A 66,718-nucleotide genomic window follows, 5' to 3' on the forward strand; every position below is an offset into this window, starting at 1 on the left:
GCTCATATATAATGAAATTAATTCCATTTTCTTCAGGAGATGGGAAAATGTTTAAAATGTCATTTTATAGAACACTGGGCTTTGGGGAGGACAGAGTCTGAGTAGCGTCAGTCGTCCCGATCCTGGATGTGAATGTCAGTTGTCTTAGCCTCCACTGAAATTAATGAATGTCTTTGGAAGACCCGGAGTTAATCCTCTCTGCCCAAAGCAATAACTCCCTTACCTTCCGTGCTATGCATAATTCAAGAGGGGAAGGCAGGCCTGGGCATTCGTGCTCAAGCTGACGAGAGCCCAGGCATCTACCTTGGGGCTGAGCAGAGGCGTGATGTGATACAGGCTCCTAGAAGGTCAGGGAACCCGTCCCCTCCGTTCACAGGGATACTAAGACCACACTTTTTAGGAAACCTACAAATAAGATACTTTTCCTTTTGAATGATTTACCCTCTTCTAAATAATAAGTCACATCAAGCATTACCTATGTCAGCCTCACTAGTTTGAAGTATACAATCATTTACATATACGTTATAAAAAAAAGTTTTGCTGCACAAGAAAGATCGGAGGGAAAACATATTGTGTAAGAGAAAAACATTCTTGCCGTGATTTTAGTTGCCCTCATTTGTAACTTAATGTTGATTTCAATGATCCTTCTCTGTTTCCTGAATAAATCTTGTGTCTCCAAGGAGCAAGCTTCTTTTTTCCTCTCCTTTGTGTTTCTATACAGTTTTGAGGGTAATATAATTACATTTCTTTAAAAATATTAAAGGGGATTAAGTTATGCCACCCCAAAATATGCTACTTTGTCATGAGGATTATTTTGAGCTGAAGGCAAAGGAGAAAAAGCAGACACAGGAAACGCATTCTGCCCTCCTGCTATCTACGTGAAAGTAGGGTCTATATTTTCCTTTGAAGATTTCCCCCCTTCCTCCTACGAGGAAGGGAAGAAGATTCTATATCACCAGGGATGGGGATGGTGCTGACATGAGTCTACATAAACAAAACCTTACTAAATAACCCTTGTCTTCATTACTTTCCCCAGTACGTTTATCTGCCCACATTCACCATCCCTAGAAGCCCACCCACCTTTTCCTTTGTCTTGTCACTTCTCCACATTTTATCCCCCTTTGTTAAAATAGTATATAAACTCCCCAAGTATAAGTGCTTCTCTTCTATGAAGGCTTCTGCCCATGTGAAAATGAAAATATTACGACAAATAAAACTTATATGCCTATTTCCTGCTAATCTGTCTTTTGTCAGCCTAATTCATAGGCCCCAGGCGTAGAACCTAAGAGAGAAAAGGAAAGTTTTTTCCTCCCCTACAATATTTTCTAATTCAATTCATTAAGATGGGTTGTTCTATAATTAAATCTGATCCCTAAGATTTTATTACATGATAAATCACTGGGGGAAAGGAACATCCCATTTATCATTGTGGCATGGAAACATTTGAAAATTCTTTCTAGACCTATCTGTATCCTCTCCAGATCCCAAGAATATCCATTTCCTGAGTGTGGAGACAAAACCGATAAGAGCTCCTGCTTGCACAGACTTACAAATCTAAAAAAAAGAAATGTGAATGCTTTTCTTCCTTGGAAGGTTTTCCTCCCATCTGCCAGGTGATTCACTGCCTGGCTGCTCTCACTGGCCGTGCTGACTGGTCGTCATTGGTTGATAGGAGCCAAGCCTTTATTCCTGCTCCCGGGTAGGAGAAAATATGAAAGTATGAGAAGGAGTGGCTTAACGCTTCCTCAGGATGGGGTAGGGATGAAACCAAGCTTAGGAAATAGACGCAGTTCAGCTCGGTAGTAAGCCAGGGAGGGTCCTCGTCCTCACCTTGGTCAGCACTGTCACCTTTGTCAAACTCCTCCTCTTCCTTCTGCTCCTGACTGTTGTAGTCATGGTACCTGCCTGTATTGGCCGTGCCGGGCACCCAAATGGGTACTTCACACTCATCACCTCGCAGCCGTGGACCTTCAGAACCCCTCTGGGGATCCCATTCCCAACCCAGACACCAAGACGGCAGTCCCAAGGACGGTCGACAAGCAGCACGCATCGTTCTGGGTGAGAGCAGCCGCAGATACAAGCTGGTTGTCAAGCCCAGAGAGCAGACGAAGCCATCCAGGACGAATTTTGGCTTCCCTGGGGAGGATGAAGAGTTCCCAGAAGTAGTGTCTTCATTCATTCGACGAAGATCGGAGAGCCTGCACTGCGCAGGGACTGCTTGGTGCTGGGGTTTGCGGGACAAACGGGGCAGAGGTGGTCCTGACCTCAGGCTTCCATTTCTAAATGGATCCAGCCTTACATTCCAGTAGGAATGAAGGAAGCAAGCAGTCGATCCCTCTAAACCCAGGCCAAGACCAAAGAGAGCAGGAGACTGGGGCTCGGCACAGAGGAGAAAGCCTAGCTGCTGGCTGGGGCTCAGGGAAGGTGTGAGCCGGTCTGGTGTGGCGCCTGGGCCTTTGCAGAGAGCAGGGCCCGGTCACATGTGCTCACAGAATAATAGGACAGTTCAAGGAATCAAAACCCGAGTCAGGTGGGGGTGGGAAGGCCCCGGGGAGAAACCATGTCTTCCAGAGAATCAGGGAGGTTGTCTGGGAGAGAAGGATGAGTCACAGGGGTGGGGTACTCCCAGCGAAGGGGCGTGGCGGGGCCCCCTGGACCTGACATGGCCATGGGAGATGTGTGGTCTCCCCGAGTCTTACCTGGAGTGGCCGCCCAGCCCCACCCCTACCCCCAGCCTGTGGCACTGGCCGCCCGGCAGCACCCTCAGAAGACTGGGGCCCCGGCCCAGCACTGAGGGAGGGAGCAGAGAGGTTTCCCAACCTCTTCCTGCTGACGTGGGGAGCTGAAAAAGAAAATGAGAGAGATGAATGATTGGTTATTTGAATTTTGACTTCCTGGATCTTGCAGATCTTAAGAGTCCAGAATGCGGAGGCTGTTCGCTGGAGGTGGGACGCAGGGGCCAGGGACACAATGCATTTGCCCAAGGCCCGGCTGCATACCGAGCATGCTGTGAGCTGAATATTGCAGAGGGGGGAGAAAAACTCCCAGGAACCAGCGATCTGGGTTGCTGTGTGGGACAGCGGGTGATGAAGAAAGAATGGGAGGCCAGGAAGTACCCGGTGATTCACCGGGAGAACAGTGAGGACAGGCAGAAGTGATACTTGTGGCCCGGAAGTGGGATCTCACAGAGTGAAGTAGTCAGGGCTCCATCCAAAACAGAGAGACCTGGCTGTAAGTCTGAGGGACGTGGGATGAAGAGGGACTTACGGTAAAGCTAAGAGAAGGACAGAAGGTAGCTGTCATTACACCAGACTGCAGGCCACCTGAACCCAGGAGAAGGTCCATCCTGTTTCCAACCGAGCTCTGCAAATGTGCAGAGAGCAGAGTCTAGAAGTGAGACATCCACTGGAAGCATCTTCACAAAAATCAGATTCTTTCACGCACCCCCCCCCCAGCCATGTTTACTGAGCATCCATCATTGCCCAGGCACTGGGATAGGTGCTGGGGACACAGTGGTGAACGAGACAGGTGTCATAGTCCCTGTTCTCCCAAACCTGGCCTTCCAACGGCAGTAAGCAAGCAAAAACCAGAACCAAAACCAAACAAGTTAACAGACTAAGAAATATTGTAATTGCAAGATGACCTCGGCACTCAGTAAGCAAGGAGCTAAGGTGGAGAATAACTGAGAGGGACCTAAGGAGGGAAGTGTAATCAGAGGAAACCTCCTGGAGGTTGTGAAATCCACCCTAGGATCTAAAGGAAGAGGAGAAACTAGCTAAGCAAAGGAGAGTGAACATAGCAGGTGCAAAGGTCCTGGGGCAGGAAAGGGTTGGAGATATTCAAAGAGTGGGAAGAACACAGTAGGAGTGGTGCAGGACAAGCTTGTTGAGAAGGGCAGAGGATTTCAGGGTGTTCAACAGTGGGGGTGACATGTTTTAAGAAGGCCATGTTTGTTACTATGTGGAAACTAGATCGTGAGGCTTCTGACAAATTCTTGATTTATTAACAATTTCTTGTCTCAACAGAACTACTCCCAGGAATGGCCACCCTATGGAGGGACTGTTAGCCAAATAGACATGATAGACATCTGGAAGTAGCCAACTGTGTGATTTTAGGATTCACGATATCCGGGAAGGATAACACAGAGTTAGGCATGGGAGATCTCAAAAGGTGTGGGGAAGTCTCATGGTTCTAAGACATGCATCTCAAAAGGGGAGATCGGTTCAGAGTAGTTCCAACTGTGTCATTACAAACGACTTTCTTTCCGAAGAGGGTTCCCCAGGGTTCGTTCCAGGGGGAAGATGAGATGTTTAAGAGCAGGTACCTAAAAAGAAAAGAAAGTTACCTACCCATGGGCAAATACAAAATAGGGACCTCTGAGAGTAATCTCAGGAATGCATAGCACAATCGAAAGGGAAACGGAAAATGATCAGGGCAGGACACCTGGGGGGTCACAGCAGACAAAGGAGCAGTGTTGCCAGGAGCCATGGAAGCCACAGGAGCCACGGGAGCCACGGGAAAGCAGGATTTCTCCTGTCCCATGTTGTTTCTGCATGTTCCTGTGGAGGGGGTCCCAGCAGGCAAAGAGGGAGGAAACCTGCGGGACGGCCGGGGAGGACGGCCAGCACGCTGAGCACACGCGTCTTGCTTGCTTTGCTGTCTGCAGCAGCCCCTGCACGGCTGGCCCAGGTAGGCGCTTGTTAATGTCCGTTGAATGACCGATGACTCGGGTGTCGCAGCGCTGCTGTGATAAAGATATGCAAACTCTCCTGGCTACGGGGCCACAGACTTTCCCTGCAGAGGACTGTGCCCTGTTCCTTGGCTTCCCATCATTGATTTTAGCTGCCTAGTTGGGAGCCTTGGTGGGAACAGACCTCACTTGCCTGGACAGACGGGTGAGGACGAGCCTGTCTCCTCCCTCGTAGCTGGGGCATGGATCGGAGACCTGGGTGCGGCTGATCCGGTGCTCTCGGGTGGCACATGTGGAAGTGGGGACTGGTGCGAGACTTCGCCAGCACCGTCGGCCCCGCACAATAATGGGTGTGCGCAGCACGGGCCTGTCTGCCGTGGCCAGCATCCCTGCCCTGTCCGTGTCTGGCTCTGGCTCGTCTTTCTTTCGTTAAAACTGCTTATTTCGAAGTAAGTACAGACCCACAGCAAGTTATGGTGATCGCAGACTGTGCCCCAGCTGTGGTTACAGCGCACGTGACCGGACCCCGAAAATGGCCTGGCCCAAGGTGTGCGGCACCCTGGCCGTTTTAAAGTCTGGTTCTGAGCCTTCCTACTGGTTGCTGCTCTAGACGGTCCCCTGCCAGCATTGTCCTTCTGTCTAAATTAGCCAGTCAGTTTTGCCATTTCGAACTAAGAATCTGGACGGGCGTCCTACCTTTGAGAGGTTAATAGGACAGGAGACGTCTGCGGATGGCAGGGCCTGTGGGGGAAAGAAGGCTCGTGTGTCTGCCCCCTCCCCCCCTCCCCTGCCTGCTTGATGGGCCCAGGGGGAGGCCGAGAAGACCAGAAGCTGAAAAAGGAGCTGATGAGGGACATGTCTGGACTTTATTCTGTGAGCAGTGGGAGCTGTCAAGGGGTTTCCAAGTTGGGGATGACAAGAGCAAGGAGGCCTCTGGCTGCAGAGTGGGGGAGGGTTGGTTGGGAGCCATGCAGCTGGGAAGTGGGAATAAATCCTCCGGAGAAGCAAGCAGCAGGAGCAGTGCAGGGAGGACACAGTCCCGGAATCATTCAGAGGTAGACCTGGCAGACCTGGGATTTGGTTGGGAGGAGGGGGAGAGAGAGAACTAGGAGGGGAAGGTACAGGAAGGGGAGGAGGAGGGGGAGGGGGAGGAGGGGATGGAGGAGGAGAAGGGGGAGAGAAGGAGGGAGAGGAGGGGGAGGAGGGAGAGGGGGAGAAGGAGGGGGAAGAAGGAGAAGCTAATCGGAAGATGACAAGGCTTTGAGTCATGGCCCCAGCGAGCACTGGCCCTCAGTGCAGAGTAAGTGGGTTGCAGGCTGCAGGAAATGAAAGCAGCCCCCGCAGAGACCGGGCGCGCTGGTTCTCGGCAGCCCCACTCTGGTTTGAGGGATCATGGTGTGGTTTGGGGCTTGCTCATGAAGTGCTGTTCTTTCCCTCCCACTCGAGTGCACAGCTTTACTTTGGATGAACACATCCCCTGGCTTGATGTGTGAGTCCCCAGAGCCGGGGCTTGGCAGGACTGCTGAGGTTTACCGGGGCTGATAATAATCCTCTTCCCTATCAAGTTTCTCTTACCTGATATTTCTGAAGAACTTCTGTGCCAGACGCTTTTATCTTACGTTTAAGGTTCGCTGTTCCGGGGGTAGGCACTAGGATGGTGCACTTGGGACAGGAGTCGGCAGGTGGAGATCAAAGCATCATTTTTATTTCTGAACAAAGAGGATATCCCAGAACATGATATGGCCTTGCTGGTTTCCTAGCCAAGTGGACCTGCCAAGTCTTCCCTAAGTTCGAAAGCTGCAGGCACCAAGGAGCAGGGCATGGCTGGTGTGGGAAGGGGCGCTCAGTCCCTTCTTGCAAACACACTGGTAGGGGAAGTTGACCCTCTCTTGGGGGGGGGGGTGAGTGGGACAGAGAGATGTCCCCCCAACCAATGACAAAGGAAGGAGTGATGTTTTCATGCGGAAGTTAGGAACGGTGCTTTGCTGATGGGGTGCAGACAGCAATTTTGGAAGGAGGGTGTCCTGGGATCAGAAGCTATAAAGGCAACTGGGTGTGAGGTCTGCAGGTTGAACAGAACCTTCAGAGCGGTAAGGACAGAAAGTTTGGCCCAGAGGGGCACCTGAGTGGCTCAGTCGGTTAAGTGTCTACCTTTGGCTCAGTCCCAATCTCAGGGTCCTGGCTTCGAGCCCCACATCAGGCTCCCTGCTCAGTGAGGAGTCTGCTTCTCCCTCCCTCTTCCTCTGCTTCCTCCTCCCCATCATGCTCTCTCTCTCAAATGCATACATAAAATCTTAAAAAAAAAAAAGAAAAAGCAAGCAAGCTCGGCACAGAAATACAAGTTATTAAGGAGATAGGATGGACAAGACTTGGCCTGACTCTGAATGTGGGGGTGATGGTGGCCCCCAGGGTCATGGGGCTGTTCACTGAGACCCAGGTTACGCAAGGAGAAACAGACTGGGGAGAGAGAGCATGAGGTGGGTTTTGAGTAGTTAGAGCTGCTTAGCCCATGGGCCACCAGCGGAGAGCCTGGCAGGAGATGTATGCTTGAACCATTAGCATGTTCACTCAGCAAATAGTTAGCAAACACCTGCTATGTGCCAAGAGCTTTCTTAGGTGCTGGGAATGACATGGGAGAAAGATAACAGACCAGATTTCTGCCTGCATGGAATTTAGAATCTAGTTGTGGCAACAGGCATGCAGCAAAAATATGTATAAGTAAGTATTCACAAATTTCTTGTTAAATGACACATTGGTCTAGGTGTTATACGAAAGTACCAGGGGGCTCAGGGAAGCAGGAGGCAACCTTGCAAGAAGGAGGGGACCCAGACTGCATATGCAAAGGCCCTGTGGTAGAAAGAGATTGGTTTTCCCAAGGAGCCAAAATAAGGCCAGAGTGTAGACGGTTGTGATCAGAGTAGAAACTCAGAGGATGAAGGTGAAGAGTCAGGGACGGTGGCTCATATTTTGATTTTATTCTAGGTCCCATGGGAAGTCATCAATGGGTTTTTCGAAAGGAGTGAGGGGAGGCTCCTCTAACCACTCAGACAAGAAATTCTTGCACTAGAGTGATGGCAGGGGTGGTAGAGAGTAGGAGGGATTCGAGAAGCCGTGGAGATACAAGCAATAAGCCTTGGAGATTAATTGGGATTGAGGAGGGGAGGGAAAGGAAGAAAGCAGCGGGACTCCCAGGTTTGCGTCTGAGCGGCGGCGAAGGGGCTGCTGCTCGCTAAGAGAGGGGCCAGGTGGGAGCAGGTAGAGTGTGAGGTGGTGTGACATCAAGGGAGGGGCCAGAGAGCTGAGTGAAGGTGTGGGTCTGGCGTGGGGACCAGGCGTCGGGGCCGCACGTGTGAATCTGGAAAACATTAAGTGACTAAGATGTTTAGAGTCATGGGCATGAGTGAGATAGACCCTTTAGAGTGATTGGGGAAGAAGGGCCGGGACTCAGGCCTGGAGACCCCGGTTTTGGGGAATAGACAGAGGTTGGTCTACGGTTAAGGGGGTGGAGTGGTAGTGGAAAGAGTGAGTCGGATGGGGAGGCGGGAGGTTATTTTAGTTGAGGGCTTGGGGGCTGGTCCCAGAGAAAAGGATAGGATGCCTCCAAATGTTTGAGGACTGATCACATGTTCGAGTGTAGACTCGTTTTGTCTACACTTGCAATATGGTCTTTGGCCTCACAGAAGGGAAAACTGCCCAAATCCAGAACTGTGCAGAAATGCAGAAAGGGTCTAGAGGGAATTCCTGTTCAGACGGACGCTGGGAGAGGATCTTCCAACTCCGAATTCCATCTCTCTAGTTTACGTCTGAAACAAGAGGAAAAAAGAAGTTGCTTTATTGCCACGTTAGCCTTTGAACAAAAACACCAGGAGCAAGAGGCAGCCATGGAACATGGATTAATTGAGCTCCTGCAGCGTGCTGGGAGCTGGGACTCGGTGGCCCTCGCGGAGCCTGGGGACAGACACCTTCAGCTCCTTGTGCTGTGCCGGTCTCCCTCCCGCCCAGCACTCACTTCCACATCTTCCTCTGGGTCACTGGAACGCAGCAACACATCTTGGTCCGAAAGAGAAAAGAATCCGTTTAGCAACACATGAGGTCAAGAGGTGAAACAGCCGGTCTCCAGCATTTAGAAAATTATTGGAAAATGGAGTTCCACTCCTTCATCAAGTAAAGGTTCCCTTTCATCAGAATACTAGTAATAATAAAAAATCCCATACTTTTACCGCGGATATCAGCCACAGGGGTGAAGGTGGTGCGACGGGTGATTCAGTGCAGAGGGATGTGGGTACAGAGCTTCGTTCATCCCTCCCAGCCGGCTCCTAGAAGCCGCGTGGCTGCGCCCAAGGAAGCGGCATAAACAGCCAACAGCATATGATTCAGGAATCGTTCCGCTGTTTGCGCTTTTCTCGAAAGGCTTCACTCCTGTTCGGTGTGTCTTTCCTCCCCTTGAAAAGTGCCACACGTTCATTATTAGCCTTTGTTAATTCCTTCACCAAATATTTATAGAGGGCGCCGGATAGATGGGGGAGGCGGGGGCGGGGGCAGAGGAGGGGAGGGAAGCGGTGGAGAGTGTCAGAAGGTTCTTTGAGTGCAAAGAAGAGAAATTCAGTCAGCTGGATTGATGAGGAGGGGAGACTAGGGGAGAGAAGGGGAAACTCTTAGAAAAGAAGGAAAAGGAGGGGGTGTAAAGAAGGGAGGGGGATGGGCAGGAATGGGGGGAGAGAGGGTGGGGAGAAGCAGCCAGGGGGACAGATTGTCAAAAGAACAACAGCCAAGGGCCATTCCCTTCAGGGCGCCACCTTTGAAATAAATCTGCTCCAACTCTTTTGTTGTTGTTGAAAATTCAAATGCCAGACTGTCAGGGGTCAAATTCCAGAGGAGAGAGTCTGAGTGGCTGGGTTTTTGCCACATCCTTTGGGAAGGTGGGGCCTGTTGGTCGACACCGTATTTTGGGGGACAGGTAATTCCTCCCAGGAAAATCCATTGCAGTCTGGTGGGGGAAACATGATGAGCCGACAGAGGAGGACAGGGGCTGCTGCGATAAAGGATATCCCCTTCTAATGGGGAGGACGCTGAGCCTCGCGGAGATGGTGGAGGGCACGCCCGGCAGACAGAGCAGCACACCCAAACCAGGAAGAGAGAAAGGGCTGGAACTGAGGAAGGAGCAGCTTGTGGCCCCCTGTGGTGACAGGAGTTGCCAGGGGGAACCAGAGGCAGGTCACTAAGTGGTGTCTGGGTTTTCTCGAAGTGCATTGAGATGCCATAAAAAGATCTTAAAAGAGAAAGTAAGGCGATTTGGTGTTTATTTTAAAAGATCACCTGGCTGGAGGGTAGAGCGTATGTGAGAGACTGTGCTCAGTGGAGTAAGCACTCCCCGTGGGCCCTTGGTCGGCACAGGGTTGTGGCTGAGAATGGAGGGGAGGAAAAGCTTCCTCAGCCCTCTTAGGTTTGTGAGTGGGGTGTGCAAATTAAACTGACAAAAGGCAGATTAATAGGAGAAAAAAGCATACCGATTTTATTTTTAGTTTTACATACACGGGGGTGTCACAGAAAACTGAAAACACAAAGAACCCCCCCCCCATTAGACTTGGGGGTTGTGTACCATTTCAACAAAAGGCACTGTATTGTGGAAAAGAGCCAAGACAAAAAGGGGGGGTTTCTAGGGGGCAGCAAATTGTGGGAAGGGAAATACATGGGGGAACCAATGGCAGACAGGGTTATTTCATAAGGTTTGCTTATGCAGAGCCGCCTCAGTGCTACCTCCATCTCTGGCGATAGCGTTGCTCCCCCTGTCCTGGTACAAGAGAAGCCTAGGACACCCTCACTGGCAGGGTCCGGCAGACAGCTGGGGGCAGAAAGCCCTTCCTGTGGTCACTTACTCTCAGTTGCCTTCAGTCCAAAATTATCCTTCTGCCAAAGTAGCATATTTTAGGATGGCATATTTTGATCCCCCTTCAGAGGCATGGGACCAAGATCAGGCAAGGGGTGGGGGTGGGAAGTCAGTTTTTACAAGAAGGACAAAACGAAAGTCAAAGAGGCAGGAGACGCAGAGTGCGAGTCAGCGTCAGGAAGAGCAAGCAGAGACCATGGAGCGAAGTCCAAGACCCCGGGTGTCCTTGAACGTGGGGAGGAGCCCACACGTACCAGGCACCCAAGTAGGCAGGACATGGACGAGGAAGGAGCAGGAGACACTGCGAGTCTAGATAAACAATTGGGTCCAAAGTCTGCAGTGGCTGAGACAGGCCAAGAGGAACCCATGGGTCCACAGGAACAGCACCAGCAAGCGGGCTGACTGCCCTCCGTGTCCCTGGCCTGACTTCTTGTCAGGGAGAGAAGGAGACGCAAAGACCCACGTGTTTTGGAGGGTCTTGATTGAGGCCAGGGCGGTCTTCCTGAGTCTCCTTTAGTGAAGAGCAGGGTGATTCAGGGAAGGAAGCTTGGGAGTTAGACAATGAGATTCACAACTGGGAACTTTTCCTGTTGGTCCTGCTGATGTACCGGCACAAAAGCACAAAGATTTGCTCGTTAAGGCGTGGTGTGTAACAGCCGCACGCAGACTAACAGACAAGCGAGGAAACAGCCTACAGGTACCTTACTAGGGAACTGGTTAAACAACCATGGGCATCCATCCGGTGGGATATGTTGCAGCCATTCAAAAGAATGAAGTAGACCTATGTGTGCTGGCATAGCGTCATGTCCAAGATGCTTTATTTGAAAAAATCCAGTTACGGAACGGGAGTACAGTGTGATCTCTTCGTGTGGAAAAACAGGGCATACAACTATCTGCTAATATGTGCACTGAGAATTTTTGGAAGGAAAAACAAAATGTTAACAGTGGTTTTGTTTGAAGAGAAGGGCTGGGGCTGGAAAGGTGCGTTTCTACTTTCTTCCTATTTGATTTCTTTTCTATGAGCATATCTTACTTCTGTAATGAAAATATGAATTAATAAAAACTGTTCTTAAAACCAGATTAAAGATTCATAACTCATTAGAAATAGAAGGGATCCCCCATAACGGGGTGGAGGACATTTGCCAAAAACCTACAGCAAATATCATACTTTAAGATTAAATGAGGGGGCACCTGGGTGGCTCAGTCAGTTAAGCGTCTACCTTCGGCTCAGGTCATGATCTCGTGGTCCTGGGATGGAGCCCGGTGTTGGGCTTCCTGCTCAGCGGGGAGTTTGCTTCTCTCTCTGTCTCCCTCTGCCCCTCCCCACCACTCGTTCTCTCTCTCTCTCTCTCAAGTAAATAAAATCTTAAAAAAAAAAAAAGATTAAATGAGAAGCCTTCCTTTAATGTCAGGCATGACACAGCAGTGCCCACTGTCTGCACTTGCATTCAACCATATGAAGGATTCAAGTCCTAACCTGTGCATTAAGAACAGAAAAATCAATAAAAGGTGTACGGTATAAAAGAAAAAACAAAACCGTCATAGATCACAGATAAAGTGATCATCTGCATAAAAATGCAAGAGAATGTTTGAACTAATACATTTTTTGGAACTAAAAGTTTATCATGGTTGTTGAATTTCAGGTTAATACTTAAAATTCAAGTGTATTCTTATATATTGGCAAAAGTAGAATTTTTATTTTTTATTTTTACTTTTATTTTTTTCTAAGATTTAATTAATTAATTTATTTAACAGAGAGAGAGCACAAGCACAAGCAAGGGGAGTGGAAGAGGGAGAAGCAGACACCCCGCTGAGCAGGGAGCCTGATGTGGGGCTCGATCCCAGGACCCTGGGATTATGACCTGAGCCAAAGGCAGACGCTTAACTGACTGAGCCTCTCAGACACCCCAACAACAGTACAATTTTTAAACTACCATTTATAAGAGCAAGAAAAATTATATAACCAAGGAATAAATATAACAAAATATGTGTATGATTTCTGTAAAGAAATTTGTAGAACTACAATTAAAAAATTTATAACATAAATTAGACAACTTATAAAATTATTTAAAATGACGTATTGAAATGTATTAAAAAGGAGAGCTATATACCATCTTCATGGATAGAGATCTTAAATATCTCATAAAAATGTTAGTACATGCCATATTAATATATCAACTCAATGCAATACCAGTCAAAGCCCCAAAAGGAATTTTGAGGAATTGACAAGCTTATCTTGGAGTTTAGATGGAAAAGCAAACAAGTTAGGACAACTAGTTAATACTATTTTGAAGAAAGAGAGAAAAGTGAGAGGTTGTGGGCCTTGCCTTTCTAAATATTAGGACTTATTATAAGCTTACAGGAATTGAGACTTGTGGTATTGGCATAGAGGTATACAAACAGACTAAAGGAACAGAGCCCCAAATTAAACCTGAGATATATGGGTATTATTTATGTGGTAGAGGTGGCACTGTCATGACAGGGTTTGAGGCATGCTTCCCCCAAATATGGCACCTGGGCATATTGAATAATCTAAATGGAAGGAATTTGAGCAATGACAACTGCAGGAAGGACTCTTTGACATTCCCCTGAAATAGATCATAGGCCTTCATGGGACAGGTGCCCTCTCCATACCCAGAGAAAAGGAGCATCCTTATCTCCAAAGACTGGGGGATGCCAAGAGAAATCTGAATGAATAGACCTTCCTAAGTTTCCCCCAGTTTACTCCTCTTGGCTCATACACCATTGTCCTATCATGTTTTCCCATGACTTTCCACTCTTCATCAAAGCCAGTATAAAAACACTCAGATTTAACTATTCTTCAGGTCTTCGTTTCCTTGGGAAGACTCCTGGGTCATGTAGAGCTTATACTAAGTAAATTTGTATGCTTTTTGTTGATCTGTCTTTGCCACAGAGCCCCTGCCAAAGAACCTAGAAGGGTAGAAGGAAAAAGATATTTTTTTCTCCCCTACAACAAGTTAGTGATAAAAGACTGGAGTGGTCAATAATTGGTGCTGAAAATCATATTGTGCATCCAGAAAAAAATTAGTTAATTCACTTCATACCAAACACAAAAGTACATTCCAGGTGAATTAAATGTGAAAAGCAAAATTTGAAAACATTGGGAGGGAAAGTTAGGAGAATACTAACAAAGGATTTTTTTTAAAAAAATATTTTTATTTATTTATTTGACAGAGAGAGAGACAGCCAGCAAGAGAGGGAACACAAGGGGCGCCTGGGTGGCTCATTTGTTAAGCGTCTGCCTTCAGCTCAGGGCGTGATCCCAGAGTCTTGGGATCGAGCCCCGCATCAGGCTTCTCCACTGGGAGCCTGCTTCTTCCTCTCCCACTCCCCCTGCTTGTGTTCCCTCTCTCACTGGCTGTGTCTCTCTCTGTCAAATAAATAAATAAAATCTTAAAAAAAAAAAAAAGAGAGAGGGAACACAAGCAGGGGGAGTGGGAGAGGAAGAAGCAGTCTCCCAGCAGAGCATGGAGCCCGATGCGGGCTCCATCCCAGGACCCTGGGATCACACCATGAGCTGAAGGCAGATGCTTAAAGACTGAGCCACCCAGGCGCCCCACAAAGGATTTCTTAACCAAGACTCAGAAAGTACAAACCACAAATAACAAGACAGACAATTCATTAAAATTAGAAACTTCTGTTCACCAAACTTCAGCAACAGCAGAAACAAAGGACAATGCAAGCCACAGACTGGGAAAAGAGAGGTACAGTTTATAAACAACAAATGATTCACTTTTAGGATTTACTAAGAACTCTTACAAGTAATTAAATAAAAGGGAACACAAAAGGGAAATGGGTGAAGACTATGAACTGAAAATTCACTACATTTTTTTTCTATACTTTTCAGTATCATGAAATATTTCATGATTTACAAAACCAAAGCCCTACTGTCAGACCTCCCAGTCTGGCTGTGTCACTTTGGACAAGTCACCTCCCCTCTGTGTGCTTCCTCTCTCCTTCGTAAAATTGAGGGCTGCATCGGAGGACCTGCCATGTCCTTTCCAGCATTAAAATTCTGTAACTCATCAATCCATAAATGGATAAAGGGGTTCATCCACACCATGGACTATTATTTGGCAGTAAAAGGAACGCAGCACTGACACCTGCCACAGTGGGGGTGCACCTTGGAAACAGTACGCAAAAGGAAAGAAACAGGCAGAAAGGACCGCATATTGTAGGATTCCATTTATATGAAATGTGCAGAATAAGCAAATCCATGGAGACAGAAGGCAGATTCGTGGTTGCCAGGGGCTGGCAGCAAGGGAGGACTGGAAGGGATGATAGCTAATTGATGAGGGTTTCTCTTTGGGGTGACGAGAATGTTCTAAAATTGATCATGGTGATGGTGGCACAAGTCTATGAATACACGAAAAGCCATAGAGTTGTGCACTTGATGTGGGTGAACTGGCTGGCATGTGAGCTGTATCTCAATAAAGCTGTGAAAAATGAAAGTTCCCATTTTCCAAAAAGAAAAATTTTCAGTGACCCTATATTCATCCTGTGACTATTCGCTCTGCAAGAGCAGTGAGCCAGTCACCTGGGTCCTCGCTAACACGGATTCCCAAGCTCGGCTAGCTCTTTAGAAAAGCTGGGGACAGGCTATTTGTAACATTGGGTGTTGGTGACTAACTTCTGCCTCTCCTGAGACACATCGCACAGATTTGGATATTGGAGAGATGGAAAGGGTCACGGTGTCGCAGGCAACCTGATAATGGGAGCCAGGAAGGGGAAGGCCCTATTAGTCGAAGTGCATGAAAGCACTCAAGGTAGAGAAAATAATATCCTGACTCTGGTATCTGCTATTGCCACCAAAAAAATAAATAAAATAAAATAAAATAAAATAAAATAAAATAAAATAAAATAAAATAAAATAAAATAAAAATACAGGTAGCAAGTGGGATGCTGAGATGTTTCACACTCGAGCTGTAGTCTTAGAACAAAACTACAGTAGCTTCGGTGGTTTCCAGCTGTAAAAGTGATCTGGTGCCGGATGTCAACTTTATGGCTTTCCCTGGCTGTAATAACTGGAAAGTGCCCGAGGAAAACCTCTGTCCCAAATCTAGCAGCTCTCCACACAGGTCCTCCTGCCCCTACGAGTGAGAGCTAATGGGGAGCTAGCAAATAATTACATTATTTCTGCAGTAAAGCCCGATACGTCCCTAATAAAAGTTAATGATTATGTGCAGACTTTCAGGCATTTGGAGTCTAGACTGAAGACACTCAAAGGAATCTTTGCACGTTCACTCTTCAGCGTTCCACGTGACGGGACCTTAAAGCGACTTCAGCACCAGCCTCGAGCTGGCGGTGGGTTTGCTCCCTTCGGTCCAAGGCGCGGCAGCCCCGTCAGGACCTCCAGAGGAGCTCAGGGCTGCACTTGATGTCCCAAAACGTTCGAAAGCTACAGCATTAAAACATGGTGCCGAAGGCAGGACACGTGAAGACGAGACAAGGACATCTTTTCTTTTAGGGTCGGAAGCTTCATCTCTTTCCCTGGACACAATAAATGGGTCCTTTTTTCTTCCTTCCCCAGTGGGAAGGGTGGCAAATGGCAACAGAGGGGTCTGCAGTGAGTAGTGATGCAGAATTGGGGAAGAGTCTTACGAGCCCTCTCGGCCGATGTTCGGTGTCACAGAAAAGGAAACCAAGTCTCGAGAAGGTCAAATGACTTGCCTAAGGTCGTTGGCCTCAGGCCCCTAGGGAGTGAACACATCGCGGTAGATGGATAACTTTTGCATTTAAGACGATGGACTCTCCAGTTAGAAGATCACTCTGAGGGGCGCCTGGGTGGCACAGCGGTTAAGCGCCTGCCTTTGGCTCAGGGCGTGATCCCAGCGTTCTGGGATCAAGCCCCGCATCAGGCTTCTCCACTATGAGCCTGCTTCTTCCTCTCCCACTCCCCCTGCTTGTGTTCCCTCTCTCACTGGCTGTCTCTATCTCTGTCAAATAAATAAATAAAATCTTTAAAAAAAAAAAAAAGAAGAAGATCACTCTGATACTCCATTTATTCAGTCAGCAAGCACTTACCGAGCACCTGCTATGCCAGGCGTGGGCCCTGGAGCTGCCCTCTCGCGGGGAAAGGAGGGAGACGGGCGGGGGGCAAGCGAGTCTGCAGGATAGCTACGAGCTGCTGTCACAGGGACTGAGGGGCTCGGGAAGGCCCCTCGGAGCAGAGGACATCTGAGCTGAGACCTGGAAGACACGGGGCAGCCGTGAGACCCGGAGAGCCTACGGGTGCCCTGGAAGGAGAAGCCAGGACAAGGGCTTGAGGCCAGCGAGCCAGGCTTGTTTGGGACAGAGCCGGGAGGCCACAGGGGTCCAAAGGGAGGAAGCGACAGGTGAGCAGAATGGGTGGTGGAAGGGAGAGGGTCGGAGGGGAGGCGACCAGGAAACGGGGGAGGAGCCTTCACAGGCATCCAGGTGAGTCAGCCTCGGTGCTGGGGGAGGTGGAGAGCAGGGCACGGGTTCAGGACTTGTCGCAGGAACCGGTTAGAGCTGCCTCGTCCATGCGGTCTCTGGGCTCCGTGGACACCCTGTGCTCAAACTCGGAGTCTCCTTGAGGGCACCGGCGCTCTGGCGGGAGCCCCCAGAGAAGTAGAGAGGTCAGGAGCACAGATCCGGGACCCCTGCTTCGCTCCGAACCCTCGTTCTGACGTTAGGGCGGCTCCCCGGATTTTCTAGCGCAGGGTTGCTCGGCTCTTCTGTGAAGGGCGGAGGAGGCGCCTTCCTGGGCCTCATGCTGGACAATCACAGGGGCCACCGGCTCAGAGGGGCCACGTTTGGTTTAACGCTCTTCTGCCTCTGCTTTGAGAGTCTCAACAGTCTATAAACAAGGGGCTTCGAACCTTCGTTTTGCATTGGGCCCTGCAAACGGTGCGCGAAGCTGCCCTGACTTGGAGGCGAATATTCCGGGCTTCGGGGGCTGCGCCGTCTCTGCGGCAACCCCTCCAGTCCGCAGGTGGATCGTGACAGCAGCCGAGACGATGGGTCATGAATGGGCATGGCCGGACTCCAGTAAAACCCTACCTGCAAATCCGTCTGCGGGCTGGATCCCGCCCAGGCACTGCCGGGTGCCGACGAGGGCCAGTGCCTCAGTTTCCCGATGGGACGAATGCGAAGCATATTATTCATCTTCCAGGGCGGTTCTGAGGACCAGTCCCTGAAACAAATAAAGCGCCTGAACAGGAAGCATTATGTCGTGTGAGCCGCTATGACCTTCGAAAAGAATATTATTTATTTTTTTAATTGTGGGAAAAAATAATATAAAAAAATTTTAAATTGTGGTAAATTAGACGCAACAAAATTTGCCAATTGTGAGTGTGCAGCTGTGTGGTATCAAATACACTCACGCCGTGGCACACCCGTCGTCACCGTGCATCCCCAGAGCCATTGTTATCTTGCAACACTGAAACTCTGTCCCCATGAGACACTGACTCCCTGTGCTCCTCCCCGCCCTCCCCCGCCCTCCCCTGCCAGCCAGCTTCTACCTCACCTGTCTCTCAAGCTGTCCCATGCAGGCACAATCCTGCAGTGATGTCCTTCTGTGACTGACTCATGTCCCTGAGCAGAATGCCCTCGAGGTTCAGCCTTGTTTTAGTGTGTATCAGGATTTCTTTCCTTTGTGAGGCAGGATAATATTCCATTGTCTTCGCTCGGGCTGCCTTTGCGAGACACCGGAGACTGGGAGACAAACAATAGGAACGCATTTTCTCACAGTTCTGGAAGTTGGAAGTCCAAAATCAAGATGGCAGCATGGTTGATTTCTAGTGAGAATGCTCTTCTGGCTTCTAGGGGCCACCTTCTGTCTACACCGTCAGTGGTGGGGACAGAGAGCGGGAGAGCAAGTGGACTGGCGTCTCCTCTTACGAGGGCACTGACCCCATCACGGGGCCTCGCCTTCACAGTCTCATCTAAACCTAATCTCCTTGCAAAGGCCCCACCTCCAAATACCATCCCATTTGGGGTTAAGGCTTCAACATTGGACTTTTGAGGCGACACACGTGAATCCTTAGCATCCGTTGTGTGGATACACCACATTTTCTTTGCTCATTTACGTGCTGGTGGACGCCTGGGTTGTTTCCACTCCTGTGAATATCACTGCAACGAACTTGGGTGTACAAAGATCTCTTTGGATCCCTGACTTCAATTCGATTCAATTCTTTTTCACCCAGAGGTAAAATCCCTGGATCTTATGGTAATTCTGTTTTCAATTTTTTGAGGAACTGCCGTACTGTTTTCCACAGGCTTTGCTATTTTCCATCCCCACCAGCCATGCACAGGGGTTCTAGTTTCTCCACATTTTTTCATTGTTTTTATAAGAGCATCCTAAAGGAGTGAAGCGATGGGAAGTGTAAGTCAAGTGTGACGTCGTATCTCACTGTGGTTTTGATTTGCGTTTCCCCGATGATTAGTGACGTTGAGTATCTTTTCATGTGCCTCTTGGTCACTTGATTATCTTCTTGGCAGAAATGCGTGTTCAAGTCTTTGGGCTGTTTCCAAGTTGGGTAGTTTGTTTTTTTGTTTTTGAGTCTTAGGAGTTCTGTATATATTCTGGATATTAATCCCATATCAGATGTACAATTAACACATCTTTTCTCCCATTCTGTGGGTTGCCTTTTTACTCTTGTTGATAGTGTCCTTCAATGCACCAAAATTCTTCATTTTGGTGAAGTCAAATTTTTTTTCTATTTTTCTTTTGTTACCTGTGTTTTTAAGTGTTATATCCAAGAAATCATTGCAAAACCCAGTGTCATGAAGCTTTTCTCCTGTTTTTCTTCTAAGAGATTTCTAGTTTTAGCTCTTATGTTTATGTCTTTGATCCATTTTGAGTTAACTTTTCTTTTTTTTTAATAGTAATTTTTTATTACGTATGTTAGTCACCATACAGTATATCCTTAGTCTTTGATGTAATGTTCCATGATTCATTATTTGCGTATTACACCCAGTGCACCACGCAATATGTGCTCTCCTTATGAGTTAACTTTTCATATCGTGTTAGGTAAGAGTTCAGCTTCATTCTTTTGCGTGTGGATATCCAATTTTTCCAGCATGTTTTTTTGGTTTATTTTTCGAGAGACAGAGAGAAAGCATGAGCAGGGGAGGAGCAGAGGGAAGAGGAAGAGAGAGAACCTTAAGGAGGCCCCACACTCAGCATGGAGCCGGACGCAGGGCTCAATTTCATGACCCTGAGTCATGACCCAAACCGAAATCAAAAGTTGGACCCTCAACCAACTGGGCCACCCAGACGCCCCTCCGGCACCCTTTGTTGAAAAGACTGTCCTTTCCCCCATGGAATGGTCTTGGCACCCTTGCTGAAAATCAAATGACCAGTTATGTGAGGATTTATTTCTGGGGTATCTATTTTATTCTCCTGGTCTAATTGTTCCACTGGTCTAGAAGCCTTGTCTTCATGGCTGTACCACACTGTTACAATTATTGTAGCTTTGCGGGAAGTTTTGAAATCAGGAAGTGGGAGGCTTCCTATTTGTTTTTCCCAACATTGTTCCAGCTGTTTGGAGTTCCCTGCAATTCCATATGAATTTTAGGATGGATTTTCTATTTCTGCAAAAAAGATTGCTAGAATTTTGATAGAGATTGCATTGAACCTGTAGACATTACAATTACTTTCTAAGGAGTTTGCAAATTATCATATTGAAATGATACTTTGTTTTGTTTTAACCTGCATTCCTTTTATTGCTAATAAGCTTGATTAACTGTTTGTATCTCTCCTTTTTTTTTTTTTTAGAGGGGGGAGAGGGGTAGAGGGAGTGGGAAAGAAAGAATCTTTAGCAGGCTCCACGCCCAGTGCAGAGCCAATGTGGGGCTCAATCTCACAACACTGAGATCATGACCTGAGCCAAAACCAAGAGTCAGATGCTCAATTGACTGAGCCACCCAGGCACTCCTGTACCTCTCCTTTTTGACTTGTGTGCTGAATCCCTTGCCTACCTGTTCTCTTAGACTTTTAGGATCACATATATAAAGGATATAAGAGTAGCAACACTTGTTTTGCAAGATAAAAATCACCAAATGGTCATTGGGGACCTCTCTAGACAAGCTGCTGTGTCGGATGTTGGCCTGTGTGGTGGGGCGAGGAAAACCCCACAGTCCCTGCCTTCATGGGACAGGACGAGAGCCCGTAGGGGCAGAATTACCCGAATATGTGATTACAAAATGAGATAAGCCATGTCAAGGCAAGGGCCTGCGTGCTGTGAGGAGATCTGATCGAGTCCAGGGCTCAGGAAGGTTCTTCTCAGGAAGGGATGCTGGAGCTGCAGTTTGAAGGAGGGGGGCTGCTGGAGAGATGTCAGCACGTGCAAGGCCCTGCGGCCCAGAGAAGCCGGGTGTGTCCAGACACAGGAGAGAATGTGCTTCCAGCTGGAAGGTGAAGGAGGACATGTGAAGGGAAGTGGGGAGTGGGCACAGAGACTAGAGTTCCAGATTAAGGTGACCAGCAATTATTTTAGACTCCGTGTCCACAGCTGTGAATAAGACAGCCCTCCAGGGCCCAGGCGCACAGCTCATGGTTCTTTAAGCTCTGCCGTTTTCTTGGATGAGTTCATCACCCATCACCTGGAAGTTTCCTTGATTGGCTCTTTCACCCGCTCGTTTATCCCACAGACATTCACTGGGCACCTGTGACGTGCAGCCAGTAAAGAAGCGAATCTCAGAGGCTGACGAGTGTTTGGAAGTGCACTGTAGGGATGTCAGGGTGGGGCGCTGGCTGGGCTCTGTGCTGGGCGCTGCTGTGGCCACACCTTGGGGGCGACAGGGGGTAGTGGCCAGGCCCCTGAAAGTGCAATGGGGATTTTTATCTTCATCCTGAGGGCGGAGGGAAATCAAAAACAGTTTTCAGCCAGGAAGCGGCCCCGTCACGTTGGTGGTTGGGAAAGGTCCCTCTGGCTTCTCTGGGGATGATGAAGCCAGGGTGCTGCGTGGACCCCAGAGGTCACGGGAGGCCATTTCTGTGGTGCAGGTGGGAGGTGAAGGTGTCCTGAGAAAGGCTGGAGGCAGTGAACACCCCGTGAGTGGGTGGATGGCTCCAAGGCCTTCCAGAAGGACAATCCCCAAGGCCTGGCAAAGGGTGGGTTACTGGAGGGAGAGGGGGGACCCAAGAAGTAGTCCCAGTTCCCTCGGGTAGAACTGGAGAGGGTACTATTTGATGAGAAATAGAAGCCCAGAAGGCCCTGCTGTAGGAGAAAGACCTTGAGCTTGGTCTTGGTGAGTTAGTGCCCGGGGGCACCTGTACAGAGAACAAGTTGGAGAAGCCAAGGAATTAGCAGAGTGGGATGGGGGCAGTGTGTGGATCTGAGATCTTTCAGGGGTGAAACAAGGTCTTCAGACACACAGAATACAGTGGTGAGAGAGAGGCAAGTGTTAAGATTGGACCCTCGTTTCCAGCTTCTCCCACCTAGAAAGATGGTGCTGTCGTGTGGCAAATATCTTCCCTCCCTTGTGATTGGCCTTTTCCTTTGGGGGTGGGGGGTGGGGTTAATTCAGCTCACCATGAAAGACTGGTTCTCCTGTACATTTTATTAATATTAACGTGAAATACACCTAGGTCACAGAAATTTGGGGCCATGCTGAACCCATATGTTAAAAATAAAGTCCTCGGTGTGCTCTGAGAAATCACACGAGGCCATGCCTCAACACAGTGAAGAAGTTCATCACTTCTTCCGACGCCCGGAGAACCTGAGTTTGTTTGATGACAAACTTCCACGTCGCCATCTTCCTAAACGCCCTGAGTTCCAGGTGTGACCGAGAAGATCTCCAGACTGTGAGTCGACACACTGTTCCCTGGAAGGTGTGCACACCTGCTGAATCCTTCTTAAACAATCACCAAAACAACAATTTCTCTTGTTCCCACTACGGCTTTGAGCCACAGAAATTAATTACATCACCTGTAAAATTAGCCCTGTGTTTTGCATCCAAAGGTCAATGTTCAGACTGAGAAATGGTTTAGTGCTTTCAAGCACAGGGCTCAGCATATAAATATTTATCACAGGAGGACAGGAACTCATTGTACACAGCGTGTTTACCTTATCAGGCAGTTACCTGGGGCAAAGAGGCCACTGTCTGCTTCCTGTCCCAATTTCTCTTGCCCAAGACCTTGGGCAATTGTTTATTTGACAGAGTGTTCTGTCCCATTCCCTTTCTTCTGGGAATAAAGGCACAGCATACTAATCAAGGACATCGCCTGGTCCACAAACACCTGGTTTCCGGAGAGGGGAGCGTTCTAGGTGTTTGCTTGAAAGATCCCACAGCAGTTATGAAAGAGAAAACTTCTGCGACACCCACGCGGAGAGCAGCGAACATGCCTCTCTCCATCCCTGACTTTTGTTTTGTTTTGGTTAGTGTTTCGAAAGCTCTGGATGGACTCTGTGGAATGTTCAAGCTTTCGAGAGTGAAGACAATGTAACAGACAAGGGCGAACAGGGATCACCAACATGATTTGTGGCAAAAACACAGCCTTCTATTTTATTCCTGTTTTCCATGTTTATAAAGCAGGAATGTTAGAGAAACATTGGCCAAGTTGGTTTTAATCTGGCCACATATTTGTCTTGGCCACCCTTAGCTCGTATTTCAAAAGTTCTCATACTAACTAGCTCAAGCCATTGTTACACAAGAAAGCCCGGCTGGGCCGCGGGCCAAAAATTCAACTCAGCATTTTTCTGCCTCCCCATGGTGGTCCGGAGGAATGGGTTTGTGAGCGTGTGGAACAGAAATCTCGGGGGAAACTCCGTGAGCGGATGTGCAAGGAGCCTCTTGCAGCAAATTATTTTTCAGGTGTTAGTTTTCCTATCCCCCGATGTCCAGTTCTCACTCATCAATCGTTACATTCCTTGTGTGGATTTATCAGAATCTCTTAGCCCTTTCTACCTGAGTAACTACTAATTCCTAAAGTTGACTAGCAACGCCGCACTGTTAGGTTTTCATTTGCATTTAATTTTGCATATATTCTAATTTGTATTTAATTTGATTGGTCGTTTCTATCTCTTCTTTCTCTCTCTCTTTGTTTTAAAGATTTTATTTATTTATTTGACAGAGAGAGAGACAGCCAGCGAGAGGGAACACAAGCAGGGGAAGTGAGAGAGGAAGAAGCAGGCTCCCAGCGGAGGATGGAGCTTGATGTGGGGCTCGATCCCAGGACCTTGGGATCACGCCCTGAGCCGAAGGCAGACGCTTAACGACTGAGCCACCCAGGCGCCCCTCTTTCTCTCTCTCTCTCTTTTTTAAGATTTTATTTATTTATTCAGAGAGAGAGCCCAAACAGGGGGAGTGACAGGCAGAGGGAGTGACAGGCAGAGGGAGTGGCAGGCAGAGGGAAAGGGAGAAGCAGGCTCTCCGCTGAGCGGGGAGCCCGATGCTGGACTGGATTCCCGCACTCTGGGATCGTGACCTGAGCCGAAGGTAGAAGTTTAACCGTCTAAGCCACCCAGGCGCCCCTCTAGCTCTTCTTTCTGAATTGCCTGCTGTCTTTTGCCTACTTTTTCTGGAGTTTTCTTCGAGTTTTAATGGCAGATAGAATAAGGATATTAAGAATATCGGCACTTCTTCTGTTAGATAAAATCACCAATTATCCATGAGGCACCTTTCTGGTCCTGGGCATCGTGCACGGTTCTTCTGTTTGTTCTAAATATACCCCTTCCAGGCTTTATAAGATCGTCTTTCTACCTAATTTTCCAAAATTTGGAGAAAAAAAAATTTATATTAGTATCCATTGACCCCGCAAGGACGGGGCTTGGTCTGTCTTGCGTGTTGGTAAGTTCCAGCACCTAGGCGTGCCTGGACCAAGTAGGCATTTGATACATTTGTCTAATGAACAGAAAATCCATCAAGAAATTATTCTCGATTTTTCCCTGCAGCTGTCCTCTTTCTAGGCAAAAAAGATCCTAACGTACTTATTCTAACCCCAATATCAGCCTCTTGTTCTCTTAACTATTTTAATGGTTCTTCTTCAGATATTTTCTTGACATACAATAATTAAAAATGTGTACGGTATCCTAGGTTGTAGACAAAAGTGGGGACGTATTTTCAGCTTTGCTGAAATCCTTCAAGTGTCTTATGGGCTTTTTGGCCACAGAAACCTATTGGCCAGTGCCTTCATGGAATGATCCACTCTAACTCCCTAAAAACTGATATAATCGAGCTTACTACCCTATCATTACAATTTTGCCAGATTTCCGCAAAACAAGTCTTCAGGGCTACCAAAACCTTATGCGTGTGGAGAATAGGTAATGCGTTCCATCTGTAGAATGAACTGAGGAATTTCAGGACGGTCCCTCTTGCTCCCCAACCTCCGCCACATTCAGGGTCAACTGTGCCTAGCTCCATTATGTACTGAGTGCCAACTTCCCGTCAGGTATTCTGTGAGGCACCAGCCCCAGAGACTTGTGCCTGGGGGCTAAAGATTTCCAGGCATTCTCTGTTAAAAAGTAGATTCAACCAGGATAGACATCACATTAATCATGGATGTCTCAATCAATTTATGAGGTCCCTCAAGTTTACCAAACCCCAAAGGGGCGGAGTCCGGATTCCCACCCAGGCAGTCGGGCACCCTGCATTCCAAATGAGTGTCCTCCTGCTGCGTCACGACGGGGAGGTCACACGTTAATTTACTGCAGTGGTCTTGCCATTCTCCAACATGTTTGGAATTATTCTCTTGGAATTTGATTAGAAACTGAGGGACTTGGAATCTAGTTTTCGCTCTCCTCGTAAGCAGCCAAGATGCCGTTAAGTGAATCACAGCCCGTTTTCTCCTCCGTCAATGAGATCAGCCCGATGTCTGATGAGAGTCCCTCCAGCTCTAACGATCTTCAGTCCTGTCTTAACCATGGCATTTCCTTTCAGTATAAGCTTGGTTTTTGTGCTCGCTTCTGAAAATAGGGATTTTTAGACTTGCCTGGCCTATCTTGCTCGGTTGCTGGATGCAAATTACATGACATAATGGCTCTGAAATCACTGAGGAGGACAGGACATGGATGTAGGTGACAGTCTTGGGACTTTATGTCGTCCCATGTCAGGCCACCTACTTCCTCCAGCCTGCAAGTCCATCTGAAGTTCAATGAATAAAAGTTTTTGGAACATCTACTCTGCCTCTGTACTTTCCCAGGCTCTGGAGGAACAGTGGGCACATGGGTCCAGCACTCGAGTGAGAGACAGACGCCAAGACAAGTCAACAGAATATACAAGTTCATCTAAGAGGAGGGAAGCTCGGCCAAGGGCACCAGCCAAGGGCTAAGCTGAAAAAGAACAGCCCATCCTGGCTGGCTAAATCATTTCAGAGGAGGGGGGGTCTATCTGAGACCTTAAGGCCACTGTTACGGGTTGAATTATGTCCCCACCGCCCTCCAAAGACATGTCAAAGTCCTCACCCCTGGTACCTATGTGACCTTATTTGGACCTGGGGCCGTTGCAGATGTAGTTGCTTAAGGTGAGGTGATGTTGGACTGGGGCGGGCCCTTCATCCGACCTGGCCGGTATCCTTAGAAGAAGAGAGATACGCGCAGAGGAAAACACCTCTGAAGACAGAGGCAGGACTGGAGCGATGCGTCTGCTGGCCCGGGAGTACCAAGCGTTGCTGGCAACACCAAAAGTTAGAGGAAGCAAGCAAGATCCACCCCTACAGGCTTCAGAGGGTGCCCAGCCCTGCCAACACCTTGCATTTGGACTTCTGGTTGCCGGAATGGTGAGACATTTCTGCTGTTTTGAGCCACACGGTTTGTGGTCGTTTGTGACGACAGCCCCAGGAAACTAATATCCATGTGTAGGAGCCAGGCACACAGAGAATGGGAGAAGAGGGGACCAGGGCTGACAGAACAGCACTGGCAGTGACCAGAGAATGCGTCTGGTTGTCAGTGATGGCAGTGGGAGCTGGGAGAGGGTGCCAAGCAGGAGACGGCAGGACGGGCCTTATAAGAGGAAGGCTGTGTGCAGGGTGTGGATGGGATGGAGGGAGTGCAGCCCAGAACCTCACTGGAAGGTGGTGGCCACTGGTCTGGGATGGTGCAGTGAGAGGGAGGAAATGGAAAGTTCTGGAAAGTATGCTAGAGAAATAACATGACTGGACTGGGGGAGAATTTGGTGCAAATAGGTTTAAAGTATAAATAAATGCTTTAAAGAAGTTGGTTTTCAGGCTGGCGGGGGGTGATGAGTGGGCGAGAATTGGGGAGGAGCAGTTTCGAATGGGGGAGGGGGCACCGCAGGTTTGCTGATCTGATACTCCTTGGCTCAGTCTTTCCTCCTATTCATCAAACTTGGCTCCAAACGACGACTTGGCTGATTCTAAAATTCAAGCCCCCTCATACTTCCCCAAAGAGACGCATGAGCCCCTGAGGCAATGCTCAGCTGAGAATCTTACCCCCAAAGATTCAGCAGAGAATCATGTCCTTCCAAAGGCTGAGATCATTTGACTAAATCTCCTGCTTTGAAGAGGAAAACACCTTTTGAATATGTAAGTTCTGGTGTGTTTGCAAAAACAGTCTGTCCCATCCCGTTTCTTTATAGCCGTTTCCGGTGAGCCCAGATTGGAAAAGATCATGTCAGTGTATGCCGTCAAGATGCCTACCTTCATTGTCAAAGGCTGTTTGCTTATAAATACATAATAAATGTATTTTCCCATTCCCATTTAATTAGGAATTTTATAAGCTACCCATGAGTTAAGAGTCTCATGATCGAAACACCAGGTAGCCAGGAATTCATAACCCCGTGCATGTGGCCATTGGAGCTCGTGACTCGGTTTTTCTCAGACTTGTAATGATGTTCGTGATAACAGAAAGAGATGCTAGATGCCGTAGTAGCCATTTTTATATGACATGCTCTCAAAGATAAGGCTGGGGAAAGGACTATAAATACAGTGTTTGGGGATGGCAATAAGAAGGCAGAGGCAGCCCGTGCAAAATGGAACTTGAATTTATCTTAAAACTACGTAAACAGCCATGCCTGTCCCAGACCCCCTTTCCTTCTCCTCTTCCCTGGGTGACGTCATCACCCCCAAAGCTTTGCTTATAAGCACACAGCCTGGTGACGCTTACACGAAACTGTGCATGCTCAGTCCTGCTCATGAGCTTCACCGGGTTCCCTTCACATGCCGTGAGGTCCCCACAGTCCAAGGCTCCTGAATGGAACGTGCCCCAACAGAACCCTCGTCTTCCCACCCACCCACCCACCCGTACCTGCTCTTCTCCGGGCTCCTCCTCCTGGGGAGCCTGTGGCCTGGCTTCCCAGCCCCGCCCCCCAGAGCAGCCTCAGGGATCTGTTCCTGATCACCTGCCATTGTCCAGGCCACCATCTTTTGTCACCTGCATCACTGCCAAGTCTCCTTGGCTCACTCCAGTCCCCTGCCCTCTCATCCATTGTCTGCATTGCAGGCAGGGTAATCTTTCATGAATGAAAATTTACTCACGTCACGTTCCTTAAAAGAAAGAAAGCAACTCTTGGATATCCCTTCATTTATTACTCCAAAGAGCAGCCCAATTTCCTTAACTTGACCCTCTGGTCCAATTCCTCCTCCCCCTTCAGGGACATGCCCCCCTCCAATCTCCCCTGACCTTGGGACTGAGTCGAATGCCCATGTGGTGCCCATGCACTCTGTTCCCCTGTAGAGGCACACATTTTACGACGCACGCAGACTGCTGGTTTACCATGTGACTTACCGGCACGTGCAGGTGCACGGAAACAGCCATTTCCCTCTTCCTCTTCAATCAAATTTGACTCCAAGCCTCCATCCTGCGAGGGAAGCAGGAAAGTCAATGTCATTCATTCTTGGGGTTCCTGATGCTCCCTCATGCTGACCAGTGCTCCAGGCAGAGTCATCTGAGGGCACTGTAACTCCAGTCCCCTTCGCCCCCACCTACTCCTGGACACTGGCACCTTGCCCCAGACCGGATCCCTGGTGCCCAAGCATCCTCCAGGGGGAATGGACTTGCTCTCAATGCTCTGACCAGTCTCAGGGACTCTTCCCACCCAGGGACAGCCAGCTCTATCTCCCCAGTGAGTTCAGGTTTTTCCAGAACACAAGGAGGGTGGCTTTTGGATCATTTCTGCCACATACACCCCCTCTGGGGAGGACTGTCGGTACTGGAGATGGGAAAGTACAATGAGCCCGACATGGGTTGGTGTCCCTGGAAGTTATCCTGGACTCACCTCCCTTCGCTCAGCAGTGACCTCTGAGATGGGGCCAGGTCCCTTTCTAAGTGCCTGGCCCTGCGCCTGGTAATCAGAGGATGACCAGGATACCTAGTATCACTCCAGACCTACCAGATGTGCAAAGATCAAGAAGTCTGATGGGGCCGAGTGTCTCTGAGGATGTGGGGAATCAGGAGCGCCGAGACACTGTGGAAAGACGGGAAATCCCTTTCGGGAGCAGATGAAAATACCAAGTGAAGTTAAAAATGCCCATTTCTTTCACCCTGAAATCCCACTTACAGTGTAAGCTGGAGAAACTTCTGCCCAGGGGCATGTGAACACACAGATGTTTGTCGCAACATTGTCGATGACAGCAAAGAACTTCCAGGAACCTGGACGTCCATCAACAGGTCAAATAACTCATAAAATATCCTTATGTAGAATGCTGTACCGCCGTGGGCTTCCACGCTTTGGTGCATATTCTCCTTGACGGGATTTGGGGTTTTTAAAAAAATTTTTAAAGATTATATTTATTTATTTGAGAGAGAAAGCGTGAGAGAGAGTGTGAGAGAGAGAGAGCACAAGCAGAGGGGAGGGGTAGATGGAGAAGCAGACTCCTTGCCAAGCAGGGAGCCCGATGTGGGCTCGATCCCAGGACCCTGGAATCATGACCTGAGCCCAAGGCAGACGCTTCACCGACTGAGCCACCCAGGCGCCCTTTAACGGGATTTTGTAAAACTATGTTCCCCCTCCGATATTTTAATTTGACATCTGAAATAGCTCATGTTAAGTTTAACAAGCTGAAGAGGTCATTTCTAGGGCACTATAAATACAGACATTTAAGAACACACCTTCTGTGTGACTCTTTTGACGATACCCAGTGGCATCTGAATGGGCTGATTGGATGTATTTTACAATCCATTTTTAAAAACACACAAAGACACTCTCGCTTAAGAGACGTTTTTTGATTATTTGGGGTCATTATGATGAAAGAATCACAGCCAGTACATCCTTTTACATATTTTTTACCACGTGTTGAGTGACTATAAAAAAAAAATCAAAAAGGTAGGAATAGAAAGCATGAAAGCTAGAGGAATATTTGAATCTCCTGGAACTACAAGAGCCAGCCGCAGATCATAGCAAGCCTGGAAGGCTAATCTTAATAAATTGCGAAATGGAAGTAAACAGTCTGGAAAACAAAAAATCATTTAGATATGGGACTTTAATTAATGATGAAATGGAAGTAAACAGGCTGGAAAACAAAAAATCATTTACATATGTGACTTTACTAAATGAGGTCATAAAACAAACTCCATGTTTTTCTTAGCTTTGTAAGAAAGAAGTGTTTCCGCTATTAAAGGCAACGTGGGAGCAGTGATGATAAAGTCCTTGAACTTCCTTGTAGAGGAATCTACGAAAAGGAAGAAAAAGACATGGTAGGAACAAGAAAATGAGGTATAAGAATTTGGGAAAACTTTATCAATTGCAAGATTAGAACCTTTAGCCTGTTTTTGAAATTGTATGTGACATATTCACATGAAGAACCTTGAACACTTTTGAGCTATTCCAACTTGCCGAATCCTGAAACTTGGCCCGTGAGGTTTACCGAGTTTGTGGATTGAGGATAAAGAAAAAAAATTAATACAGGAAGCCAGTTAATTAAATGACATTTCAAGAAAATGTTTATGACTTGTTTGATAATAAAGAAGTTGAATTTTTTAGAAATCTCAGGCAGTATAAAGGAAGCGAGAAACCATTGTAAGGTGATTGCTGCTAGTTCAGTGGAAGTCGAGAGAAGATTCAGCATCTTGACCATTATCACTGAAGTCAAGAGAAAATCTCTCGTTATGGAGACTATAGATAATCTAAAAACTATCCTCTTACTAGAAATCTTGGGAAAAATTTGATGCTGTTAGCAACAATTTCTTAAATGGCCAATCAGCTTAACTCATGTAAATATTAGAGGAATGCCTGTCAAAGTTTATTTAATTGATTAACTTATGAAGAAACCAGTAAGTAGTTACAATCCAATCAAAGGGGAATTCAGAGAATACACTAGGTAGAAAATTAAAAATGCTGAAATAAATGAGCAAAATGGTGCAAACCAGGTCAATATCCCCAAGGCAATGATCTATCATATCTCCCTAGGGCAAGATTCATTCGCATTTCTGTACACAAAGATCAATTATATTACCGTCAGTTTCTACAACATACAGAGCTGCGAACGAGCTCAAAAACAAAGGAGCATGTAAGCCAGAAGGACCAGTATTCTCGTCTTACCCATTTCCAAATTCTCATACTTTTTCCTGACAATGTCATTCCTCATGTCCAGTGACAGCTCAGACCTTACACCTGCTGGTGGTGTCATATGCCTAGTGACAGCCGTGCCTAACAAACGAACACAAATTTACGTGCAATTTCCAAACATCAACAAAGATTTTGATATTCCTGGACTGATTTGATGAATGATCTATGTTACAACTTATCACTTTGTAACCATTTTATAAATATATATATATATATTCGAGATTTAAAAGACATTTAAAATTTTTATATATTTCATAAAATGTTATATATAATATATACTATAATATGTAAGTTTTATATTGTGCTTTACATCTTTCTATGATTTGTATATTTATTATGATGTATTTCTATTACTGTGACATTATCACATTTTTGGATCTACCCCCTGCATCTACACACACAGATACACACATTCGTGTATGTAAGCACTGGATACAATGCAGCGAGATGCCGGGGATAAGGAAGGCTTCCACATCCAGGCAGATTATAATGAAATATGGCTCTCACTTGTAACTGGAGAGGCGTTCATTTATATGAAATCTGTAAATCACAAACAACATGGTCGGTCTCAATGTAGACTTGCTCCCCCTCAGTCAGTGGTATTACCATTTACCCAGTGGTTTGCGTCCAAAATCCAGGTGTGGTCTTGGATTCTTCTCTCTCACACTCTACAACCAAGCCACCCAAAACCCCTGTCAGTTCTACTTCCCAAATATACTCATCTCCCTTCCCTTCTTCAGAATATGGTGCTTCTTTCCATCTCCTTCTCCATCTAGCCTCTCTCCTGGGCAGGTACAGTGGTCTCCCGACAGCCTCTGCTTCCTTGCTTTCCCCACTATGATCCCTTCCTTGCTCTGTCGCCAAGGCAACCTTTAAAGCAGCAAATCAGATGTCATCATTCCGCTGCTTATACCCATCAGTGGTTCCCCTTATCCCTAGAATAGTCTGAACTCCCTCCCTTAGCCAACAAAACTAAAAAATCTAGACCAGATCTGTTTCATATCCATTTAAAATGATAAGCTTTCTCCCCTGCCCAGCACTGCCCAGCCCCTCCCTGATCTATCTTTCCATGTAACTTATCACATCATACATTATATTATGCTGTATAATAGTACGCTGGGCACCTCTCTCTATATTATATTCTTTAGGTAGTTAGTTTACTATTTGTCTTCCTTTGCAACAAAGTATAAGCATGAGATCAGGGATATTTGAGCATTTTATTCTTTTTTTTAAGATTTTATTTATTCATTTGACAAAGAGAGAGAGAACACAAGCAGGGGGAGCAGCAGAGGGAGAGGGAGAAGCAGGCTCCCTGCTGAGCAGGGAGCCCGACTCGGGGCTCGTTCTCCTGAGATCACGACCTGAGCCAAAGGCAAACGCTTCACCAACTGAACCACCCAGGCACCCCTTGAGTATTTTATTCTGTGCAAGTACTTAAAATAGCGCCACGTACGTGGTAGGAGGACAGTGAATACGCATGAATGAATGAATGAATCCCTTCAGTTACCAGACCTGCAAAGAGTCTGAGATTTTTCCCTAACTTGTCAGCCTGCCACATCTCATGGATGCTGGCAGGAGACGTGGGTCTTCTGGGTCGGAGACAGGACATTGGTGCTCACAGCACAGCAGGCAGCCCCGGGCTTCATCATTTCAAGGGGGAAAAACAAACCAAGTAAGATACTTTCAGATCAGGAAGGTGAGAGGAGTGACGGGTGCCTATGGGACCAGGGCGCTGACGGAGACGATGGCCCCCGAGGAGGGGCAGCATGCGGAAGGCACCTGCTGAGGGCAAGACTGGAGGCAGAGACATGGCTGGGAGGCCGCTGTAATAGACAAAGTCAAGAGAAGGAAGAGGAGACTGGAAAGTAAGCAAGATTTTGGAGTGTGGACGATGAGAAGAGCAGAGGCTGAGACAGACACAGGGGAGGACGCTCGGGTTTAGAGGTGAGGCATGAGCTTAGTAAGTTTCCAGAAAGGAAGCAGGTGCACTTCCAGCAGCAGGCAGGGGTGGGAGGCCAGGCCACACCTGGGCAGGTGGCGAGGCTGTCACGGCACCTAGCACTTCTGTCTGGTTGGTATCAGGCACTTCACGTGTGCTAACTCGTGCAGTGCTCCCCAGATCCCTTGAGGGATGCAGAGACCGAGCCCCAGGAGTTAAGTGGCTTCTGCAGGGTCACATGAGGCCATAATCCCGGGGCCTCCTCTCCTCACTCGCACACAGCGCCACAAGCTTTGACCAAGCACTCCAGACTTGGAAGTACAAGTCCAAACCATAATCCGATAGAACTTAAAAAAAAATGTATTCAGGGGCGCCTGGGTGGCTCAGTCAGTTAAGCATCTGACTCTTGGTTTCAGCTCAGGTCCTGGGATAGAGCCCCGCAACGGGCTCCACGCTCAGCATGGAGTCTGCTTGTCCCTCTCCCTCCCCCTCTGCTGTTTCCCCCTGCCACTCTTTCTCTCTCAAATAAATAAATAAATAAAATCTTTATTTAACCACCTTCCCTGAGCCTTGGAGCCCAAGAGCCACGTCACCTCTGCCCCATTCACCCAAGAATCCATGCAGAGAACCGAATTACTGCAGCAGTGGGCAATGACGCCCACATACCGTGTTATATACAAGCCACCCCAATCCAGTCCCCAAAAAGTGTGCCCATTTTTAAGAGACCAATTGCAGTGTGTGGATCTTATGTGAAACTCCTGCTTCAAATGAACCAATGGTAAGATCTGAGCACTGATAATATAGGGATTCCAGTGAATTATGTGGTGTCATAATGCAGTAATTTTTTGAAAAGGTCTTTATCCTTTAGAAATACACACTGAAAAATTCACTGATGACCTAATACCTGGGAGTCTCATCACGTGTTGGAGGGGAAGGGGTTGAGGATTGTTGAAGCTGCGTGATGGGCGCATGAGGCTCGAAACACTCTTCTCTTATTTTTATATGTGTTTGAGATTTTTCATAATAAAACATTTTCCAACTGTTTCAACAGATTTTAAAACAAATGGACGCTGTGCTTTGCCTACGTTCACGCTTAATGTCTGCCAGTTGAGCTCACGGAGTCTTGGCCAGAGTGTTTCTGTCCTGTGCCCTCCTCCAAGGATGCTTTTTTGGGGGTCCCGTTGCTACGAGCTGCCTTTGGCCACTTCTTTAATCTGCCAGTAACTTTTCTTCTTTAGTGAGAATATTCTTCTCGAATTGCCCCCAACTAATCAGAGAAAAGACATCAATTTTCCTTTCTATCCTTCTTGGCCTTCCTTAACTCTTTTTTCAACATGAGAAAGAAGACAAAAATGGGAAGAATTATAGTCGCCCCACAAAATGGGGAAGGTCTATGTGCTGCTGGCTTTTCCAGGCAGAAGGGAGGGATTTTCCACTTTATGCTTTTTTAAAAAAGGCCCCCTGTCTCCCTTCTAACAAATGTTACCCACTGCTAGGTCCTGCTCAAGATTTATCCATTGGGTACTCTGATGTGTTCCCCAGAAACGTTTTTGTCTCGGATGTAAACTCTTTTGGAAACCAGAGTCCTTCGGACTTCTAAAGAAGCTTAGATCCTTCTCGCATATCCCTCCTTAAAAAGATGTAAGCAGAAAATCTAACAGATTTTCTTATGTTTTTGTTACAATCTCTAAAAATATACTCATCACAAAAATTAACATTCTTAAAACTCTTCCTAGGAATCGAATAGGACGGTGGCTACTTGTCCCGGGCACACGTGGATCGAAGGGAATGACCTCCGTGTTTCTCTGGGGATGGAGGGCGACCGAGAGTCACGTGGAGTTGGTACAATGGTGTCAGCACTTAGAGGCTGTATTTGAAATTTTGTTTCCCATACTCCCTTGAGAACATTTTTGCTTTTTTCACAGGATCTAAACAGTGGAGTTCGGAAAATGTTTACCATATGATCATTCATAACAGCTTGGCTTATTTCAAGAAGGGGGAGATATTCAGCCATGAAACACTAGAAGCGTTCAAAACGCAGCGCAGGGACCACCAGAACCTATCGCAGGAGCTGATGTTCCCAAACTCCCGATCTCAAACCCCAGACAAAATATTCAGTGCAATACAAACTTCTCTCCTGGGACTATTATTGCCCTTTGCATTCTGGAGGACAAGTGGGACGGGAATAAATCTGTCCCTTTCCCCTTTCAGCGACTGAATGTTGCTCCTGTTGGAGTCGGCGGCTTTCACCGCGTCCCCGGGCTCCTCGCAGAGACGGGATGTGCGGAGGCTCGTGAGCGCGGATCCAGGCGCCATGGAGACCTGCGGCCATAAAAGTGTCTTCTCTCATTTTCAAGGTAAACAAATGTTATGGCCACCAGGAAACAGACCACATGAAAAGAAACGTCGGGAACCTGGAAGAGCTGCCCAGGCAGTCCTTCTTTTCAGCTTCCAAGTTCATTACCCTCATTAAGTCAAGTCAATGGGACAGAACAAAAGGGTTCGCAAAAGCCCCATAAACATGAGGCATACATATTTTAAATCCACAGCTATAAAATAACGAAGCTGATTTTTCTTCTTGCTCACGGTGCCCTTCCAGTTTTTCTCCTATGATACGTGTGCCTTGTAATACAGTCCTTGCATCCTGTGTTACAAAGTACTATTTCTCTTGAACTCACTGATGGGTGGGGGTGGGGGTGGGGTGGAAGGCAAACAGCCATAACCCTGACTTTCCCCGTTCAGACTGTAGGAGGTAGCAGGTGTCTCAGGGAACTTGTTGAAAAACACGGATGTCTGCAGGTAGAAGGTTAAGCCCTGTGAAGGCGCAAGGGTCCCCTTCTGTGAAATTTCTGGGGGTCTGGTGGTCTGGGGCCTGCTGGGACTTCCCCTCCCACGTGAGGGGACGGCTGCTGCCCTTCGGGTCCCCTGCCATCAGATATGAATGCGGCACAGGCTTGGGTTTTGGACGTCGCTGATGGCATCTTTGGATGACCTGTTCTTGCCGATTTACCACTGGGTGGCTCAGAAAGCCACCAGCTTGGAGAGCGAGAGAAGGCTCTTCATCAGGGCTGGGCTACAGTTCGGTGGCTCTGACCCTCAGAGTTCACGGCCCACCCTCCTACCGTCAGGAGCCGCTGGTGGCTCTCTAGGATGCTGTGATGGTTTATTTTACGTGTCAACTCGGATGGGCCATGGTGTGCCCAGATATGCGGTCAAAAGGTATTCTGGGTGTGTCTGTGGGGGCCGTTTCTGGATGAGATTAATATTGGAATCAGTAGACTGGATAAGGAAGAGTGCCCTCCCCACTGTGGGTGGGCCCTATCCAATCAGTTGAGGGCCTGAAGAGAACAGAAAGGCTGACACTCATGAATAAGGGGAACATCTTCTGCCTGATGGCCTTGACTTGGGACATTGGTCTTTTTCCTGCCTTTGGACTCAAACTGAAGCACTGGCTTTTCCTGGGTCTTGAGCCTGCTGGCATAGAGACTGAAACTTTCACCATCAGCTTTCCTGGGGCTCCGGAGAAAGGAGATATTTATATATGTATATAAAGGTTCTGTTTCTCTGGAGATTCCTGACTGATAGGGATGTGGAAATGATTCTCCGAAGCTCAGACATGGCGTCTTGAGGTGGGAGTCAAGAGCCTACGAAGTTCTCCGTCCTTCAGGAGGTAGGATGTCCAACCCCCATCCAGAGATCCATGCTCGAAGCTTTTCTCCTTGTGACTAAAATATGTATGTCTGGGGACCGTGGGACAGAGGTGGGAGTGATGCCTCTCTTGATAGCACCCAGTGTTTTCTTCCTAACCCCTCTGTGGCCATGGATCTGTTGGTTTAGGGGATTTAGTTTCCAGACACAGTAATGGTTCTACCCTGAGACTCTCCCAGGCTATTTTTGACATCTTATGCCTTTGGACAAATAGGTTTCCCCGCTGCCCAAAGGGGACAGGTTGATAATATTGGTCGAAATGATCGATCCTGTTGGTAGGAATCAGGTTGCTGTGGCCCTGAGTCTATGAGCCGAAGCTCCCCCCTCCCGCTGGAGGCAAACACTGATGGGGGGACCCCCGCAGCCCTGCACAGGGCAGTCTCCACACTCCAGCCAGTGGAGGCCCCGCTGCCTCCCGTTATCACGTCATGTTAAAATGCACTCATCCCACGTACGTGTATTTGATATTAAATTTCTGAAGAGGGTTTTTACAATTTTGCTTTTGACATTATTATTCATTTGATGTTTGGTCTTCTCTGTCTCTTTTTGTGGCCAATATTTCTTTCAAAACTCAATCATGTCCAAAGATGCTTGAAATGTTTATAGGCTCGGGGCGCCTGGGGGGCTCAGTCGATTAAGCACCTGCCTTCAGCTCAGATCATGATCCCAGGGTCCTGGGATCAAGCCCCATATTGGCCTCTCTGCTCCCCCTGCTCTCTCTCTCTCTCTCTGTCAAATAAGTAAAATCTTTCAAAATGAATAAATAAGAAATGTAGGTAGGCTCAAGGCATTGTGTGCTTGGGGGGTCTAATGGAAAAGAATAATTGGTCCCTCTAGAAGGACAGCATGACCACAGGGTCTGATCTGCCCACAGTGAAGGTCCGAGTCACCCCAACCAGCTCAGAATGGGGAGCCAGCTGAAGGTGCCAGGCGAAGAAAGAACAGGGGTGTCTGGGCACACGCATGTGTGTGTGCTGGTTTCTAGGTAATTGACCTCTTTTTCTCTTGACTTCTGGGTTACCTAAGGTAGAGGTTTTTCGGGCTAAATTCAGCCTTTAATCCATAGCTTGCATTGTGTCCACATGAGATCGTGATGGAACCAGAGGGAGAGCAGGCTTTCCTCCAGACCCTGAGTTTGAAGCTGGATGCATTCGTGTATGAGTTATTGGGAGCCGGATGACGGCCGTTGCACAGATAGCAGCTGTATTCTATTTCAGGCACATCTGGAATTATTTGTATATAAAGCAGGATGTGTGGGCATTGGCCAGTTGGGGGGGACTGGGATGACTATCTGTCATTGCTGCTGGCCTGGCTTCCTTGCTCGCTTGCTTTTTTTAGAGAGAGAGAGAGTGCGAGTAGGGGGTGAGGGGCAGAAGCAAAGGGAGAGAGAGAATCTTAAGCAGACTCCTCGCCCATCGCAGAGCCCGATGTGGGGCTTGATCTCACCACCCTGAGATCATGGCCTGAGCTGAGATCAAGAGTCAGATGCTCAACCAGGAGTCCCCCTGGCATCCGTTCTTTCCCCTTCTGATGCGGCATGCCAACATTGGTCGGGAACTTAGTCCTCTCTTATTGGATACAGTCATGAAAACACTGTCAGTTAAAATGTTCCTTCTTCCCCTTCAAAGGGCTGGGTTCATGGTTTAAGGTAGATCGGTCTAATGCTTTCTCCCTGAAGTTGAAATCCTTAGCAGAATTACACCGAAGTTTCAAATGGCCGGAGATATGTTGTCCCAGAGGGAACAGCCTGATGAAATTGTCACTTTGCTCCTGTTCCTAGATGTCTGCTCTTGTTCTGAGTCTGGTTCTTCCCCTCTCACTTTATCCTACGGGCTACTCCTTGTCCTAATAAATTCCATTGTAGTATAAATTGGCCAGAGCCTTGTCTCTGCGGTTGAATGCATGGCAGGAAGTACAACTACCCTGGGAGGGAGGGGTGCGGTGAGAACAGGAGAAAAGAGGAAGGGGAGAGAGGAGCAGGCAGCAGCGAGGGGACAGCCCAGAGGCTGGAGGAAGGCACGGAGAGTCCGCCTCGGATCATAGTGGCTCCGACAGGACGGGAGGGCTAATTCTCTCTCATGTGAAGCCCAGCGCCCCTTAGGTGGGTGGCTCTGTTCCATGAGGTCGTCCTTTGACTGAGCTCCTCCTGCAAGTCACTCTGCTGTCCCCAGGGTGTTTTTTTGTGTCCATCTAACCAAAGCCAGATCAGACCCTCACATCCACCAGCCTGTGGCCAGTCACGCTGGTGGGGGGGAGGGGTTATTTCCAGAAGGAAAAAGGGGAGTGGACAATAAGGAACCCATAGCAATCATGGCCGCAGACGACCGTGCCAAGCAGTCAGGCTGTGAAGGATAGAGATGGGGACTAGCTGGAGGAGCGCTGGGGTCCCAGGTCCACAGGGGCAGTAGAGAGAGATGTTAAGGGCATAAGAAAAGTTGATGATAAGAGAGGGAGAGCTCAGAGAAGGAGGGGCCGTAGGTCAGTGCACAGAGAACTTGACCTTGAATAGGAGGATGGAAAGGAGGAAAAGATAGAAGAAAACACAAAGGGGTTTGCCCGCTTGATGGCTGGCAGCAGAGAGCATCTGTTGGCTGCCATTTTCTGTATCAAACAGGAAACCAAGTCTCCTGCTAAAATAGAGCGGGAAGGAGGGTGGCCGGGTGTCTGAAGGAGGGGAGACAGAAACAGTCCTCGCTGGGAGGGCTGGGCAGGTGAGCATGGTGGGGACCACTTGGCAGGATCAAGAGTACAGGTGAAGTTGATGAGTGGCACCCCAATCTTTGGCTGGGAGATTTCTCCGGTCAGGGGTGCTAAGCAAATCAGGTACAGGTTTGTAGGAAGCAGGTAATTGGGTTTCTCCAGTCCAAGTTCCTATGAGGGAAAGAAACGAGGATGCCTTTGTTGGAATGACCACATAATCATCTTGATGGTTGCATTATGTCTCCCAGAACACAGCACAGAAAAACACGCTCCAGTGTTTGCAATACTGGGTCCAGGGAACAGTACTGGTGAGAATCAACACTTCCATAAAGTCAAACTTCTGTTGGTTGCTACTCAGACCTTAAAAACGAATGCACACATCTTCTGAACGACAGGCATCACTCGTTAGTGTGACGAGAAGAGAGAGTCTTCGTTATGACCAGAAAGTTGTTGAGAGATGAGCAATGTCCAGCTTGAGGGCTCCATGCCGCGGAGGCGGGAAGGCTGGCCGCCCCGGTGGCACGGGGCACACAGGAAGCATGCAACTGCCCATCCTGGGTCACCAGTAATTGGCGAGCGTCACGGGTAGAGTTTTATGGGCTGTCATAGTTTTCTGTAAATGAAAATTGCTCCTCCTCGCTGGGCAATTGAGTTATATTTGAGTTAATCCAGGAAAGTCTTATTCATCTGAACTATGACACATATGAGTCAATGAGCCAGTGTCACACGGAGACTTAATGAGGCACTGTTACCCTTTCAGTCCTAGGATGGTCACTTCCAGAGGTTTTTTGAGGTTGGTTGTGCTGTTTTGACCATCTCTGGATGAAGCTAATGGGGTGACTGGTGTAGGACGGGGGTGGGACAAGGTCTTCCATAGGCTTTTCTCTGATTTCACCAAACCCAGCAGCTACATGTCAAAGGCAGCCCAAAGATTTTCATTTTCCCCTGGGAGCCTCTCATTTACTCATTGGTTTCCGTGAAAGACCGAGTTCTTGAGAAGTGATTATTACAGTAATATTAATAATAACAGTGATGACATTTTCCCTCTAAGGGATGTTCACAGTTGGGGCTTCTGTGATTTTCCACAGGGACACTAGTCAGGGAGAAGGAAAACTTCCATCTGCTTTTAAATGTGTCCTGGAGTCCACATATGTTCATAAATTCAAGCCCGTGTTGGGTCACATGGGAACTCTTCCCCCGAAAGTTCAGAACGGCAAGAACATTATCTTGTGAAACACAGAAGGATGCAAACAGTCGAAGTTTAAACCAAGAGGGAGGATGATTTCCTGTGAGTCCCAGTGCAGCAGGTGCTCCGGGGGCCCCTGGGTGGGCACTGGGTCTCCCCTCTCACTTTCTTCTCCGCGGGCCGTGTGCTGACAAGCACAGCACCCCGCATTTATAGGGTAGAGCAGCTCAACGGTGCCCCAGAGCCGGCGGGGGTCTGTGTCAGGGCAAAAGTCACTTTGCCCGTGTCACTACGGATGAAACGACCCCTGGGCATTTCTTGAGGGATAATCAGGCCGATTGTATCAAGTCTCTGAGTGGACGATGGAAATTGTGTCAGTCGAGTGTGGATTAAGCTATTTGTGGGACGGTATTTATTTCCCTGCCTGCATTAACTGTACAAATGAGTCATGAATACCACAGAGATAGGTGTAGATTTTTAAACATTAACTTAGGATTTGGAAGTTAGAATAATTAGCCTTAGGATAAATGTATAGAATAAGAGATTCGATTTTAAATGTGTGTCAACGCCCCCGAGTCCTCTGTTTATGTGGGTCCCTACGTGCGGTTAACAGGAGAAACTAGGGGGAAAAGAGCGTGTTTATAGAAACGGTGATAACTTAGCTCCGAGCTTTCAAGATGAGTTCGCTGTCAAGACAGATTTTAATCCTTTCGTTTTATCCCTCCTTCATTTATAATCACATCTTTGCTGGTGGTTCGAACTTCTCACCCCTGACAGACACAAACACAGAAGCAAAAACGAAGCAAACTTATTAAATATGACATATTCCCTGGTCGTAATGAAATTCTAAGCTCCCCATATCCATTTCGATAATAATGGTCATTCCTTTCAAAATAGGCAGCCACACTTTCCACTAGACCAGCAATTTCGAAGATTGGTGTCAAAAAAAATTTTTGTAAGTATCTCTGTATCAGGCACTCTGGCTTCCACTTGCAGTCCTCTCCATCTCCCCCCCCTGCTCCGTCCGGCTGGCTCTGAGCTGACGCCTATCAGCTTGGTGGGCTGGGGGGCAGCCCTGTCTCAAGCCCGCGAAGGGCATCTCTGGTAGCAGGTGATGCGGGGAAGGGGTGCCTATCAGCACTGACCCCCCACACACATATATGCTGGCCAGTCCAGAGGTGTGGGGAGACGGAGCTGTGGTGGGCAGGAGCTGGTGGGTACATTTCTCCCTCTTCTTGCCCAAGGAGGACAGTTCCGAGACTGGTTTCATGAGGCTCCTCAGGAAGCCCCACCAGACAGAGCCCCTGGCCAGCTCGGTAACACATCCTTGAATCGGCTTCTCTCCCTTTTATGTCTGCTTCTCTGACCCTTCCTTCTGCTTCCTGGGTTTACACTCCCAAGTAAACATTTCTCCAGCTCTGCTTTTGAGGGAACCCAGATGGAGAATAATTTGAGTTTGTATCACGAAAAATCCCCCCCACTTAATTATTACTACTGACATTTTAATTTCCTACCCAAAGAAATTAAATTTTACTAGTCCATTACAGTGTTATCAATTAAGCTTCACTGTCTCATAATGACACCTGCTGGAATTGTGCTGGTAATGATTAAATAGCCTATCTACCCATGAGCCATAGGAGCAGGGAAGGGCAGTGGAAGGGAAATGGACTTTGAGTTTCCATTCCAGCCCCACCTCTTACTAACTGTGTGACCTTGGGCAAGTCACTTAACCTCTCTGGGCCTCATTTGTGAAATGACCATAATATCATAAAAGTTCAAAATTAATGACAAATAAAAAACGAAAGGACCTTTCACCTGGAAATGTAAACACTTCTGATAAATCAATGAAGAAGCATAAAATGAAATTGCAGGATGTCTTGAAAATAACAATGAAGAAAACACAACAATTCAAAATGTGACAGAAGGCTAAAACCTGGAGCAAAGTTATAACATTGAACACCCATAAGAGTAAACATGAAAAGATGGAAAGGAATGAGTGAAACACCCACTGAAAAATAAGAGATAGACATATAAGACAGACGAACATTTACCTTTTGAAAATTCAAAGAAAATCGATAACCCACCCGCTGGAAGGGTAGATCATGGGGAAAAAAAAAAAGATCAGGAAAAAAAATAAACAACACAAAGGATGAAAAAGGACAAAACTACAAATCAGCAGAAATGCAAACTATAGAAAGACAGTAGTATAAAAACTTCATGCCAATGAAGAAGAATACTGACATTAATGGGCAAATTTCTGGAAAAAATAAAACTTGTCAAAACTAACTGGAGAGGAAATAGAAAACCCAATCTTCCCTAAATTGATGAATGGCACAACACCAATGAGAATCTCATGATGGCTTCTGGAGCTGTTGATCATAATGTCGTGAAGAAGAGCAAACAAGCAAAGAAAAGGCAGGAAAAGAAGCGCAGTGTTGGGGGCACCCGGGTGGCTCGGTTGGTTAAGTGACCAACTTGTGATTTCAGCTCAGGTCATGATCTCATGGGTTGTGGGATTGAGCCCCACGTTGGACTCCCCACTCAGTGGGGATTCTGCTCGAGAGTCTCTTCCTCTTCCTCTGACCCTCTCCCTGCTCGTACACTCCCTCTCAAATAAATAAATCTTAAAAAAGAAGAAAGAAAGAAGAAAGAAAGAAAGAAAGAAAGAAAGAAAGAAAGAAAGAAAGAAAGAAAGAAAGAAAGAAAGAAAGAAATGCAGTGTTGGGAGTTCGACTAGCCTAGCCAGCTATTACAGCACATTATAAAGCCCCTATAATGAAATCAATGTGGTATCAGAATGAACGCATATATAGACAAATCAAACAGAATAGAAAATCCAGAAATAGACCCAAATGAATATAGAAATTTAGTATACCGAGTGGGGGCGCCTGGGTGGCACAGCGGTTGAGCGTCTGCCTTCAGCTCAGGGCGTGATCCCGGCGTTATGGGATCGAGCCCCACATCAGGCTCCTCCGCTATGAGCCTGCTTCTTCCTCTCCCACTCCCCCCGCTGTGTTCCCTCTCTCGCTGGCTGTCTCTATCTCTGTCGAATAAATAAATAAAATCTTAAAAAAAAAAAAGTATAGATGAAGGTGGCATCTCAAATCAGTGGAAGAATTTGATCTATGTTATTGAGATACTGGAAGGTATATGAAGAAAATATAAAATTGAGTCCGTTCTCATACCATACACCCGAATATATTCCAAATGGATCATAGATGTAGATGTAAAATGAAGAAAACATGGGGAAGTTTCTTTATGAACTAGGAGTTATAACCAAGAAACTTCCTAACTATGACTCAAATCCCAGAAGCAATAAGGAAAAGGACTGTTAATGTGTTTACATAAATGCGATAAAATTTGCATGGCCAACAGCGTCATAAGCCAAGTACAAATACAAACAACGAAGTTCAGGAAACATTTACAGTTTTATTGCAGACAAATGGATTAATACATTAAGTTAAGCCACCTGAAATTGCTGGTATTTAACCATTCTGACCTAACGAGAGAGCAATTTCATAACAGCTCATTTTAATACCTAATGTGCAAACAACTTCTAGAAGTTAAATGGGCAATATCCACATTGAGAACAACTAGAGGTATGAACACACAAGGCAGAGACTAAATATGCAAGTGGCTTTTAGTCGTAGGAAAAGACACCCAAGCAGACACCACGTGTTCCTGTGAGGTACACTGCTGAGACCCCCGAACCATACAGGCAACACCGGCCTCGCGCAGGACTCTGTGTCACAGCACAAGACTGGAGAAACTCAAGTATCTTGAGTTCTGATAGAGGGAGTCCCCCAACTCTTTTGTCCTGGGCTTACCTTGGATATTCTTACCTTTGCATTTTTATTTATTTTTTTGAATCTGTTTTTCAGTTTGCACGTGCACACACACACACACACACACACACATCCTGCTGAGATTTGCACTGGGATTACATGGAATCTGCAGACCAATTTGGGCAGGACTGATGTCTTTACAAAATTATGTATTTCACCCATGAACATTTACTTAGGTCTTCTTTTTTTTTTTTAATCTAATTATATTTATTTATTTTCAACGTTTTAATTTAAATTCTAGCTACTTAACATATAGTGTAATATTGACTTCAGGAGTAGAATTCAGTGGTTCGTCACTTACGTATAAGTTCATCACTTACACATAACACCCAGTGCTCATCATAACAAGTGCCCTCCTTAATACCCATCACGCATCTAGCCCCTTCCCCACCCACATCCCTCTATCAACCCTCAGTCTTTCTCTATTGTTAAGAATCTCTTATGGTTTGCTTCCCTCTCTCTTTTTTTTCCCTTCCCCTATGTTCATCTGTCTTGTTTCTTAAATTCCACATATGAGTGAGATCATATAGTATTTGCCTTTCTCTGTCTGTCTTATTTCACTTAGCATAAAACACTCTAGCTCCATCCACATTGTTGCAAATGGCAAGAGTCCATTCTTTTTGATGGCTGAATAATATTCCATTATATATATAGACCACATCTTCTTTATCCCTTCGTCTGTCGATGGACATCTGGGCTCTTTCCATAGTTTGGCTATTGCTGATAATGCTTGCTGCTAGTTAGGTCTTCTTTCATTAATCTCGATAATCTTCTGTAGTTTTCTGTATATAGATCATGAACTTCTTTTGTTAGGTTTTCTCCTGTGTTTTTGATGTTCTTTGAAACTTGTAAATGCTATCTTATTTTTAAATTTTGCTTTCTAGTTGTTAGCAGAATAGAGAAATATGACTTTTTTTTAAATTCTAAATCCTAATTTCAGACCATAGGAAGTAGCATTTATGTTCCAAATTTTTTTTTTTTTAAGATTTTATTTATTTATTTGACAGAGAGAGAGACAGCCAGGGAGAGAGGGAACACAAGCAGGGGGAGTGGGAGAGGAAGAAGCAGGCTCCCAGTGGAGGAGCCTGATGTGGGGCTCGATCCCAGAACGCTGGGATCACGCCCTGAGCTGAAGGCAGACGCTTAACAACTGAGCCACCCAGGCGCCCCGAGAAATATGACTTTTTATCCTGATCTTGCATTCAGTGAGAACTTGCTAAATCCAGTTATTAATTCTAATAGTTTATTGGTGTATTTAAAATTTTTCTACCTAACCAATCATGAGGTCTATGAATAACGGCAGTCTACTTCCTGCTTTTGAATCTTCATATCATTTTTTTTTTTCTTGGTTTACTGAACTGGCTAGGACCAGGGTTTTTGTACATACCCTTTATAATACTAAAGAAATTCCTTCCTATTAACCAATGTGCTGAAAATGTTCATCCTGAGTGGGCATTAAATTTTATCAAATGATTTTTCTGCATATATTGAGACGATCCTATGTCTTTTCCTTTTCCGGTAAGGTAGTGAATTTGAATAGCAAACTAACCTTGCATTCCTGAAACAAGCCCAGTTTGGTTGTGATATTTTAACCTTTATATCTAATCACTGAAATTGTTTCTAGTTTAGGATTGTTGTTTAGGACTTTATAAACAATAATCACAAGAGAGATGTTTCTTTCTTTCAACACCCTCGTCAGGCTTTGGCACTGAGTTGATGCTGACAAAATGAGTTGGGAAATGTTGTTTCTTTTTCTATTGGTGTTTTATCTTCCCTAAATGTTCAAAAGAATTTACTGATGAAGTCATCTGGACCTGAAGCTTTTCTGTGGGAAGATTTAAAATGATGGATGCACTTTCTTTGATACCTACATTTAGGGTATGTTTTTTTTTTTCTAGGAATTTTTCCCTTAATTTTCAAGTTCATTGGCATACAGTTATAGATTTTTATCTTTTTAACATCTGTAGGAACTATAGCAATGACTTCTGTTTCCTTCCAGATACTGGTTACTTGGGCATTCTCTCTTTTTTTCTTGATAATTCCTCCCAAGTCAATCTTTTCAAAAAATCAGCTTGGGCTTTACTGATTCTTGTTTTCACCTGTGTTTCCTATTTCATTGATGTTTGACCTTACATTTATTATTTATGTCTTTTTGTTTGGGAGGGGTAATTTTCCATTCTTTCTCCCACTTTTTTTAGTTGACTATTTAGATCATTGATTGTCCTTTCTCCTCTATGCCACGTGCTCACTGAAGATGTAAGTCTTCCTTTCAACATGGTTTGAGGGTGTGGTATATTCATTTTCATTCAGTTCAAAATATGCTCCAAGTTGTTTGTAGTAAGCTTCCTTCTCTGACTCTAGTTATTTAGAAATAGATCAGTTAATTTCCAGATTCAGGGCATTTTCTATTGACTTTTTGCTATTAATTTTCCGGTTTAATTCCGCTATTTTCAGACAACATTCTGTGTGCAGTTGAACCCTTTGAAATGTGTTACAACTAGCATACAGGTGTGGCATTTGGTCACTATTTGTCAGTGCCTCGGGTACACTTGAAAGGGATGTGCGTATGGTGATTGGAGACAGTTCTGTAAATATCAGTGAGGTCAGATTTGTTAATTAGGTTAATAAAATGTTCTGTAGCCTTAATGATTATTTTATCTTCTTTGTTCATTATGAAGAGAGGTATGTTAAAATCTTCCACTGTAAAAGTGGACTTGTTTATTTCCCATAATTTTGTCAATATATTTTGGGATTGTCATATTGACTGCATTAAAATTTAGCATTTTTAAAAAAGATTTTATTTATTTATTTGACAGAGAGAGACAGCCAGAGAGAGAGGGAACATAAGCAGGGGGAGTGGGAGAGGAAGAAGCAGGCTCCCAGTGGAGCAGGGAGCCCAATGCGGGGCTCGATCCCAGGATCCTGGGATCACGCCCTGAGCCGAAGGCAGACGCTTAATGACTGAGCCACCCAGGCGCCCCAAACTTAGCATTTTTTAAATCTTCCTGATGGAATGACCCTTTTTTCATTACGAAAAGTTCCTCTGTAACTGCAACAATTCTCCTTGACGTAAGGTCTACTGTGCTTACTACAGTTGACTCTTGAACAACTTGAGGGTTAAGGATGCCGACTCCCCACCCTCCCCCCACAGTAGAAAATCCATGCATAACTTTTGACTCCTCCCCAAAACGTAACTACTAATAGCCTACTGCAGACCGAAAACCTTACCGATCACATAAACAGTCGATTAACACGTTTTGTATATATGTATTATATACTGTGTTCTCACAATAAAGTCAGCTAGAGAAAAGAAAATGTTATTAAGAGAATCATAAGGAAGAGAAAATACATTTACACTACTGGACTGTATTTACTGGAAAGAAATCCATGTGGGAATGGACCCAAGCAGTTCAAACCCATATTTTTCAAAGGGCACTTGTGTTAGAATAGCTACATCAGCTTTCTATGGTTAGATTTTTCATGGTGTGTCTTTTTCTATCCATTTTATTTTCTATTCTTCTATATCGGTATATTTAAGGTGTGTCTCTTGGTAGCAGCATATAGTTGAAGGCTTTTCTTATCCAGTCGGATCATCTTTGAATTAATGATAGTTTCTTAACTGTGTATTTAATGTTTTTACATTTGACATAATACTGGTGTCGCTGGGCTTAAATCTCCCATCTTTACTACTTGTCCCACCTGTGTTCTTTATTCTCCCTTTTGTTTTCTTCTTTTGGCTCAGCTATTTTTTATTATCCCCCCTCCCCAATTAACTTGTTATACATCCTTGTACTGCTCTTTTGTTGGTTATCTTGGAGATTACACTTTGCAGCCTTTATTTATTAGAGTCTAACATACGTTGTAATTTTACCACTTCTCAGATTGGGCAACACTTTGTATTTACCGTCTTCTCAACTCTTGGGCTCTTGTTGTCACATATTTTAATTCCATTTATATGTCCATATGTTTTGACCCCCAATAACAAACCATTATGTACATATCATTATATAAAATACCATTATTTTATACATCAATATTCATTTAGATTTACCCACAGTTTTACTCTTCTGAAGCTCTCCCTTCCTTCCTGTTTCTCCATGCTTCCTTCTCAGATACTTTTCCTTCTGCTAAAATAATCCTCTTTCATATTCCCCTTCATGTGAATCTGCTGATGGAAATCATCTCAGCTTTTATTTGTCTTAAAATGTCTTTATCTTGCCTTCATTTTTAAAGCATATTTTCTCTGGGTATAGGAGAGAGTTCAACACAATCCCTATCAAAATCCCAACTGCCCTTTTTTTTTTTTTACAAGAGAAGCCATATGGAATTTCAAAAGACCCAGGATAGCTAAAATAATCTTAAAAAAAAAAAAAAAAGAACAAAGATAGAGAACTTATACTTCTCAATTTCAAAACCTCTTACAAAACTGCAGTAATCAAGGCAGTGTGGTACTGGGAGAGAATAGACATAAAGACCAATGGAATAGCACAGAGAGTCTAAAAATAAAACCATACATCTACGGTCAATTAATTTTCAACAAGGGTGCCAAGACTATTCAATGGGGGAAAGGATAATTTCTTCAACAAATGGTAAATGCTGGGACAACTGGATATCCCACATGCAAAAAAATAAACTCAAACACCTATCTCACAACATATACAAAAATTAGCTCAAAATGGATCAAAGATCTAACTGTCACAGCTAAAACTATAAAATTCTTAGAAGGAAACACAGGTTTGGATCTTCATCACCTTGGATTAAACAGCAGTTTCTTAGACAGGATGACCAAAGCACAAAAAACAAGGAAAAATAGATAATTTGGACATCATCATAATTAAAAACTTCTGTGCATCAAAATACTACAAAGAAAACGAAAAGACAACCTACAAAAATGGGGGAGAATTTACAAAGTGTATATCTGATAAGAAGGCTCTGTGCTCCGGAATGTATTATAACTCAACAACAAAAAGACAACCCAATTTAAAAATGGGCAAAGGACTTGAACAGACATTTCTCCAAAGAAGAATGGTCAACAAGCACATAAAAAGACGCTTAATGTCATTAGTCATTAGGGAAATTAGTCATTATCAAATCAATACAAAGAAAAACAATGAGATACTGACTTCACATCTACTAGGATGGCTATAATTTTTAAAACAGAAAAAAAAGCAGGTATTGATGAGAATGTGGAGAAATTGGAACCCTCACACTTTGTTAGTAGTAATGTAAAATGAATGGTGCAGCCCCTTTGGAAAGGAGTCTGGCAATTCCTCAGAAGTTAAGTATAGAATTACCATATGGCCAATCAATTCCACTCTTGCGTTTATATCCAAAAGAACTGAAAACATACGCCCCCACAAAAACTAGTGCACAAATGTTCACAGCAGCGTTACTCATAGTAGCCACAGCGTCAAACAACCTAAATGTCCAAGAGCTAATGAATGGGTAAATACGGTTGGAATATCATTCAGCCATAAGAAGGAATGGCGTGCTGATACCAGCCTCAAAGTGGGAGATTTTTGGAAACATTACCCAGAGTGAAAGGGGCCAGCCAAGTGTTGTCCAATTACATTGATAGGAAATGTTCAGACCAGACAAGTCCGCAGAGACAAAGAGTACATTGTGGTTTCTAGGGGAAGAGGGGAAGGAAGAATGGGGAGGGACTGATAGTGGGTATGGGATTTCTTTTGGAACAATGAAAATGTTTTGGAACTAGTCCGTGGTGACTTGCAAATAGACTAAAACCACTGAATTGTACATGTTAACTAGGTGAATTTTGTGGTTGGTGAATTGCATCTCAATTGAAAATTTTGAAAAAAAAGAATGTTTACATTCCTTGGATAGTTTCAACACATTCTTGTATCAGTTGGTTTTATTTAGGGTTTTTGTATATTCATTTATATGTGAGACCGGCCTCCAATTTTCTTTTATAAAATTGGTTGTCTTTTGCTTAAGTGTGTGTGTGTGTGTGTGTGTGTGTGTGTGTGTAACAATCCCATAGGGATGTAATGTGGAGGAGGAAGGACACTCCCTCCACCTTCCTAGTCTCCACTGCTGGGTCTATGAAATAAACAGACATCGGGCAGATTACCAGGAGAAAAGGTATACGAATGTATTAATTTTTAGTATTACACACAGGGCATCACGGGGGGAACAAGTGAACACCCAGAAAGGAGGTAAGATTTGAAAGTGTATGTAGCATCTTAGGAGGGGAAGGGGGAGCAGGAGGTGGGCTTCTCAGGAGGGAATGAATGATTTTCAGGAAAGATGAAGGGACCTTTGGGAGAACAGATGGGAAGTATGATCATTTGTGAGAGTCTGTCTCTGGTTGTGGTGTGGACTTCTGGTGTCCTCTCCCAGGACACGAGTCCCTCCTCCCTGGGTGACGGACTCTCGAGGGGACACGACAGCCGAGGCCCTTTAGGGGGGGCTCCTTTTAGGAGGACCTGTCTTCAGGCAGGAGAGGGGGGTCCAGAGGAAGCCCTCCCAGCATTTGCTGTTCTGCAGGGGCCTACGACTCAAAATCATCACTGTATCAGAGCGGCACGCCTGGGGTGCTGTGTCCTGATCTCCTTCACTAACGATATACAAGATGGGCTCTAAGTAGAAATCATTATTTTGCTTCCACTTTCTTGTCATTGTTCTGAGTTGCTGGACGGCAGGGGAGTGGGGCAAATGGTGTGCTGAGCTCTCTTACTGTAATCGGTTGATCTGCGATTTCATGCCTGAGAGTGTCCTCTCCTGTGTCCATGTGTGTCCCCAAGTTTGTCCTGCCGTTGTCCCAGCGGAGCCTTCCCGTTACATCGACCCACGCAGGGCTGGCAAGTTTGCCGTGTCAAGTCTGACTAATTGCGTCTGAGGTGCCGCTTTATTTGGAATTTCTATCAGCTTATTCTGTTCACGACTTCCGACTCACCATGTGTTCCATCCTCCTCCACAGGGCAAATGGAAATGAAGCCTTTTAGGACGCTTTCCTCTTTTCAACTGGAAAACTGGCAGCGATGGGGCTTAGAAGTGAGTCGGAAAGTCTGTGTCAGGCTGGCAACGTGACCCTTCCGAAGATGAGGGGTGTTTACAGGTTTATTTATAAAAAGCGACAGAGCTGGAGCTGTGTTCAGTTGGCTCCGCGCTGGAATTCTGGCCACACTCAGAGGTAAAATCTCCTCACCGAGGCTTCTCACCAGCCCGGCGGCCAGGAACAACAGCACTCTCTGGTGACAAGGCGTGAAGTTCAATGTCAGAAGCCAGCATTCTGGGGGGCAGGTGGACTTGAATTCTACCATGATTTGGTTACCTTACCTTCCTCCTATCAGTGTACTTCCAAAGCGAATGTTCCCCCAACATTGTCCCTTTCCAGAAAAATCCGATATTAGAACATCACAGAATTTCTAGGAAGCGTGGGGACAGCGGATGGAGCAGGTAGGATGGATTCGACCACTTTAGGCGACAAAACAGTGAAGATGGAGAGAGGATGCCATAAAAGATGGTCGGAGCACGGCAAGGATGGAGAGGAAGCCCTTCCATCGCTTAGAACTTGGTTTCCTGGGGTGAGGACATCTGGACAGAAAGCAAAGGAGCTGCATCACTTCAGGCTCATTCCTTCACAGCGTGTCAAGGGACACAGGTGCACAGCTGGAGAACGGCTCCTGAAATTCAAGGAGTCCGCCCAGGTAGACGGACGGGAAACAGGGACCCGCTTTGCAGGGCTGAGTAACTGAGGGGAGTTGAGCTCCACGGGGGAAGATGGGCTCTCACGTGTGCCCTACTCTGTGGCGGGGAAAAGAGGCGCCTACAAAGGCCTAAAACATTATTGACCGTGGGGGAGAAGATATTCTCATGCTGCCTCTGGTGCCACCATTTCAAATGTCTGCTTTCCCACAGGGCAAGAGTGTCCATAGCCACTTTCTGAATGGGAGGGAGTCTCCGGAGCCTACGGAGGCCAAATCTGCTGGCGTAGATCTCAGGACTCGACAGCAGGCCTCAGGCTCCCCCAAGGGGCCCAGCCGTTGGTGTTAGGGCAGGGAATGTAGGATGGCCCCACGGGCCAAGGAGTGAGCTCTTTTTTTTTTTTTTTTAAGATCTTATTTACTTATTTGACACAGAGAGAGACAGCCAGCGAGAGGGGGAACACAAGCAGGGGGAGTGGGAGAGGAAGAAGCAGGCTCCCAGCGGAGGAGCCTGATGTGGGGCTCGATCCCAGGACCCTGGGATCACGCCCCGAGCCGAAGGCAGACACTTAACGACTGAGCCACCCAGGCGCCCCAGGAGTGAGCTCTTGATTAGAGCATTTGGAGAAGGAACGGGCCCGTTCGCCTGAGCCTCTCTTGCTCTGGGGGGAAGCTATGTAACAAAAAAATGGCCGATTACTCACGTAGCCCTCAAACACTCTCAAGCTTGGTGGGAAGCAAGGTCTTGTCACTGTTTTCAGGACTCGAAGTATGGTAGAGCTCCATCTTCCCTCGGAGCCCTGTTCAGATCTGACAGGAGCACTGTGGCTGGCCAGGATGGGTTCCCAGTCCCTGCTCACTGACTGAATCACGAGGAAAGCTCTTAACCAAGAAATGTACCCTAACCACACACATTAAGCAGACGGCTCCAGTAGTGATGGTTCTCATTGATTATTGATTACGAGATTATGGCAGCCCAGAATGAGGGCTCTAGTGCTGTCACTCAAGGCTCAGACACCGAAGGTCCCTTTAATCCCCCTGAAAGTGTTATCTTAAAAGTGTGAGATGTTAAGAGTAGTCTAGGCCCAGGTCACCAATAACCCCGAGAGCTCAGAGTTCAAGCCAGACAATGAAAACACAGTCCAAGACCGTTGGACGACTGTGACTCGGGGATCTCATCTGCTTCTGTCTTGCATCTTTGCCACCAGAATTTCTTTGCTGACAGCCCTTGAACGAGAGGACAAGAGTATGGGGAGCTCACATCTGCTCTTCACAGCTTTGAACTGAGAGCGGCCAACCCCGCCCCCTCACATTCCATCAGCAAGAGCTCAGTCACGTGATCCCCCCCTACCCCAAGGGGTGCTGCGAAACGTCCTCTTCCTGGACACCCAGTAAGAAGAGGTGGTGTAGTAAGGAGAAAACATTCTCTCGGCCCCGTGTCTGTAGAAGACAGTTGTCATCTTTGTATTTAAGTGTACCAACACCTACCGGGAGACAGACGAATCTTCCCAGAACCAACTCACTTTTGACCGTAAAACAAGGAATTTTGCTGAAGAAGAAGGCTGGATCCCTTGTGGGTGAAAACTTTCCACTTATGCAATTGCTTCTTGCTAAGCCTGACCCAGAGCGAGAGGTTAGGTCCCACACCGGTACTCATGACTCAAGACTGCTTCTCGAAGGCCAGAGCAGCAGGCAGCAGCACCACGACCTACACAGTTGCACCTGTGGACGCCTCACCGGCTGCAGGACAGGCAGCGCGTGCTGCCAAGGCGCTCCCCCTTCCCCCGCAGGGGAAACAAGTAGAATGTTTGCAGTAATTACCTGCCCTGTGAATGTTGGAAGATGGATACAGCTAAAACATTCAAGTTCTCTAAATTTTAAGAATTCTTTTAAAGGTCTAAACAAGTACCCAGCAAGAAAAGCCGATGCTGCATAAGCAAGCTCCCCAGACGTGGAAGCGTCGGTTCCTCGGCGGGACTGTGCTGATGGAACAGTCACAAACCGACCCCAGAGCGCGTGCGCGTCTCTGCGCCCTGCCGTGGCCGAGGCTGGAGAAGACGGAGCGGAAAGCTCTGCAGCCGTGGTAAGCAGAGCCCGGGCGGGTCTTGAAGGGAGGCCTGAGTGGAGACCGGGTATATTCTCTTAAAAGCGCTCAGTATGAGCCGCGGGGCAATTGGCACCTACTGGTCTGCGGAATCACGTGGATTCTGTTGAAGGCTGGCGCGTTTATGAGATCAGGAGCTCGCCCGTTAATCTCGAAGCACGGCTGACAGAAGGAGGCTGTGGCAGACAAAGGGAGACATGTGCAAAAACCCTCCAAAGACGATTTTTTTTTAGCCAAATATTTTTTATGACCTAGAAAGAACTGGGAGCTGCAGGAATTTACGTGGGAGAAAGTAAAGTGTGGAAGTGTGACGTGGTCACAGCATCCCGGGTAGATGTTTTTCCTGTGCTCTGAGTGCCGAAGTCAGCTCATGGCCATGGCCGATGGGTTCTAGTCACTTTGCATATAGAGGCACATCCAGTTTGGGGAGGGAGTAGGGCAGCAGGCAAGGCGCCCTGCCACGCGCTCAGTGGGGGCTATGCTTCCTGGGGGTCTTCGGTGGCGAGCGGGGGAGGCAGATATTGCCTCACCTGGAAATGCGCTCGGTTAGGTGGGAGGAATTTTTTAAGCAGAGATGTAGCAAAGCACACATACTTCCCTGAGCTCATGGGAGGCTCTCCGACAGAGCGACCCTGTGCCAGGAACACCCAGATATGTACAGGGAATGGGGCTAGGGAAATGCCAAGGTGATTTTGTAACCAAAGACTTGGTTGAGGAAACGGCCTCGTTTGACTCCTCTTCTGTAGTATAATTAGGGTAGTATGCTGACCGCTTGGAATTAGTCATATTATCCGTCAATATCATCAGAATAAAGCTGCATTGGGTCTGTTTGGGTTGAGAAGCTGAGATCACTGATGTCCTGGAACAAATAAGGGCCTCCAGAGGGCAAAGACACCTCGGTGATCTTTCGCTGGCTTTGCTCTTTAATGCGCACGTGACAATGGGCAATCTCTCCATGTTCCGGTGTCCTTGTTTTGAAGTGTCAAGATTTTCTACATCTTGTGGGATCGTCCCATTTGGGACTTGGTCATACACGAGCGAAGTTGTCTATACGCCCCAAAGCCCTCAATTGTGATCGGAATATGGTCAAAAATTGACCTGGAAGCAATAAAAAATGTTAACTCTGACACATTGGGCTTCTTGAAAAACATGCCCAACGACTTCATGTTCTCGGTGTTTCACCAGACACCTTGAAGGCTATTCATCTTCCAAGAGTGAAAGAATCTTCACAAGAAATGAGCAGTGTTTGAAGATGATTACTCCACGGAATCACCCTGAAATGACACGTCCAGTGGTCTGCATGACAAAGAATCCTCTCTTTGCTCCTGCCCTGGGAGATCGGTCCCCTCAGTTCCTCAGAGGGTTTCACAAAAGTCCTCACCACCTTCAGAGGCCTCCCTGGCCCCTGGCGTCTTGTCTGCCAAGGAGCCCGCAAATGGTGCCACAGTCTCCAGCGGTAATTCTCCGAGGAAGCAACAGGGGGCAGCATCCTCGGGGCAACTTGCGGCACAGACCGCCTTGGCCAGGGTGGGGAACCCGCTCAGGCCGAGCAGGGCTCATCAACACCCTATAGCTGGCCAGCGGCAACCTCAAGGTTATTAAGTTGGCTGCTTCCAAAATGTAGGCCCTTGAGTAAAGAATCTAATTTTATTTGAAAGAGGCAACTTCTGTTGAGCAGGTCGCTCCTGAATGGGGAAGTCTGATCCATTGAGCTGAGTTGAAAAACATGTTAAATGGAGTAAAAAAAATCTCTTTAAGAAAGAGAACAACGTAGGCTGTGTTGGGGCCGTAAGCGGAATTTCGCTCAGCAGGAGCGACTGTTTTCATCAGAGAAAAGATTATGGAGCTCTTGAGGGAGGTTTCCAAGAAACAGAAAAATAGTCCCGATTCAAGCTTGGTAAATAATGAGGTGTCTGTCTGTTGGCAAGTGAACTGTCGGCCCAAGTGAAGCCCAGGGAGGGAGGCGGGGATGAGCTGGGAGGTGGGTTCGCTGAGGGGAAGACAAAGTGGGTTAATTAATACCAAACCCCTCATGGACATCGCGGTGGGAGGGCAGAGTGGAGATTTGGGGGCGGGGGTCCCCGTGACCTTGCCAGTCAAGCTTCAACGAAGACAAAGCCCTCAGCATTCAAACGTGGAGACCAGCGAGAGCCAGTGAGCCAGCAAGAGCTTGACCTTCTGTTCCATCCAAGTTCAAAAGCACCTAAGTGAGGTTATTGGGAAAACGAGGAATCAGGAAATAATGCCCTTAGAGTTGTGCAAAAATAGGACCCCGGGGTCACCCAGAAATCTCTCAGTTCTACTGCCCTATAAATTTTTGCAGGGGTCCCTTCCTGGACAATAGGAACCGTTCACTAGGAGGCTCCCAAGCTCATAGTCATTTCCAAGATCCTTCCTCCGTCAGTGAGGAGATTCGGGACTTGGTTCTAAGTCACAGACCCTTTCGGAAACCTTGCAGCTGTTGGTGAGGGCCGTGGCTCAAGAGAGAGCGGCTGACATGGTGCTTCACTACTTCCGTTAAGCAGAACACCCAGGACTCCTGTTGGATGTTTGTTGAAAGAGACTGCACTGGGTTTTCTGCTCTTTAATTGATTTTTATTATAAAGCAGCAGGTGTGCATTGTAAAACAACCCCCACCCCCACAAGGAGTCCCCAGGTGGCTGCATTTAGAAGGTCAGTGTCACCTGACCCACCCAGATACCACCGCCAAGGGTAGACGCTACAGTAGTTCAGAGGGTATCATTCCAGACCTTTCCTTTGCATATGCAAACCATATAAACATGTACCTTTTTTTCCCCTAAGCTTCTAGATGTAAGATTTAGACCAACAGTTAAGTACTCCTTTCTCTTGAGCTACGTTTGAGAACCGAGTGTCAGTCCCACCCAGGATCTAACCCAGAAGGCTTTCACTCAGGGAGAAGCAGCATGCCAAATGCCAACCGCTGGAATCGGAGCCGTCTTTTAACTCCTCTTCAGCCCCAGAGCTGTGGAAGTCAACATGTCTAGGCAGCCAAGACCCCAGCCTGGTTGGAATTCCGTAGCTGGATCAGCCGCTGAAAGGAGATGTAAATGGTATTCGGGAGCCCAGGTAGACCTGGGTCATGGGCTTGAACTTGCCTCTGTAGGGCGCGCCCAGGAGCCCAGAGGTGCTCGTTCCAAACCAGCGCGAGCTTCTGATGCTCTTTGAGAGACACCACAAGGAAACACAGCACAGCGAGTTCATTGAAAGCCAGGACAGGAGAGACTGTGTGCGAAAACAAGTTCCAAGAACCGAAGAGCGTTCGGTCGTTAAGCCCACCCAGAACTCGCGGGAGTTTTGTGTTTCATGGTGGTCACAGTGCCATCTGCCCAGAACCAGCGGGCTGTTTGTTCAGCTCCCGGGCACACCGAGTCAGACTCTGGGGGATTCTAAGGGCACCCCAGGGGGAGCTGAGGCACATCAAAGTGTGAGAACCACTGTCCAAGACCACAGAAGAAGACAGAAGCCTGTCTCTGGTCCCTGGGGCTTATTTCAGGCCACGCTGTGGCCAAGAAGACATTGAGGCCAAAAGACGGGAAGGTCTCCTGGCCTCGGCCAGCCACGGTGTGCGTACAGAAATCGAGTGCAGGGGCGAGGACCCCCCACCCCCGCCCTGGAGAGGAGAGGAGGTTTTGCGAAGCTAGAATAACTCGTTCTTTGATTTCGTAAATCAGTCTCTGTCATTTAACAAGTGGGGAGGATTGACCGAGAGTGACAGTGTGGTGAGGCTCACAGGGCCAACAGATTTGCTCGGGGGCAAAAGACGAACACTGCTGCAGCAGTGCTGAGGGGCGGAAGCCACTGTGTTCTTAGGCCCCAGGTCAGGGGCCGTAGATGTGCAAATCCAAGGGGACAGATGGGAGTGAGGGGACAAGGCCAACCGTCAAGGATTGGAAGGATTTGAACTCCCCACCAGGAACAGACCCGGCTCCGGGAAAGAGCAGAGGATATTCGCCCACAAGTGGGGGCTGGGGGGAAGCGTGCCGGTCGTGGAGAGAGATGAGGGAAGCAGATGATGGAGGGCCCCGGAAAATTAGGCAGAAAGTTCAGGCTTTACGATGTGGGGAGTGGCCAGAGGGATTTAGAAGCGTCTGCCCCTCTGTGCTGTGGAGAAGAGATCATCTTCTGCCTTAGGCGCTCCTGCAGCAGCAAGTACTACTCAGATCTCAAATCTCAGTGGGTTCCTACATGCCGTCTGAGTTTTCCACCGTGGTTCATCAGGCAAGGAGCAGATCTGGGGGAGGAGGTCAAGGGTTTGGGTTTCGGACTTGGCGAGTTTGAGGGGCCTGTTTAGATGTGTGCGAGTGGAGCAGCGAAGGAGGCAGTGGGGTGTGGGCTAGGGAACAGGGGGGCACAACAGGCCAGACAGTAGTTAAATGGCACTTAGTGCATCAAGGGACCCGGTCAGCCTGCCCTGCCCCAGCCGCACTGGTAGCAGCAGACTGGAACCGGGAAGCGTGTCTGTTCCCTCGCTCCAGACCCATCTCCGAGCACGGAGAAGCCCCAAGCCTGTGTGTCTGACTCCGAGCCATGTTTTGTCACTTTTGTCACTTGCCAAAAGGTCTAACTCAAATAATGAAAAAAACGGCATGTCGAAATGTGTGGGACGCATCTGAAGTTGTGCTCTCAGGGACACGTGTAACTTGGAATGCTTACACTGGGAAGGAACAATGGCCAAAACATGCAGGATCGAAGCAGATTGCAAGAAGAAAGACAGACGACCCAATAGAAATACGGGGAAACGTCTTGATCGGGCACCTTGTGAAGGAAATCCGGAGATGACCAAGGGACATACGGAGAGATGCCCAAGCTCATTAGTCACAGGGAAATGTAAATTACAGCCACGACTATACACCCGTGTGTATCCACCAGACAGCGAAAAGTGAAAGACAGACAGTACCAAACTGTGTGAGCAATGCACACTGCTGTTAGGAGGGTAAGGCCACAACCTTTTGGAAAACTGTTTAAGATCATCTACTAAAGGCAAACGTATTTCCCCCCAAATGCCACTTCTGGATATATACTCAACAGAAATGTGCACCTGTGTACACCAGGGATGTGTATTACGATGTCCATGGTAGCGTGATCATAATAACCCTAGAATAGAACCAGCCCAAGTGTCAACAGAAGGATGGATAAATGCCCGAGGGTACGTTCGCACAATACACACATGAGCTCGGACCACACGCAACCACCCAGACAACGCTCAAAATCAAAATGAACAGAAAAGGCCAGACACAAAGGAGCACGTACTTCTGATTCCAACACACAAAACAAAACAAAAAGGCAACACAAAGCCGTGGCTTCTAGGGGTGCACGCCGCGGCACGGAGCTACTCTGGGGTCCGCTCTGCAAGCTGCTTCCCATCTGCCGGAGCCAAGAAGCTCCCAGCAGAGTGCCACGAAATGCACTCTTTAGCTCAGTTGCCTTTTTTTTTTCTTGGTAGCAAGACTTCCAGATGAGGAAGCAGCGCGTTGCTCTGAGCCTGGGGCCAGCCCCGCATCCTGCCGCAGCGGCCACTCTGAGCAGCCCTGCCGCGCACCTCCTTGGCTCACCTGGGTTCCCTTGGAGCACAACAGACAGTTCTCAGCCCAGGTGGCTGGGATTTCTCTAGCACCCTGGGGATTTGCTCTTCCTCCAAAACTGTGCAGCCACGGCGCAGGGCCGTTAACACCTCCAACCAGAGCATCCCGCAGCCAGTGGGGGCAGGAGTTGGTAAATAAATGTCCCAGCTCCCGTCCTCCAGTAGGACAATCACAGGGCTTTTCCGAGGCCCCGGCGTGGGTGGCCTACCTGCTCATTTATGTCTTTGTTAATAGCTTTTCTCTCCTCCCCATCTCATTCCTGCTTCCGGGGACCACCTTCCCGATAAACGACCAGCTTTTGGGGGACCCAAAACTGACTCCCGTGTAGATGTTACAGCCACAGTAATAAGCCAGAGAGCAATGAACATAAAAGTCAAAATGGTGATTACCTCTTGGCAGGGGTTGAGAGGAGAAGGGGGGCTAGTCACAGCGAGGGCACGAGGCGGATTTCTCGGGAGCTGGCGAATAGTCGCTCTAGACCTACCTGGGGTTACACGTGCGTGAGAAATCATTGAGCTGTTCATTTCGTCTCATGCACTTTTCTGTTAGATTTCATGGTCAAGTTTACTTTACAGAAGTTTACTCATTTGTGGGCATTCTTCAAAATAAAAGATCAAAATTATTTGAAATGTTCATGTTTTATTTATTTATTTTTATAATAATTTTTTATTATGTTATGTTAGTCACCATACAGTATATCCTTAGTTTTTGATGCAATGTTCCATGATTCATTAGTTGCGTATAACACCCAGTGCACCATGCAATACGTGCCCTCCTTACTACCCATCACCAGCCTATCCCATTCCCCCACCCCCCTCCCCTCTGAAGCTCTCAGTTTGTTCCCCAGAGTCCACAGTCTCTCATGCTTCATTCCCCCTTCTATTTACCCCCCCTTCCTCCTTCCCTTTGAACGCTCATGTTTTAAATGTATTAGTTGTATATATATATATAGTGGTGAATCTCTTCAGGAGATTCAGAATTTTAATAAACTGAACAACTCAATAAAGAGATTTAAAAAAAAAAAAGCACAGAAGCCATTGGAAAGTTAAAGTTCCCAGAGATGCCCTATCCAGAAGTTTCTTCTCTCCAGGCCCACGCAGAGGCTGGCTGGGACTTCTCTAGGAAGGCTGGCCTCACTCTGCTCTCAGGGCAACAGCACATCAAAATTGAGCTTGGCAGAGGGAGGCTCGCAGGCCCCAGAAAGCCGCCGGGCCCCGGGGTCCTGACCACCTGGCAGCGTCCTCGGCTCGGGCCTCAGGCTCGAGAGATCGTTTCTCCTGCCAGGTTTCAGGAATTGTCCCAACAGGGCTGTGGATGGAGCACGTTAGAGTACAGGATGCCAGATCCTGCCTGGAACATATTTACATGTAATTGACTATTTGTCTGAGATTCAAATTTCACTGGGCATCCTGAATTTTCTCGGGCAACCCTGTGTTCAGATGAGGCTCACAGACCAGGAGTCCACAGTCACCCTGGGCGTCGCTGCCTTGCTCTTGGTTCTGCAGCCTGAGTCCGACACCCTTCGGGTCTAGCACTGCCTGCTGTCCAGACCCTGGGCTCTTGCAGCTCAGCTCAGGCTCCAGCTACAACCTCGTAGTTCTAATATTCCTTCGTCCAGCAATTTGGACGGTCCCGAATGCAGGGTTTGGGACCCCGGGCTCTGTAAGGAGGGCATGTGTTTAGAAATCAGAATTCATTTCCCTGCAGAAACAGTAGGATCAAGCTCGCCAGCCAGCCCATCACAATCTGTTTTCACCCAAACGTGCCTGTGTGGACACAGGTTCAACAACACAACTGCAGTGGATCCCACAAGATCTGCAAGTCTGTGTGCGGCCCTTTGCCCCGTGTTTCCAGATGGGACAAAAAGGAATTGGATTGTCCCATATTCCTGGCCTTTGCTGTGCATTGTAATTAGAGGACCGTAATGTTGTGACTTTTTCTTTATGGAAACGTACCTTCTGGGTTCACATGTGCAGTCTCAGAGTGGCTGTTGCTCCCCCAGCAGGAGGAGCTTTGGCAATGGGAACTGTGTGCACACGCACGTGTGTGCACACGAACACGCATCCGTGTGCTTATCCGTGTGCATTCGTATGAGTGCGCATGCATGCCAGCTGTGTAGGCGTGCATGTGCTTGTGTGCAGGCAAGTAGGCACATGCGTGTGTGTGTGTGTGTGTGAGTGAGTGTAGGCACGTCAGATCAGCAGAGGCTTCCCTGAAGAGTGAAAAGCAATATTGACTGGAGGACATCAATAACTCGTTAAGTCCACATAGATTAAGAGAAGGCACTTGTCTCTACAGCATTTGTGTAAGCACACGCTTTCACCCACATGCATCCTCACGCATGCACACGTGCACACACAAGCACTCGCGGCTCTGTAACGACTTCGATCTTGTGAACCAGAAGCCAGAAAGCAGCTTTCCTGACGAGCCATCTGTGGATGGGCAGGGGCGGTTAGAGAGGACCAAGCCGCAGCCCTGGGGGACCGAGAAGGAGGACGGAGGCAGGGCTGTGAGGTCTCGGGCTGGCTGTGGGGATTGGGCTCCAGGCCTCCCCGCGCTGCGCCGGCAGAGAGCAGGTGCAGGAGACAACAACTAGGGCAAGCCGGCAGGAACGGCCGCAGCACGACTGCAAACACCGCACCTGCCCCTGCTGCGGGAGGCGTGCGCCTGGGTCCGGACGTCCGGGGTTCGCGTCCCTGCTCCCACCCTGACTGCGGTGAGGCCTTGCCTTCTCAGGGAGCCCCAGGCTTCCGGATCAGAAACACACGGAGCGATAATACCCACTTCATAAAGTTAGGATAAGTAAATGACGTTAAAGTACGTGAAAGCCTTAATGAAGGGCCTGGCACAAGATTTGTTATTAAAAATAACGTTATTCAGGGGCGCTTGGGTGGCTCAGTCAGTTAAGCGTCTGCCTTCGGCTCAGGTCATGATCCCAGGTCCTGGGATCAAATTGGGCATGGGGCTCCTTGCGCAGGGAGCCTGCTTCTCCCTCTCCTCCCCGCTTGTGCTCTGTCGCTATCTCTGTCTCTTTCTCTGTGTCTCTCTCTCTCTGGAATAAATAAAAATATTTAAAAATAATAAAAAATAATAATAAAATAAAATTAATGTTATTTATAAAAAACCACGTGGCTGTGTGCTTTGCAGGAAAAATGCGTTCGCAAAGTAAAAAGAACAGTTCAGTCTTGGAACCAGAATCCTTGCAAGGTCAGAACAAGCTTAAAAAGAGCCATGCCCTCCTCCCCCTGGGGCGGGAGAAGCGCTGGGTTTGAGCGCTGGGCTCAGGCGCCCGCGCTGTACGCGCTCCTGGCTGCGCTTGGCCGCAAAGGTGGGGCTCTTCCACCACCTGGTGGACACCCCGGGATGGCAGGTGCGCCGCCGGCCCGCGCCGCCACCTGCCGTCGGCTCACGAGCCTCCTCTACCGGCTGAACTGCAGGTTTGCTCAGCTCACCGCCCTCGGGGGTGCAGACGAACTGGGGTTCACTTATCCATCTGTTCCTGATCAGAGCTTTTCCAAAAGCCAACACCGACTGTGCGCAGTGGGGGGTGTCGGGGAGGCACCAACTCGGTCAGACCTGGGGTAACACCGAGTCCGAGGGGCTCATCTGAACAGTCCCTTTGGGTCTGACTTGGTCTCTTTAGGATACTAACAGACTTTGGGGTTCGTCCTCATCGCGTCTGGGATGCTGCTGGGGAATGGGCAGGGCTCACGTGACCTCCTGGGGTCGTGGGCGGGGCTCCCGGCCTCAGGCGGGTCCAGGGACCCCAGATTCCCCCGGATCTGCTCTGAAGTCGGGCGGGTGCCCTGCCTGGGCCCGCGGCTCCCTCTGGGTCTCTGCCAGTCCCCACCCGCCTGGCTGTCCGTCCACGTCGAGATGAAGGGCCGGCCCCCTCCGTGGGGTGCTGCAGCTTTCAGCTCTGAGCCCCCACGCCTCTCGGCGCCTCAGCCAGGCTGCGGCCACCGCATTGGTGTGCGGCCTCTCGGCCCAGAGCAAACTCCTCCCAGGACTGGGCGGGGCCCGGCCTTGACCCTCAGGGGTCCCCTGGGCACAAAGCCTCCTGGCTCTGCCTGGGGACCAGGGGGGGTGGGCTTCCCTCGTGCTTCTTCCAAAGGTCCATCCCTCTCCTTCCACTCGGGCCTCCTGTCTCAAGCGGGGGCGATCGCACCCACACGCGGGGAGAAGCGCCTCCCTCCCATCAGCTCCCGGAGGGTTAAGAAAGGAGGGTTCTAAAATCGGAAGGCTCTAACTTTGGAAGGTTAAAAATGGTCAAAGGAATCGTTTTAAAGTCTTTTCTTTCTCCATAATGCCTAGATTTCAAGCCTTTTCTCTTGCTCCAAAATCTTAGTTTGAACACCAGAAATGAGCCATTAGCTTTTGTTCGCTTAGCGGCCCCTCCCTTCCCTCCCCTCCCCACAAGCTGATAGGAGCGGGAGGAGCAGCTGCCCGCAGCTTCTCCCCACACCCACTTCCTCCTGGTCCCTGCAGGGGCCACACATCCTGGCCTCCCTAGCTGCTGGGTGTGTCCTGTCCCTGCGTCGCAGACAATGGCATGTGAGTGAGTGGAATGTGGGCCTCTTTCAAGCCTGTATCGAGCAGAGCCAAGATGGAAGGAGCCTGGGTCCCTGAATGACAGCGTGGAGGCCCCCCACCCAGCAGGAAGGAGCCCCCAGAGAAGCGTGGATTGCAGAGAAGCCCCCGAGATGCTGAGGGTTCTCAGTTGCAGCTGTGAGCTTTCTGCTAAGCAGAGGGCAGGTCATTTGGGTGTAAATGCAAAATAGAAAAACACATTGGTATTTTTCCAAACCATTTCTCCTGTTCAGAGGAAAAAATAAGATAGAACCAGTTATGGGATGGCTCAGTCTCCTCCCCCTGGCCAGAGACTGCCGCGACTCCTCCAGGCTTCAGCAGGGACCCTCTCCCCTCAGTCTCTCCCTGCCCAGCTCCCCTCGGTCTCTCCCTGCCCACCATTCACGTCGTGGCTGCACTTTGCCCCTCTGTGCAGCTGATTCTCCAAGGACCGTCCCTAAGCTCCAGACCCCGATCTCTAGTGGCCTGGATGCCACACACACTTTCTGTCCCAAAGCCAAGCTGCAACTCTCACCCCACCAGCCCACCTGCTCTTTTCCCAGTGAGTCGACCTTCTTTCATTCGGGTACTCCAGCTGAAAACTTGGCGCCTCCCTCCCTCCTTCCCACACCCACTACCCTCAATCTATCAAGTCCTGTTGCTTTTACCTCCCAGATGCCTGACCAGTCCACACCTCAGTCCCTCCGCCATCACCCCCGTCCTCTCCCAGCTAGACCATTCTGTAAGCTCCTATCTGGTGTACCCATCTGCTCTCCTGGTCCCCTCCAACCACATCCACTCCGAACTCTATGATCTTTGCAAAATACGAACATGGTTTATGCCATCCACTTCCCTGCACCAATCACTTCTAAGCTTCTCCTTGTTCTTAAAATATGACAGCAGTCCACAAGGCCTGCAGGCTGGGCCCAGTCTCCCGCTCCAGCCTTCCCTGCCCCACTCACCCTGGCCTCTGCATCCTAGCCCCACTGGTTCCTCAGTCCTGCGCTCACCATGCCGTCTCCTGACACAAGGGCTCAGCCCATGCTGACCCCTCTGCCTGGAACACACTGCCCTCCTTACTCAGCTTTAGTGTGTCCCAAGTGTCCCTTGTCCTCAAGGAGCACCCAACCTTCCCAATGTGGTCAAATTCTCCTATTATACACTTTCATAGGGCCACATGTTTCCCCCTGTAACATTTTTTGTGGTTATAATTTCACATAGGCTATCTATTTGCTTTATTATTATTTGATTCAGCCCACCTCACTTCTACCCCAGGCCCTTTGCACTTGCTCCTTCCTCTGCCTGGCATGTGCCTCCCCCAGATATCAGCATGGCTTGCCCCCTGGCCTTCTCCTAGTCTCTCTTCACATGTCACCTTGTCCGTAAGGACTCGTGGACAACCCTATTTAAAACTACAGTGCCGCCCCCTCCCCAGGCCCGCGCTCTCTAGCTCCTTCTCTGGGGAGTTACTATCTTCAGGCACCTCATTAATTCATGTTATTTGTCTTGTTTAATGTGTCTCTCCCTCTCTACAATGCCGTGCCACAGGGGAAGGAACTTCTGTCTGTTTTGTTCATTGCTACATCCCCGGTCCCTAGAACAGTGTCTGGGGTAGAGTAGGCCCCGATACATGTTAAGGAAATATGTAAATGCACCCTAATTGCTCTAGGCAGGGCCAACCTACCCGTTCTGTAGCCTGGGCACAGTGCCTGGAGCTCACAGTGCTTTTAGGAATTGCCAAAAATGAGTGCGTTTCTTTTAAAATCGGTGTGGGGGGTGGGGATGAGAACTCTTAGGCCAAGGAAAATATTCGAATACATAACGTTATCATATCCATCCCTAACCCACACATTCGTAAACGAAAACTGTAATATTTGGGGGGGGCGGCGGGGAGTGCCTGGGGCCGCGGAAAGTCAACAGTGGGCCTGTTTCTGGGGCTTTCGCGGCAGACCCCCGGCGGCGGGAGGGGTGCGGGACGCGGCGGGGCGGTGCCGCTTTAAGGATGCTCTGCGGGTACCGGCCGCGGGCGGCGCGGGATGCAGCGTGACGTCACGGCCCCGCCCCGCGGGGTGATGCTGCAGGAGCAGCAGCTGCGGGCCGGGGGCTGCCGGGCGGGGACCCGAGCTGCGCGCGGACCAGGCAGGAGCCCGGCCTCGGAGAGGGATGCCTCCTGTCTCGAACCACAGGTACCCCCATATCCTCCCGCGCCCTCCGCACAGCTCCCGGCTTCGCGCTGGAGCGACTCGGCGTAGGCCCCCGGGTAATCAGAGTGCCAGGATTGGGACTGGAGGTTGGCACGGAGACCTTTGTTCTTCCTTAATGTCTAATTAATTGACCTGTAAATGGAGCCCCCGGTGTAGCCCCCTGAG

At 47.9% G+C, this 66,718-nt stretch overlaps 2 long non-coding RNA genes across 5 annotated transcripts in view; one reads left to right on the forward strand and one right to left on the reverse strand.

Moving 5' to 3' along the window:
• Positions 1-9,501, reverse strand: part of LOC125283068 (uncharacterized) — a 10,190-nt gene extending 689 nt beyond the window's left edge. Inside the window, exons 1-3 of one of the 4 annotated variants that reach the window (XR_008956778.1) lie at positions 8,700-9,186; positions 6,266-8,493; positions 1-5,431 (exon numbers count right to left, since the gene is read on the reverse strand). The exon at positions 1-5,431 is cut by the window's left edge and continues 689 nt beyond it. This is a non-coding gene — a long non-coding RNA (uncharacterized LOC125283068). Of the gene's footprint in view, positions 8,494-8,699 lie in introns of all 4 variants that reach the window. The other 3 variants (XR_007190611.2, XR_008956777.1, XR_008956776.1) reach the window with 3 other exon arrangements.
• A 14,407-nt stretch (positions 9,502-23,908) lies between these two features.
• Positions 23,909-60,409, forward strand: LOC123002171 (uncharacterized). The gene is made up of 3 exons (XR_008956773.1): positions 23,909-24,005; positions 35,179-35,324; positions 51,347-60,409. It is a non-coding gene; the product is annotated as an uncharacterized LOC123002171 (long non-coding RNA).
• The last annotated feature ends 6,309 nt before the right edge of the window (positions 60,410-66,718 follow it).

Source organism: Ursus arctos, unplaced genomic scaffold (assembly GCF_023065955.2).
Source record: "Ursus arctos isolate Adak ecotype North America unplaced genomic scaffold, UrsArc2.0 scaffold_32, whole genome shotgun sequence".
Taxonomy (NCBI): Eukaryota; Metazoa; Chordata; class Mammalia; order Carnivora; family Ursidae; genus Ursus; species Ursus arctos.